Source organism: Nymphaea colorata, chromosome 10, assembly GCF_008831285.2.
Source record: "Nymphaea colorata isolate Beijing-Zhang1983 chromosome 10, ASM883128v2, whole genome shotgun sequence".
Taxonomy (NCBI): domain Eukaryota; kingdom Viridiplantae; phylum Streptophyta; class Magnoliopsida; order Nymphaeales; family Nymphaeaceae; genus Nymphaea; species Nymphaea colorata.
This window is the reverse complement of record NC_045147.1, coordinates 16609140-16679553: the sequence shown is the minus strand read 5'-3', so window position 1 is coordinate 16679553 and position 70414 is coordinate 16609140. Positions and strand designations below refer to the sequence as shown.

At 39.4% G+C, this 70414-nt stretch overlaps 6 protein-coding genes across 14 annotated transcripts in view; 4 read left to right on the top strand and 2 right to left on the bottom strand.

The window, feature by feature from the left end:
• Positions 1–21296: 21296 nt before the first annotated feature.
• On the top strand, positions 21297–24228 carry LOC116263384 (UV-B-induced protein At3g17800, chloroplastic-like). The gene is made up of 4 exons (XM_031643112.2): positions 21297–21805; positions 22109–22269; positions 22645–22934; positions 23047–24228. The coding sequence occupies exons 2-4, from the start codon at positions 22117–22119 to the stop codon at positions 23888–23890; spliced, it is 1287 nt and encodes a 428-aa protein (XP_031498972.1). The 5' UTR covers positions 21297–21805; positions 22109–22116; the 3' UTR covers positions 23891–24228.
• A 5359-nt stretch (positions 24229–29587) lies between these two features.
• On the top strand, positions 29588–32050 carry LOC116262038 (probable xyloglucan endotransglucosylase/hydrolase protein 28). Its single transcript, XM_031641047.2, has 4 exons — positions 29588–29822; positions 29934–30034; positions 30206–30414; positions 31151–32050. Exons 1-4 carry the CDS (start codon positions 29639–29641, stop codon positions 31650–31652), a joined length of 996 nt encoding a protein of 331 aa, XP_031496907.1. The 5' UTR covers positions 29588–29638; the 3' UTR covers positions 31653–32050.
• A 1025-nt stretch (positions 32051–33075) lies between these two features.
• Positions 33076–47511, bottom strand: LOC116262039 (anthranilate synthase beta subunit 2, chloroplastic-like). Its single transcript, XM_031641049.2, has 9 exons — positions 47378–47511; positions 45888–46221; positions 45630–45814; positions 43781–43851; positions 43644–43681; positions 43443–43553; positions 42384–42483; positions 41340–41475; positions 33076–33419 (listed from the first exon to the last, which is right to left on the bottom strand). Exons 2-9 carry the CDS (start codon positions 46000–46002, stop codon positions 33318–33320), a joined length of 858 nt encoding a protein of 285 aa, XP_031496909.1. The 5' UTR covers positions 46003–46221; positions 47378–47511; the 3' UTR covers positions 33076–33317.
• Positions 34933–38371, top strand: LOC126410433 (uncharacterized). Of its 2 annotated transcripts, XM_050079900.1 has the most exons (3): positions 34933–35263; positions 35872–37875; positions 37962–38371. In XM_050079900.1, exons 1-3 carry the CDS (start codon positions 35190–35192, stop codon positions 38134–38136), a joined length of 2253 nt encoding a protein of 750 aa, XP_049935857.1. In that variant the 5' UTR covers positions 34933–35189; the 3' UTR covers positions 38137–38371. The 2 variants fall into 2 exon arrangements, 1 of the variants encoding a protein (XP_049935857.1); XR_007574397.1 differs by lacking the exon at positions 35872–37875 and having other exon boundaries at positions 37962–38097.
• Positions 47512–50247: 2736 nt separating the features above from the next.
• LOC116262898 (RNA demethylase ALKBH10B-like) lies at positions 50248–57768 on the top strand. Of its 4 annotated transcripts, none has more exons than XM_031642436.2 (9): positions 50248–50403; positions 50521–50600; positions 50826–51687; positions 53057–53163; positions 53332–53449; positions 55789–55908; positions 55987–56099; positions 56182–56336; positions 56883–57768. In XM_031642436.2, the coding sequence occupies exons 3-9, from the start codon at positions 50979–50981 to the stop codon at positions 57376–57378; spliced, it is 1818 nt and encodes a 605-aa protein (XP_031498296.1). In that variant the 5' UTR covers positions 50248–50403; positions 50521–50600; positions 50826–50978; the 3' UTR covers positions 57379–57768. The 4 variants fall into 4 exon arrangements, with proteins under 4 accessions (XP_031498296.1, XP_031498294.1, XP_031498295.1 ...); XM_031642434.2 differs by having other exon boundaries at positions 50521–50611; XM_031642435.2 differs by having other exon boundaries at positions 50255–50600.
• Positions 57769–65635: 7867 nt separating this feature from the next.
• The window catches only part of LOC116262823 (transcription repressor KAN1-like), a 7096-nt gene continuing 2317 nt past the window's right edge, over positions 65636–70414 (bottom strand). The window contains exons 4-6 of one of the 5 annotated variants that reach the window (XM_031642332.2): positions 69997–70201; positions 66426–66531; positions 65636–66295 (exon numbers count right to left, since the gene is read on the bottom strand). In XM_031642332.2, the coding sequence (XP_031498192.1) occupies positions 66179–66295; positions 66426–66531; positions 69997–70201 (428 nt within the window). In that variant the 3' untranslated portion in view covers positions 65636–66178. Of the gene's footprint in view, positions 66296–66425; positions 66535–69996; positions 70202–70414 lie in introns of all 5 variants that reach the window. The other 4 variants (XM_031642331.2, XM_031642335.2, XM_031642333.2 and 1 more) reach the window with 4 other exon arrangements.

Below are 70414 nucleotides of genomic sequence, written 5' to 3'. Positions count from 1 at the left end.
CTCCATCTAGAGGCACTGAAGGAGACCTGTTTATTAAACATACTTAACCTCTTCATCTGACCAAACTCTCTGTGGAATGTCTCCATCTAGAGGCACTGAAGGAGACCTGTTTATTAAATAAACTGCAGTACGCATTGCCTCTACCCAAAAATACTTAGACAACTTAGAGCTAGATAACAAACTTCTAACTCTCTCGATTATTGTTCTATTCATCCTTTCTGCAACTCCATTATGCTGTGGAGTATAAGGAACTGTCTTTTCATGTCTAATACCATGCTTTAAACAATAATCTCGTAAAGAAGATGCTATATACTCACCACCATTGTCTGTACGCAGTCTCTTCATCTTCTTACCAGTCTCGCGCTCAACCGCTGCATGAAAAGTCATGAAGATGCTACTTACTTCACTTTTGCTTTTCATTGTAAAGGCCCACACCTTCCTAGATGTATCATCAATAAATGTAACAAAATAGGATGCTCCACCTTTAGATGTCACATTTATAGGTCCACATACATCTGAATAAACTAAATCTAAAACATGTTTAGTTTTTGAAGAGCGTTTTTTCTGAAAAGAAACTCGATGCAACTTACCAACCAAACAATGATCACATGGAGATATCTGTGCACCATCTGCCTTTGGTAACAAATTCTTCTTGGTGAGCAAGTCGATTCCTCTTTGACTCATGTGACCTAACCTCTTATGCCACAAATCTGACGAAGTACCACCAGTAACTGCATTGACATCCACACTACTGATTCGAGACTTCATCCCATACAAAGAGCCAAATCTGTCACCTCTAGCCAACACTAGTGCCCCCTTGGTAAGTTTCCAACCTGTCTGACTAAACGAAGTACAATATCCATCTTCACTTAGTCTTCCTGCAGAAATCAAATTCATTCTCAAGTCTGGAACATGTCTCACATCTCTCAAAGTCAACTTGCATCCTGTGCTCGTCTGAATGCAAACATCTCCTATCCCAACAATCTTCGAAGTGTCACTGTTGCCCATGTGAACTACTCCAAAATCACCTGCTCTATAGGATAAGAATAACTCTCTACATGGTGTAGCATGATATGATGCCCCTGTATCTAAAATCCATGTAGAATCACCATTCTGAACTGTAAGACAATCATTTTCTTCAGATAAAAATAACACTACCTCATCATCTGAAGCAACTGCAGTGTACTCTTTTGGCTTTACATTCTCTTGAATCTTCTTTTTCTGCTCTTTTTCTTCTTTCCATTTTCTGCAATCAATCTTCTTGTGCCCTGGAATACCACAGTGAAAGCATTTACCTGTCATCTTTGGTCTTGATTTGGACCTGGATTTTGATCTGTCTTGCCATTTGTTACGGTTCTTCTGTCTGCCCCTGTCTCCCATCACTAGCACTTGCGAGCTACCAGTACCAAGAGACTTTCTCCTTGTTTCTTCATTTAGAATGCTGCTGGTTACATGCTTCATCGTAAGCACACCATCTGGAGCGGAGTTGCTCAAAGAAACAACTAAAGTCTCCCAACTGTCGGGAAGAGAACTGAGCAACAAGAGTGCCTGTAACTCATCATCTAATATCATTTTCATGGCTGACAACTGATTGATTATGCTCTGCACTTCATTCAAATGCTCTGACACTGGTTTTCCCTCTCTAAGTTTCAGATTTACCAATTGCCTAATCAAGAAAGCCTTGTTCCCAGCTGTTTTCCTCTCGTAAAGATCATGCAACTTCTGCCATAACGACTTCGCGCTCGTCTCTGCGGATACCAAATGAAAAACACAGTCATCTAACCATTGTCTGATGGTGCCAATGGTTTTCCTGTCCAATAACTTCCATTTTTCATCTGTTATATTCGCTGGCTTTTGGTTCTCAATTGGTGCATACAGGTCTTTACAATACAGCAAATCTTCCATTTTCGCTTTCCATATAGTCCAATTGTTTTCATTTAAAGAGACCATTCTAGTAGGGGTCGACTCCATCCTTTAATAAGAATGCTCACAACCACGCTGGCGCTAACCTGGTGTTAACTTGGTGCTAACCTGTATCTGATACCACTTTGTTATAGTCGTGTTCCCCAACAAGAATGCTTCAACAACAATAAAATAGGGCAAACCACAACAAACTGCTGAAAAACGGAATTACAGGGCAGCGTGCATAAGATCGAGATTCCAACACCAATGTTGCAGCAATATATATCAAAATATATGCTAGAGATGCAAGAAAAAGGAGACACCAATTTACGTGGAAAAACCCCCAATAATGGGGTAAAAAACCACGGGCAAGAGAGACTTTCTATATATCAAGAAAGGGAGCCAAATACACGAGCAATAATATCCCTACTGTTTTAAGAAAAACAGTGAACTCAAGAGAGCAATAACAATCTCTTATACGAATGAAAGAAAGAGCCCCAAAGATTCAAGAAAGAAATCACTCAATGAAGACTCCCTTCATTTTCTCTTTCTTCTTTGTCTTTCCTCTTTCTTCTTAGCGTGCCAATCGACCCACGCACCTTGCTGCGATTTCTCCTTCTTCTCCTCCTTGCCTTTCTCCTCTCCTTCTCCTCTATGAGCAGCCACAAGATCCCTTCTCTTTTTCCCCAAAAAAAATAACAGAGAGAGAGAGACGTGTGAGGCGTCGTGAGAGGGAGGGGCACCATCGGGTGCCTTCTCCTTCACCCGCCCGTCACTTAAGTGACGGGCCGGGTCGGGTCCTCTTTTGAGGCTGGACCCGACCCAACAGATTCGTCCTCCCACGAATTCACTGATGGTGGATCTCGTCATCGTGGTGTCTCATGTAAGCCAAGAAAGAAACACATCTGTTCCTGGTGCAGGAGAGGAGTTTTCTTCAAGGGAACATTGTCCTGCTTGGCGTGTGGAGCTAGGTACTGTGGCAACTGTGTGCTCAAGGCCATGGTTTCGATGCCTCAAGGAAGGAAGTGTATTACTTGCATTGGGCAACCAATTGATGAATCAAAAAGGTCGAGGCTTGGCAGACCTTCGACCTTGTTGCACAAGCTTTACTGTCCTTTGGAGATCAAGCAAATCATGAAGGCAGAGATTGAGTGCCATTCCAAGCAACTGCGTTCCGGGCAGATCATTGTCAACGACAGACCACTTCGTCGGGAAGAATTGGTGGAGTTGCAGTGCTGCCCCATACCCCTAAGAAGGTTGAAGCCAGGGGGATACTGGTACGATAAGGACTCAGGTTCTGGGGAAGGTGAGTTTCTCTTTTCTTATGCTTCAAAAATGCATTTCCTTTTGTTTCTATTTTGACACTGAATTCCTGATTTGTTTGGGATGCATATGATGTTGAACAACAGGAGGGTAGAAAGCCTGATATGATCACAAGTTCTAAGTTGACTATTGGAGGAAAACTCCAGGCGAAGGCGAGCAATGGGAACACTGAAGTTTACTTCAACGGCCGGGAAATTACAAAGGAAGAACGAAAAGTGCTGCAAGTAAGATTATGGTTTCCGTTTCATGAGTTATAAGCTGATCTTTGGAGACAAATTTTTATGACCTCTTATTTTGCTGCTAATGAATGTTAATTTAGATGTTACCAAGATTGATACGCAAAATGAAGTGTAGAAATCATAGCCTCCAGTTTGTAGTTAATGAATCATGAATGCTGTCAGAATCTTTTAGTAATAAATCGGAGTTTTCCTCTATAGCCTCCAGTTTCTCCTCTACAAAGCTGGCTGACCTTTGCAACTCGTTCACCAACCTCTCCGTTTTCCGCTTGAATGCTTCAGACCTAAAGAGATCCAGATGGAACACCGCTAAGAGATCCAGATGGAACACCGAAAAAATCATTGGCGCCTGAATCGTATTGATACACTTCTATCTATTCTGGACATTCTTTTATTATTCGCTTTTTGCACAGGTAGGAGAACCTTAACCTTTTGTTGGCATGCAGGCTAATGAAGAAAATTGCATCATGTAAAGAAAGAATAGAAAAGATAGATAGGGATATAAAAACTAAGGAGGAGATGAAAAATGTTGCCTTGGGTACATCAAAGATCAATTATATGGATCCTCGGATATCTGTTGCGTGGTGTAAGCGTAATGAGGTTCCTATTGAGAAGGTGACAACAATTTCCGTCCTCTTTTTGGTCTGTCTTTCTATTTTACCTTACTGATCTGGCTGCGCTGTATATGATTGCGGATTTTCAACAAGTCACTTTTGGCCAAGTTTGCATGGGCCATGGACGTGGAGCCTGAGTACAGCTTCTGATTTATGAAAATCTTGAAGGTACCACAGAAAATTTCAAGACACAAATATAAATCCCTCGTGATGCAGATCGAAATTTAGAGTCCCCCCTTCATACGCATCAACAATGTGATTCTTTCGTTTGGAGAAAATTCTTTGGTGTTTGCTCCATGGTTGAGGCCAACCCATGACCAGTAGCTGGAGACAAGGAAGCCTTCAATCGAACATTGTATCATGCGACTCCTTTCTCTACGTCCCAAAATATGTATTGGCATTAGCTACGTTCAAAGTAAAGGTCTTCTCTTTCGTTATTTCTTTGTGTCTGTCCTTTTTTCCCCTCTCCCTTGGGTGCTTATGGCAGCCTCAACTTGCCCCAAGATGGCATAATTGCATCCCTGTGGTTCTCTCTCAAATGAAAAATTTTCAAACTGGAATGTATTTTTGCCACATAACAAATTGTGTTGCCTTATGAAATATGCAATACTTGAGGTTGGCATTTGATTAATTCTTTCAAAACTCAACTTTCTATGATCCGCATGACAACGAAGGTACGGGTCACGAGGGGATGAATTCGACGCGATAAAAGGTGAGTTTAACCAACTTGAACGCGAGATGGGTACCGGCTCATATGATTGCCCACTTCGTGATTGCTCACCAGCGCCGTCCTTTGAACGTTCCTTTGCTTCGATTTGTGAAGTCTCGGACAGTGTCCTCATCTTCGTCGATGGTGTCTGTAGTCACTTGGCGTCTGTGCGTGTCTAAGCTTGTGAGGAAGTTCAAGCTTTCATATAAAATTTGTTTGGAAATTCGTAAAAACTAGACGGTTACGTCAGAGATAAAAACTAGACGCTTTAATTTTGATGTTTAAAATGTATCTTTTTGCAATCTAACCTTATTGATGTGAACGTGATATGTAAGAATAGGTTATTAAATTGGTCACTTGTTAGACTTTAATAGTATTTTTATAAAAAAAGATGAATCCCGCCGTACTAATACTGCCACTAATCCCAAGTTGGATCACACCCTTCTTTAGATTCAGTTGGGAAAAGTTGAACCAAATTTTCTTCTGCTAATGGAAACAGATTCAATTGTCACTAGCAACTTGAACACTTTTCGTTTGCTTCTCCGGAGAATGAGGCTAAAGTTTTAACCAGTTGGAATGAAGAAGGAAATCCTCACCGCCCGAGTGAAAGCTGAATCTATTGGTGCTTGGATGAACCCGCAATTCATGTCAACTAAAACCCAGCTGTGCCGCCTTCCCTAAGTAAATTTTCAGCTGGCTTTGCCATCAAGCGTGGCTTGAAGATTCAGTTGCAGCACCGTGAGCCAGATGCCATGGCTATTCATCACATCTGGTTTTGATGAGATCAAGGGACTTGAATCCAGATCTTTCACGTTCTTACGCTAGTTATTCCCCCCTTGTTCCGTTTGTCTTTATGGCACATGCCCGACCTTCCATTTCTGATGATGCATTAATAAGGGTTAGGTGAGAAGTTCTCTCCACTAGAAACGGTTTGCTTGAGACAAAGCTACCAGGCTTGGTCCGGGGTATGTAGGTTTAGGGTTGGTTTAGAACCTCGGTGTAGTCTCATGATATACTCTTCAACTCAAGTATCACACATGCCAACAACTCGAGTATCACACTCGAGTATCACACATGCCAACAATCCCAAGTTGGATCACACTCGATGTAGGTTTAGGGTTGGTCATAAACTTTTAAACAACAAATGTTGGCATGTGTGATACTTGAGTTGAAGAGTATATCATGAGACTACACCGAGGTTCTAAACCAACCCTAAACCTACATACCCCGGACCAAGCCTGGTAGCTTTGTCTCAAGCAAACCGTTTCTAGTGGAGAGAACTTCTCACCTAACCCTTATTAATGCATCATCAGAAATGGAAGGTCGGGCATGTGCCATAAAGACAAACGGAACAAGGGGGGAATAACTAGCGTAAGAACGTGAAAGATCTGGATTCAAGTCCCTTGATCTCATCAAAACCAGATGTGATGAATAGCCATGGCATCTGGCTCACGGTGCTGCAACTGAATCTTCAAGCCACGCTTGATGGCAAAGCCAGCTGAAAATTTGCTTAGGGAAGGCGGCACAGCTGGGTTTTAGTTGACATGAATTGCGGGTTCATCCAAGCACCAATAGATTCAGCTTTCACTCGGGCGGTGAGGATTTCCTTCTTCATTCCAACTGGTTAAAACTTTAGCCTCATTCTCCGGAGAAGCAAACGAAAAGTGTTCAAGTTGCTAGTGACAATTGAATCTGTTTCCATTAGCAGAAGAAAATTTGGTTCAACTTTTCCCAACTTAATCTAAAGAAGGGTGTGATCCAACTTGGGATTAGTGGCAGTATTAGTACGGTGGGATTCATCTTTTCTTTATAAAAATACTATTAAAGTCTAACAAGTGATCAATTTAATAACCTATTCTTACATATCACGTTCACATCAATAAGGTTAGATTGCAAAAAGATACATTTTAAACATCAAAATTAAAGCGTCTAGTTTTTATCTCTGACGTAACCGTCTAGTTTTTTCGAATTTCCAAACAAATTTTATATGAAAGTTTCAACTTCTTCACAAGCTTAGACACACACAGACGCCAAGTGACTACAGACACCATCGACCAAGATGAGGACACTGTCCGAGACTTCACAAAATTGAAGCAAAGGAACGTTCAAAGGACGACGCTGGTGAGCAATCACGAAGTGGGCAATCATATGAGCGGGTACCCATCTCGCGTTCAAGTTGGTTAAACTCACCTTTTATCGCGTCGAATTCATCCCCTCGTGACCCGTACCTTCGTTGTCATGCGGATCATAGAAAGTTGAGTTTTGAAAGAATTAATCAAATGCCAACCTCAAGTATTGCATATTTCATAAGGCAACAGAATTAGTTATGTGACAAAAATACATTCCAGTTTCAAAATTTTTCATTTGAGAGAGAACCACAGGGATGCAATTATGCCATCTTGGGGCAAGTTGAGGCAGCCATAAGCACCCAAGGGAGTGGGAAAAAAAAGGACAGACACAAAGAAATAACGAAAGAGAAGACCTTTACTTTGAACGTAGCTAATGCCAATACATATTTTGGGACGTAGAGAAAGGAGTCGCACGATACAATGTTCGATTGAAGGCTTCCTTGTCTCCAGCTACTGGTCATGGGTTGGCCTCAACCATGGAGCAAACACCAAAGAATTTTCTCCAAACGAAAGAATCACATTGTTGATGCGTATGAAGGGGGGACTCTAAATTTCGATCTGCATCATGAGGGATTTATATTTGTGTCTTGAAATTTTCTGTGGTACCTTCAAGATTTTCATAAATCAGAAGCTGTACTCAGGCTCCACGTCCATGGCCCATGCAAACTTGGCCAGAAGTGACTTGTTGAAAATCCGCAATCATATACAGCGCAGCCAGATCAGTAAGGTAAAATAGAAAGACAGACCAAAAAGAGGATGGAAATTGTTGTCACCTTCTCAATAGGAACCTCATTACGCTTACACCACGCAACAGATATCCGAGGATCCATATAATTGATCTTTGATGTACCCAAGGCAACATTTTTCATCTCCTCCTTAGTTTTTATATCCCTATCTATCTTTTCTATTCTTTCTTTACATGATGCAATTTTCTTCATTAGCCTGCATGCCAACAAAAGGTTAAGGTTCTCCTACCTGTGCAAAAAGCGAATAATAAAAGAATGTCCAGAATAGATAGAAGTGTATCAATACGATTCAGGCGCCAATGATTTTTTCGGTGTTCCATCTGGATCTCTTAGCGGTGTTCCATCTGGATCTCTTTAGGTCTGAAGCATTCAAGCGGAAAACGGAGAGGTTGGTGAACGAGTTGCAAAGGTCAGCCAGCTTTGTAGAGGAGAAACTGGAGGCTATAGAGGAAAACTCCGATTTATTACTAAAAGATTCTGACAGCATTCATGATTCATTAACTACAATTGAGATGCTGGTTCGTACATCTAGAGTTGTTGAGGACCACATAGGCAAGGTGTTGGACAAATCAAAAGCCGTCGTTGAGCAGTCCAAAGAGATAGCTGCTTCACAGTCAGCGGTACTACAAGCTCAAGAAAAAATGAAAGAAGGGCTTAGTTCCAGCAGGGCATTCCTTAGTGAGTCTTATGAGAGCTTGGATCAGGGGATTGCAAAGCTGCAGAGGGGAACCCTGGAAATTCAAAGGGAAATATATCAGGTTGGCGATAGCATGTCCTTGCAGATGAAGAGCCTTCAAGACAAAGCAGATGATATTGAAAATGTTGCGTCGGTTTCATTGGATAAACAGAGGCAGCCCCTGGATGGTCAGTCTCAAGCCCTTGAAGGGCTCAATTCAATTACCCAGTTTCTGTCACAAGTACTGGAGGAAAGCGGGCATTTTCTCTTATTCTAATGTCTGCACAAACTTGGAACTTGCAATTGTCATTAAGTTGAAAAAAAAGTGCCTAAGATTCGCACATCATTTCACAAGCAAATTATCTCCTTGTAAGTTGTGAAAGCTGACAATGGTTTCGAGATAGCATTACATCTAAAAAGTATTTCTTTTGTCTTGCGGACTCATAATCGTCTTAACCTCAGACCTTGTGCAATATATATTGCTTGCCGTGTGCATGAGCCAAAGTACAATTGGCTACTCCAACGACTAAATGCAGTAAAGTGAATTGAACAACAAAGTCGAGGGAGACGTTTTGGGGGAAGTAAATAGGTCAATGGATTGGTGTCAAACACCAGCAATTGTAATTTACATATCAAGGAACAAGAGCAAAGTCCTTGGAAAGTAATTTTCTAAGAGAAGTTTTTCCTTCTTCACCTAATGGGTAACACAGAATGCTACTGCAGCACCAAAGAGAAGTTCCGTGAGTCCGAGGAAATTCACCAAGTATGCTTCCCTTTCACGAACCAGGCGTTGAAATATGAACTTCTCAGCCATCCTCGTCTCTGCTGTGCAAATTGTCAAAAGGAAGATTGTAATACCCATAAGTGCATGCCAAGGCACCGCTTGTTGCCTCCGGGGAATTGACAATCCGGGATACCAGAATGATAAAAAACCCAACAGCCACCACCCGAAGACAACAAAAGCACGGATGGGGGATTTCCCCTTACCCTGTCACAAGTTTCAGCACAAATTGTCTTTTAATTCTTCATATGGATAAGCGGTAAAAAACAAAACATCTGTGCCGGCTAGCAGTAGAAAAATCCACAGCCCATAGCCAACCAATCGGCAACCTATGGCTCTAAAGTCTTCGGTTGTCCCCATACTTTCGGATATCCTCTCTTTGATAGTAAGTTAAAAAATAAAAAATAAAAAAAGCAAAACAAATAAAAACCAACAATGAAAAGATTTTTTTCATGGGTTTTCACCACTTAAGGCCACCATGTGCCTTGGTTACACAATGTAAATAACGAACTTAAATAGTTGAAGTTCTTATAATCTTGGCAACGATAAACATGAAAAACTAAATTTGATTTTTGTGGAAAGATTTTTTTTTCTTTTATCATTAATTTTGATTGATCTTACTGAGATTCTTTCCTTTAATTTCTCTAAAACGGATGACTTTCAACCCTATTGTTAACACTATAATCTTGGCAATGATAAACATGAAAAACTAAATCTGATTTTTTTGGAAAGATTTTTTTTCCTTTATCATTAATTTTGATTGATCTTGATGAGATTCTTTCCTTGAATCTCTATAAAACGATTGCCTTTCAACTTTATCGTTAACAGATCGAGACAAGGGTAGCAAAGGAGCAAGCACAATAGCGCATAAGGAACTTTCTAAGGGATGCATGGAGGAGGCTGAACAAGGAGCTGCTCTCAGCTCAACAACAATAACAACAGGCCGCCTTCTCTCGTTCCTTTATGAACGTGACTCTCAACATTGCGAGAGTCTCCCAGTGCATGTACGACTATGAAAATAGTTGTTGGTGTCTTGGACCATGAGTCCATAGACTGTGTCTACTCTCTCATTGTCGAGCCCATCCAAACTGCCTAAGCAAACCACGTTGTTTCCCACTTTCAACCATGTTGATGCTCATTAACCGAATCCTACTTATGATGCTATGTATCATCATGTAATAAATTGGACACAATAATAAATTAAATTTAGTTTTTTGTCTCTCTGTCTCTATCACACACACACATGTGTGTGCACACAACCATAATTTGTTTGCATACTTGCTTCCATTCTCATCTTTACTATCACTAGAACTGTTTGGATTTAGATTAATGGTGTTCTTGTTTGGTAACTTGAACAAAAAACTAATTCAGTAAAAGTACAAATCATGTACAAATGGGTGTAGGTCTGTATCAATATGAAAGGCAAAAAAAATTAACAAAGCATATATATACATAACAACCACTTATTATTTTAACTCAAACTGTATTAATCATTATGTTTTACACTATGGAAATCAACATAAAAGTGAGTTTTATAAGCTTAAAATGATGTTACTGACTCTTAAGATCTTATTTTTGCATTGCAATGCCACTTTAGGTAGATTTCTATTATTTTGATGACCGATATTTATGTCTACATTTTGTACAAAAAGGGCATGAAATGTTAAAAGAGCGCAGCATGCTGTTTCTAATCCATCTTTTGCAAGAGACTTCTGGATCCCAAAAGCACTAACTTTCATAATTCATGTCCAAGGAAAACAAAAAGTGCCTCTCTTGTAGAACATGACCGGTACAAAAAGCAAGAGGAGAGGCGACTATTTCACTGCTACACATCTCGAAGATGCAATTCAATAGGAAAAAATGAATTCACATGGCAAATCCTCTAATATTTAAAACCAATTTACAGATCTAGATAATTCTGAACCTACAATTACACATCGCTCTCCCTTTCGCATATGTGCAAAAAAAAATGACCTGAACTACGTACCGGCCACTGGCAACCAGACACCTCCTTCTCCACCACCACCACCACCACCACCACCAAGGTCCACGGTGAGGCTCCCCACAAGACCTAAGCAATAATGGTAGCAGCCTCAGCATTGGAGTCCACCGCCTCTCTCACCCTCCTCAGCACCTCCAACTTGAAGACCCTCTTCTCCCTCTGCCTCAGCTCCTGCCCCACCTCCGACTATATAGCAAACTTGCCCACACACCCACCAAATGGGTGTCGCTCTAACCACCCCTCCTCCTCCTCCAAAGAAGGGGGGACCCTCCATCGCCACAATCTCCACAAGGAGTGGAGAAATCCTGCATTCCTTCACTACTCGCCCAGTTCTTTCTCTTCACCATGCCCAAATGATTAAAATACTGCTTTCCAAAAGGCCTCATTTCACCATCTTGAGAAGTCCCATATAAATATAATTCTTAGAATGTTTTTTTTTGTTAAATCGATTGAGAAAATAGTAAAAAATTGCAACTGTTTCATAATTTAAAAGCAGCACGAGAAATTAACATATCTGCGTTCTAAATGCACCTAAAACGTCCTTTCACAAATTTATAGATCCAATATAAAACATAGGGAAAATTGGTAGATTATAGTCTGCTAGGTTAGGGATAAAAACCAGACCCTCCAATTTTTTTCTAAAACAAAACCATCATAATTTGTTTATAAAAACTAATTTGATATAAAACATGTTTTATTTTTAGTTGTTTTTACAAACAATGAAGATTTTTCCATGGTCAAAATTTGGATGTTATATTAGCCATTCAATTTTATGTTTTATCAATACATGATTAAAGTCAAAAAATAATTTACCTAATGTATGTTTCTCATCAATTTATTCATGAGACCATAGCAGTAAGTAAGTTTAGATCACAAAAAAGGAAAAGTGCTCTAATTTTGCATTTAAGCATTATATATATATATATATATATATATATATTGCACTTATTATCTTGAATACATTTTATATATCTTGATTTACGAAGTCAATATCAATATGAATTGGGCTCTTTGTGGTCATGTTTTGCACCATATGTCACTGTAAAGCAAGAGCTCCTCAAAAGTTTGATCAGATATATATATATATATATAGGGGTGCAGGTTGCACTTATTGTCTTGAATACATTTTATATATCTTGATTTACGAAGTCAATATCAATATGAATTGGGCTCTTTATGGTCATGTTTTGGCACCATATGTCACTGTAAAGCAAGAGCTCGTCAAAAGTTTGATCAAGGTGCTGTACAATGCCAACATCTCAGAAGGCTTCAACCCGAGAAAGGATGCACCGCTCCCTGAATTCAACTTCAGGTTTTGTATTCCAACAGTCGTCAGAACCCCGACTCCACCTTCCTCAAAAAGAATGTTAGCATTTTTTGCAAGAGGCAGTCATGGCTCCGTCAAAAAGTTCCTCTTTCAATAGTGGGATGGCAAGGACCCCCAAATTCAAATGTTTCAATGCTTGGCCATAGGCCAAAACTACAAGGAGTACATGATGAACACCAAGTATTGTCTCTGCCCAAGTGGGTATGAAGTCGCCAGTCCCAGGCTCACTGAATCCATACCGGCGGGTTGCGTGCCGGTGCCGATTCCCCATGGCTACGTGCTCCCCTTCAGTGATGTTCTAGATTGGTATCAGTTTTCAGTTCCAACTCCAGTTCAAAAGATACCCAAACTTAAAGAGATTCTGATTAACATTTTGAACATTCATACTTGAAGTTGCAAGCAAATGTCATGAATGTTCAGAAGCACTTTGTGATTAATGACCCTCCCAAGAGGTTTGATGTCATACATATGTTGTTTCATTCTATATGGCTCAAAAGACTTAATGTGAGGTTATATGATTAGTACCCATCCTCCATATATTCTTTACTTGCTTGTCTATTGTCTATTGTTAGCGTTCAAATCAAACGTACCTCATCAATTCCACCATTGAGACTTTCTTGGGAAAGGCATTAGTGATTCACCTGAATTAAATAATAGCTTGGAATGGCAGTATTAGTATGTTAAATGAGCGGCAATGCAAGAAGCAACATGATTCACTCCTTTTTATCAAGAACATGACATAAAACCTGGCTTTCTACCATTAAAAATAAACGAAAGAAGTTTAGGATTTGTATGCTTCCATTGATCCAAAGCAGCAACTGTAGACCCTCGAATATTCGGAAAAGCTGTTAGAGGTAAGATAACTAATCTAATACATGCCCCAAACTCTCAACTCGATGATGGGTGGAGGAAAAGTGGAGCCCTAGCAGGTTTCTGGTGAACCCACTGATACTCTGCTGGGTGGCACCACTTACGGAGCCTCGGCGAACCTGCCATCATCGGCAAGGGGAGTCACCATGGTTGTCGGAGAAAGAAGGGGAGAGGAAGGATATGAGAGAGAGAGAGAGAGGGTAGGGAAGATTTGGGTGACCATCAAACGTTCAGGTTTGATGTAACTCAGCCATCTAACTAGAGTTGTTTGGGCCATCTAACTAGAGTTGTTTGGTCCATCATGAATGGTTAACAAGAAAACGTGATAGGCATTTTCACCATCTATTATCAGTTTCCACCTTTTGTTTTTCATGTATTTTTCTAAACCATTTATCTGCATCTGGTTAGACTCTAAATAACTAGAGTCACCATTCACTCACTATATATATATATATATATATATATATATATATATATATATATATATATATATATATATATATATATATATATATATATATATATATATATATATAGTGAGTGAATGGTGACTCTAGGAGAGAGAGAGAAAGGAAGATTTGGTCAACCTGATTGCATACCAAACGGTTCAGGTTTCATGTTTTCTAAATCAAGAACCATCGTTTCCACCCTCTTATGTATTATATATATTGTGTGTGTGTATGTGTGTGTGAGAGAGAGAGAGAAGAAGGAAGATTTGGACTACCTGATTGCAGATCAAATTCAGGTTTAATGTCTTCTAAATTGATATATATATATAATGCTTCTAGATGGCATTATCTAGAAGCTTTTTGTTCATGAATCTCATGTAATTGCATAAACATTAGAAACGTGATGGAAAAATTTTAGAAATAGCTAAACAGGATACTGAAGTTATGGCCCACTTGGGCGTAACTTAGAGACCGATTGCGAAGATAAGTTACACAACATTCAGAAATCTTCCAAAAGAATATTCGGTCGAAACGTTCTCAAAAAATCAGATGTGAAAAAAAAAATTAATATCTACGTAAGAAGTTGATCAAATACAGACTTAAGAAATGTCATCCAATTGTTCAGATTTAGATTTGGATATATATAAATATCCGATCAGATTTGGATTCGAACATGATTTAGTTTTAAATAAATATCACATATTCAATGCTCTTGTATTTTGAAATCAGCTAGACTCAGTTCAAAATTCGGATTCAGATATGAATACAAAAATCGGATTATGATTATGAAATTGGATTTCGATTTGGATATACTTGTCTTGTTCATATTTGAATCTGAATATCTGAATATCTGAACAAGCAGATACAGTTAGGGGTACGTCTGAATCAAACCCGATTCATTAACATCTCTACAACTAGAGTATCACATTGCCACTGTTTGCACTCTATAGAAATAGAACTTATAGGAATCGAACTGTGGGTCGGGCTCTCATTGACCTGCAAACCCGACCACCCAACCAGTTATATAGTGCAGGGGTGGGCACCGGGCCGGGCCATGCTGGCCCATCGGGGCCAGCCTGGTTATAATAAAATAATATTTTTTAAAAATTATAAAATAATTTTAAAATATAAAATATATTTGTTAGTAATAAATATATATTATTAAAATAAAAAATTAAATAATTATAATCTTTAACAGACGGATCGGGCCGGGCCGAGTCCCGATCCCCCGCCGAAGGCCCGGCCTAGGGCCCAGCCCTAATGCTATGCCCCTCCGGGCAAATTTGGAAACTGTTTAGGGACCCATTATAAATAAAAAGTCATTGTACACTATCTGCTAAGTCTAATGGTGGCCTTTCATGGGTAAATAAATTTCTGTATGTCAAATCTTTGTTCTCTTATCTTTATTTATTTATTTATTTATTTATTTATTCTGCATACTTATGCCAGATTCTCCTTTCAAAACATATAGTCACAATCTCTCCTTGATTTAAAATCTTGCAACCAACCCAACATTCATCTCCATTGATTCTGCATGACCACCACCATGCCTTCAAAGAAAAAGCAATATGGGAGATGGCCCTGGTTTTGATCTTTTCTTTATATTGGAAAGACAACCAAATCTGAACCCTCCCGCAAAACTCATATTGGATATTGGAAAGGTAAGATGAACCAATATCTGGCCTATCGCCTTTGGATGATTTTCTTCAAGTGCAACTCATTGGGTATAAAGCATGTTATTGTGCAACATGGGAAGATGAACAATTAGAAGGTAAGGAAGTGAGGAAGTAACTTGGTTTTTTTGGGGTTGTTTGGTAATTGTAATACATTATTTTTGTCTCATGAATCTACTCAAAAAATGAAATAGATTTATGAAAAACTTGTTATAGTGTTCCAAGAACCTGCCCCATCAAGAGTAGAGCTAGAATTCTTCATGAAGGGGGCCAAAATCATAGTTTCAAAATTTCGGCAGAGGCCGAAATATAATTTTGCAAAATTTTTATATAAGATGAATATATTTTTTATGTTACGCATAATTAAAAAAAATTAGGGTGTGGCAGGGGTTGGGGGGCTCCCCCCATGTCAAACCACTAGATTCATGAATCTATTCTAAAAAAGCAAATTATTATATGAATCTGCCTCTTTAGGGTAGATTCATGAAACAGTAACAAGCAGTTCTGTTTACAACCACTGAACTTTTCATCTCTGTCAATCGCAAAACAACTAACACATTGCCCTACCAACATATATACTATGAGGTGAGGTGTCGCTGCCTAGGTTCTTCAGCTCCCCATCTTGATTTACTCTTTTGGAGAAACCTCTTTCTTGCTTTCTTTATGCATAGCAAATCCTAGTCAAGTGGAACCACATAATCAAATTAACTTATCAAACATGCAATTTTCTTGATTTGAAGCATATTATCTCTATCGTTTCAGTATTGGAGATAAACCTAGGCATGCAATTTTTCTTGTTTCTGATCAATTGATAACTATAATGGTGTCTTGGAATTCACATGTAGCGTGTGTATATGTGATGTACATGGTTGGATTTGTAAGAAGCAACCAACCAATCATTTTTTGTGAATAAACATGCCAAGATAAAAACAAAAAGGAAAATTGTGGGAGTATTCGTTATAGTCCACTCTTGAGGTGTAGTCTCGTATACCAATCATCCAATTGGTGTTTACCTTTTGAGATGAACCGCTAAGAGAAATTATATTGCTATAGTTGATGAATACAACTTGCACTCTTGAGATTTGTGCTGGGGCTAAATCCAGCACCAACTCCCAAGTGCGTGTTTCACGATTTAATTGCTATTGGAACTCATTTTTCAATCATATCAATTTGTCGAAAGCCTTGAAAAATTCCTTTCCAGTGCTCAACAATCACCAAGATAACGAAAACCTTTTTTCTAATGCAACCAATCCTATTATAGTACAGTTCTTACTATCCAGATCGGGGAAACAAGACCCGGGATCTTGCTTGTTTCACTAAAGAACCAAAAATTTGGGTATTTTGCTACCTAGCATCTTAGAATATGTTTATTTCGTAGAATAGGACATCGATCTTCATATTTTACTACAAATATCAAGATTTGAGATTCGTCACTTGGCCTTTTAGAGTATGTTTGTTTCACTAATTCTTATAATAGGACATCCTGCCCCAAGGGGCATGTCGTAGTTGGGTGAATTGACAGAACAGGGAAGGGGCCGGTTGCGGGTTCAATTTCTATAAACTCTAAAAACTTCATTGGACTGCAAATGATGAGTATGTGCATGCGATGCTTAGTTGAGAGGTGTCCCGCTTCCCACCAAAGACTAAGGCTAAAGAAAAAAGGAGAAAAAGTTTCAGTTTCTTGAGGATATCTCTCCCCAAAAAAAAAGACATCAAGTGCCACCATTCATCAAAAAGAGAAAAGGAAAAAGAGAAAGATATACCTACTCTTAAGAAAAAGTGTAATTGAACGCACCAGCTTTTCTTGAATTGCACTTGTTTGTTTATTCAATAGTGCTGGTGTTCCATTCAAACACCGAACAAGAAATCAAACATACTGTCCCTGCTACAGGACACCTCTGTTCAACAGGAATTGCACATATGGGCGATGTACAGGAACTTTTTTCTTCTAGGCAAAAGGGAGAAGTATATTCTATGGGAAAGTAGGTAAAATCAGCTGGATTCGCACAGATTTAACAAGAACATTTATACATGAATTGGCAATTCTTTTGTAAGAAGGAAGGAAGAATATGATATAAACCATGCATGGATCAAAACATGAAACTTCAGTGGCGCTCATCAGAGCGTTACTGAAAGTCTTTAGAGGAGTACGTGCTGTGCCACATAAAGTGCCAGTAAAAGTAGTAGCGGCAGTGCTTTCCTTCCGTATCATTATTTGCATATGCCCCAGTTCAAACCTCTGGAAACCTTTCAGTGCTGCTCAGAAATTGTCATCATCGATTCTTTTACAACTTTAAAATACTCTTAACAGTGAGTCAAATTGATTGGCCGTAGATTCTATTTGAATGGACCAACGAGGCCTCTTTTGAAAAATATTTTTCTACAATTATATCATATGTTAAAAAAGTCCATTGCTTTAACAATCTGTTTGGTTGGAGGAAACTGAATGGAAGGGAAGGAAATGGTTGTCAATTCGCTGTTTGGTTGGTTAATTAAGGATGAGGGGTAAAAAAGGAAAGCAAAAGAGAAAAAAAATATGTTAATTGGTTGCATGAAACTCTCCACAGTTCTCACAATACAATACAGGCAGGGTCTCCTACTTGATGGCCAGCCACCGTTGAGGTCATCTTCACTTCTCTAATTGACTTGCTCTTTTCTACTCTTGGGCAGTGGGCGAGTGTGTGCAGAGCTTACTTGGTTGAGGCAAGATGGCACCGTGCTAAACAGACACCAAGGCTTGGCTAGTCCCTATTTCGACCTTTCATGGTGTCAACTTTCTATGCTACAAAAAAAAAAGAACTTTGATATGCAAGTTGAGGCACGCAAATGTGTCATCTAAGAAACAGCCCTGAATTTTGGGAGATGAAAGAGGGTTCGGCTTTCACTCGAACGACTAGGATTAACCTCTTGCTCACCTGAAAGATCAGTGTCTGAAACCAAAAGATTTTGGTTAGGGGCGTCATATTTATAGTTTTAAATTTTTAAAAGGCACCTGAAACAAATTGTCATAAAGATTTAATATAAAGACAAATAATTTTTGTAAATAAGTCTGTGCAGGCAATTAACCACGCCTACCACCACCTTCTTGTTGAATATTGTATGTCTGTGTGTGTGTACATAAGGTTGTCATGTTTTTGTCGTTGTATAAGATTTCAATCCTACATATTACAATTATGAGATGGAAGAAGCAACGAAATTTCAGGTCCGAAAATTGACGCCCATGGAAATTGAACGAGTGATTAGAGTGAGAAGGAAACATGTGACGAGGAAAAAAAATCTCAAAGAAGAAAAGAACTTGTAGTGGTTAGCCGCAGCACGGCAGGTCCCGGGGCTCTCGAGTATTCATTTTTTTTTAGTGAACACTAAATGTCCAACCAATGTGGACACTGAATCTATTGACCATCGTGATGGCAGTCAAACCTACGTTAATTAATGCATTAAAGTAATAGTAATAATGGTAGCACAACGAAATCGACTGTGTTTGGAAAACATTCTTCAGCTCTCGGGTACTGTTTGATGAATAAATTAATATTACAAGGTCGGTAACAAAGCTGATTGATTGTTACCTGGAGAAATTCTCTGACATATGCTGGGTAACTTATAGATGAAAAAAATGCCTATATACTTACCTGATTATGGTTATATATAAGGATTTCCAACATATTAAAGGGACTGCACCATGGAAGAGCATGCGAAAGTAAATAAAATAAAACAAAAAAATTGAATCAAGTTTCTTGCAAGATCAAGAACAGCATTTATTTTTTGAGTTGATTTCCACATAAGAATTCATGAACAGGCTCTGGTCTAAGTAAGAATTTGAACGGAATTTGGTCGACCAAGAAGGTGGAAGTGGGCAAACGATCACCCCAAAATGCAAAGACGACCAACCAATTAGGCTTCTTGAGGCATATTAATTAAGGGGTGTTTGGTGACATAAATGCTGCATTCTTTGGAAGGCAGTGCTCTATGAATGGGTCGGTTTTATCAGAATATATTCATGAAACACTGCACTCCATAGAACACAGTGTTCCAGTTACCAAACGCCTCATAGAGGTCTCTAGCAATGCCCCGAGACTGAACTGTTAGATTCTTCATGCTTCTTCTGCTCCTCCTCTTGCTTGCTCTGATCCTTGGATATTCATTTCCTATTCTGCTATGTTTTGGCCTGAGGTTGAATTGTTCAGATGTACTTTCATATCATATCTGTGATGTTAAATGGTTTAAGTCTTATATATCTAACTGGTTATTACATGTCGATGACGAACAATGGTTGAATGAGATAAAAAAAAAATGTTTAGCTCAACAACAACCGTCTTAAAATGATTTTAAGAAGCAACTGGGCCATGCAAACACCCCTTATCACGAACACATGAAGAAAAAGAAAGATTGGATCTCATGTTGTCTCAACTTTTGCATGAGGTTGTCCATATTGATCTTCGCTTTGGATATTTCATGTACCATTCTGTTCTGTATGGAATCCTGGTCTTTATTGTATGAGCGAAGAGCACAGACCATCCCCATCGTCTGATAGACTCCACCTTGCATCTTCAATGGCATTAATTTTTTTTTTTTTGTTATTCTTGTCAATTTCATCTTCAATGGCATTAATTTTTTTTTTTTTGTTATTCTTGTCAATTTCTATCTCAATGTCTCCAGTCTTAGCAAAGAAGCTGGTTTTGCTTTTCTAAATCAGAGATGGAATTCATATACGTATATTTAGTTTTTCCACCAAATTGGAAGTCTTTTCCAAATTAAATTTTCCCCTTCTGCTAGGGTTGATGTTGATGAACTTGAATTTTGTTAATTTATAGTCTTAGGTTTTTGGTCATTTTGGCACTAAAATTCCAAATTAAACATGTTTTTGTTTTCATTTTTGAAGTTCCGTCAATAGCCTCAAGGGACATAGCGTAGTTAGTCGGATTAGGAGCCTGTAAAAAGGCAGGTCTCTAATTCGAATCTCGTGGGCACTATGCTCTTGTGTTTTAAGGTGGTAGGGTGTGACATCTAAGTTGAAGGATGCACCGTTCTATCATTGACAGCCGAGGTTTACTGTCACCATCTTCTACTTGGTCGCCACCGTCTTAAACCTGGTTTTCACAAATCATATTTTTTGAGGTCACCCAAGCACGACTTTGATCTTCTACAAAACCAGGTTTTGTCTTCCAAAATCTAAACGGGTTAGACTTTAACTTTTTTTTTGTTGTTGTGTTCGATCATACCCTTGATTGGAGACCTGCTTATCCCTATCTTTTCGCAATCGACAGCTTTGTTTTCTTGGTCAGTTTACATTCATTTTTGAGGTTAAATTTGTAAACGAAAAGCTTGTTTCATTTGTCAAAATTACGCGAGCACTTACAGAAGTGAATGAAATGAAACCGCTCATTTAGATAAAGCGGCATGAATTAACTTTCTCCAAATATTATTAGTTGTTGAATCCATAACTATGGTATGTTGTTAATCCTGATTAAAATTATTGTTCCTCAAAAGAGAGCAAAAACAGGACTTGGGTAAGAAGCCGTAGACCCATCAATTAAAGTGTGGTGAATCTACCATTTAAAGTTTAGAAGGGCAATGCATATGAGAATGAAATAGATTGTGGGAATAGAATTGATGAGAGAAGCAAGGATACGTTCGTAGGCCCAAACCCTTCCATTTAGGATACAAGGCTACTTCAGAACTTACTCAATACAGGTGTAATTGGAGGAGGAAAGGAAAAGAGATACCCCTAAGAGGTTGAAGCTCCTCTCCTTGTTTTTCTGCGTCAGAGTTGATTTGGAAGCGTTTGCAGTCAAAAGAGTAATGCTTAGAATCAAATTGATCGAATTATCACCAAATGAGTGAAGAGTCCCGAGCGAAAACAGAAGATAGAATTTGGAGAAGAAAAATGAAACGCATGTCTGCTGTAAAGTAGAAGACCACACAGCACGTCTGGCCGGCTTTTTCCTCAGAGGAGCTTTCCTGTTCCCTCGGGGCTCACTGAGACTGACCAAGGCCGCCGACTCCAAGTCAAGGAAGCGATTCGTTATAGGCCACTGCCGATGTCTGTACCCTGTTTTTCCGATTCCGAGTCATGGCTGCTAGCCATCTGCAGCTACTGAAATCAGGGGCTATATAAAGGGAGGGGAAGATTTACCCGATTTGCCCCTAACGGTCCCGGTCTCTGTCCGAGTCTTCTCACCACCTTCTCCGTTGTCCCCCAACCACCGCCGCCATCTCTCTTTGTCTCTCTCTCTCGCTGTTTCTCTGGTATACCCTTCTTCTTCCCTCTCGTTCGCATCCGCCTTCCATTTTTGCGGCTTAAGATCGGATTGGTATCTTCACATTTCGTCTACTCCAGAAAATTTGCTCGTCTCTTCTTCAAACTACAGGTAACCGGCCTTATTTTAGGGATTTAGGAGTTTATTATAAGTTATGATGTTAGAGTGGTCTGGAATTTTCTAGCAGCTTTCGGTTCTCCCATTTTTGGGACGGAGATTAGCAATGAATGGGTGGTTTGAGGTTTAAGGTTTGGGGTGTGGGTTTGGTGGGAGAAGGCTTTGGGGTTAGGGTTTTGGTTCTCTGCTGTGAGGTCTCAAATTCCAGAAACCCGATTTTTTGTTCTTTTTGTTTCTGGAGGTTATCATTCTACTGTTAGGGACTGATGAATTGATGAGAGATTCTTGGGTGTACAGCTACTAGGATGGATGCGGTTGCCGTTCTCGGAGGACGAACAGTTCCGGGATCTGCCGCTCTTGTTGCCACAAGGCATAACTTGGTCCCAAAAGCGAGCAATTTCGGTACGGAAATGGCATCTTCCTACGCGACATTTGGCACGTCCAGTGGATTTCTCAAGGTAAGGGAGTTCCTCTCTCCCTCTACCCTCTAGTAGTAGTCCTCCATTAGAATTTTCTTTAAATGAATTCTTTTATTCTGAATTGAGAGACTGGTTTTTCTTCCTTCTTTAAAAATTAAAGTTGGTCGGCAGATTTGCTATCAGAATGTGTAAAATGGAAGAAATACTCTCTTTGTTTCCTTGTTTCATTTGTCACTGAGTTCATGATTGACGATGGTTAAGTTGCCTTTGGAAAAGAAAACCATTACTAGATTGGCTGATGAGAAGATTATTTCATTTTTCTACCCAATGTTGTCTTCTGCACCTCACGAGTTACAGTAGTGTTCCGGGCAAGAAAATGTGGACTCACGGCCTCTCGTCTGCATTTGCTTTCAGATGCGGCCTTTCCCACTGACTTTGGTACGTAGGAATGGGCAGAAGCAGACAGTTGGGGCTAGGAGAACGGCTGCGAGGGCGTGCATGGGTCCTTCTGCATCGTCATCCCCGCTCGCTCCCCTTCAATTGGAATCACCAGTAGGGCAGTTTCTAGCACAGATTCTGAGGGACCATCCTCACCTTCTTCCTGCAGCTGTTGATCAGCAGCTTCAAATGCTGCAAACTGATCGAGATGCAGCCGAGCAGAACGAAAAACCTGCTGCTTCCGGAACAGATCTCGTTTTGTACAGGTTAGCATGTCGTACTATTTTCCTGAATAGACCATTTTGTTTTGCACGTATTTGTTGTTTTCTCTATGAAGTTTCACATATGGTGATGCTAAACACTTTAGTGAATTCTTAGGAGAATTGCTGAAGTAAAAGCTAATGAGAGAAGGAAGGCTTTGGAGGAGATTCTGTATGCATTGGTGGTTCAGAAATTCATGGATGCAGGCGTTCCAATGATATCATCACTGTCACAGGCGTCCAGTGCCAGGAGTGAAGTTGATATAGGGTCCCAGCAGGATGAGAAGCTTCAAAAGGTTCATTCTCCTGAAGCATATGAGATGATTAAGAGCCATCTGACTCTTATACTGGGTAACCGTGTTTCCGATACGAGTTCCATTGCTCAAATAAGCAGGGTTAGAGTAGGACAGGTCTACATGGCATCTATTATGTACGGATACTTCCTTAAAAGGGTAGATCAGAGGTTCCAGCTCGAGAAGACAATGAAGACTCTTCCTTTCAATATGGGTAAAGAGCATGGTGCTGTTCAAGGAGACATGCCTGATGAATCAAGACCCAATGCCTTGAGTAAGAGTCAGACTGATAATTCACCATGGAATGGCGGTACATTCATTGCAGAACGCAGTGTACAAGCTGCAAATGGCAGCTTTAATTCTGGTAGTTTTGACTATGGGGTAAAACCATATCGATTGCGCTCTTATGTTATGTCATTTGACACTGAAACTCTCCAGCGGTATGCTACCATTAGGTCCAAAGAAGCCATCTCTGTTGTTGAAAATCACACTGAGGCACTATTTGGAAGGTCTGAGTTCTCTGGAAGTGTGGATCGATCTAAGGATGAAGCTATCAGAATCAGTTTTGCGGGATTGACTGCCCTGATTCTAGAGGCTGTAACTTTTGGGTCATTTGTTTGGGATGTTGAGAGCTATGTTGATTCAAGGTACCATTTTGTGGCAAATTAATCCGAACAATTCTTGCTGTAGGATATGAAAGCGAAGTTAGTGAAATAAGTCAACTGGCTAGTCAGTTCCGTAACCCATAGCTTCACTGGTTGAGAATGTGTATCTGAAATGTTTCAGATACAGAATTGTGAGGATTTAGAACTCTGAGGATGGCAGCAGTTTCTTTTGACCATATAATACAGTGAGTTGAAAATTACCCTTTTTAATGGTAGCTCCTTATTTTATTTTATTTTGGGAAAAATTGGTTTACAATTATGTTTGGAGCTGTAAGGTTGAGGTGTTCCTTGTAATTAACAAGATGTACGTCTTTTTGATTGAGAAACCATATTTTGATCTAAGCGTCCTACTCAGTGGTTTTTGCATTGTCTGCATGCCTATGTATATTGGTCCATGCACGAAGCTGTTTTATATGTCGGGTGTACATCTCCAACCTCCTGTTCAGATTGAATTCTTTGGCAAAATTATATTGGCACAACAATAAGATGCCAGGTTTTGGCTGGCCTTCTGAGAGCAGCACATTGGCGAAGGTTGCTTTCGGAAAAGCACTTCTATGTGAAAGGGGAAGCTTTATGCACATTGGTGAAGGTAGGCAGTGAAGATCCTGATGGTTATCTGGTGTTGTTGGCGTAATTGTTTTCTGATTATGATGGATCAATTTTATGTTGGATCATGACCATAAGCCATATCCCGAATAACACGTTGGCAACAGTTTTATTATGTACATGACTGTTATTTTGAATATGGCTCATGGCCACGATCCAACAGGTTATCCCAACGTCTGACAAGAAAAATCAAAAGAAGGTCCAGTTTGTTATATAAATTTACATTGGCGAGAGAATATATACGTTACTTGCGGTTTAGATCTATTATTACAACTGGATGGAATGGTCAGTTCTGTTTTTCATTTCTACGGGTCTCCCACTAAAAAAGACGTCATACATCCTGATGGCAAGATGCCAATCTGCAGTAGAATCTGCTTCAATTTGTCGGTGACTTTTTGGTCCTTGCTTAATCTACCTTTTTCATTCAAGACTAACTGACTGAAGCAAAAAGAAGTTACATTGGCGCATCTAACATGCTGTTTCCTAGAGTAAGATGAAATTGGACTTCTCACAGTGGGTGCTTCGAAAGATTATTGCTTATCTTTCAGTCAACTTTATTCGTTTGGCATACCCTTTTTACTTTTTACCTTCTTACCAACAAAATCTGTAAGAACAGTATTCATTTTAATCTAGCATCACCTAGACTGATAAATTTTCCGTCCTTGTTGAATTATTAACCTGATTTGATCAGTTCTTCTTTTTCTGCCTTCCCTTGTGCATACTTTCATTAAGTATTGATAACTGGATCACCTGAGGATGAATTCTTGCATATTGGCAAGCAATAGAATCTCTGTTTAAAAAGTCATAATAATGTGCAGTACTGGCCTTGTGGTGCCACTGAAAGTTGCTTATGCTCAATGACAAAAGCAAACAGCCGGGACTTCTCTCCAATGTTCATGTCCAACTCAAGAAAATCCTTCATTTTTCAGTTGCTTGCAGGAATATGAATTTGCAGCCAATGCCTGGATAGATTCAAAACGAGTTGAAAACTTGAAACTCATAGGTGTAAGTTGTTTCCGACTCAATTTGAATTCTATATGTATTCAGCAGTTCAATTTGCCAACAACTGCCCTTCGTAGGTAATGAATAATTTGATTTCTAGCAATCAGCAAACCACTTTTGTGGTTGAAGACCTCACCAGTTTTTTTTTTTTACCAGATTCCCTTCCGGTTAGCTCTCCCCCAAAGGAATTAGTCTCCAAACCCTAATTGATAGCAGTTCGCAAATTAACACCGTCTTATTATTACAAGAATTCTCATTTGGTCTGAGCAGTCACCATTTAGTAGAGTGGGTAAATACTGAGAATTTTATTCCTAGCTGGTGATACTGATGCCAAAGCTTGGATGATGATGGCGGCCGGTCCCAGTTGCTGATCTTTTTGGGGCTTTACTTTCCCGGGAGGAGAAAAGAGAGACAAGTGGCGGGGACTAGTGTGCGCTGATGCGGACGATTCCTTGCACAAGTCCATTAAAATTGCTTTATTTATAAGGTCATTCTTATTTATTTATATATGAGTGCTCCTTCAAATTTAAAAATGTATACTTTTAATGTCTTTAAACCAAAAATTTTTTTTGGCTGGGCCACTACTATTAAACCAATAAAAAAAGTTATAGCGTGTCAGGCTAGGAACCTGTGTAAAAGCAAATCTTTAGTTCGATTCTCGTGGGTGTTATATTTTTGTGTCTCAAGGTGGTAGGATACGACATCCAAGTTAAAAAGTACATCGTTGCTATCGCTGACACAGATGCAATTCAAGACTCTGGAGACAAAGGGAATGGGAGGCCTTTCTGCTTCGCTTCGACTGGTGGGATGAACGTCTGGCTCACTCAAAAAATCAATAAAAAAAGTTAGGAGAAGAAGCCACGTGTATCAAAACTTAGTTGTTTGGATGTCTCAATAGTTAATAGAGAAAGCTACGTATACCTACTTTGACATAAAATAATAGACACATGACCATATGCAGTAACCACTAACCACTTACCAAAATTATCGTAAAGCTCAACCCATCATTGGGGCGCCTAGGCTGTGGCCTCCTATTTAGTTAAACTTCAGTCATCGTCTGCCTTTTGCAACTCTTCCATTGGACCACTCGTTTGCCTTTTGTTTGAATCTATTACTCATCATTTTACTTTGTTCTCCGGAAGTGCTTATATGACTCACTGCTAGAGGTCACGTAATTGCGGCGGTGTTTCATATACGCCTTCGGCATGATCAATGTAATAAGAATGATGTCACAATATATGTCTTCTGCATATGGAAACAAGAATTTTCAAGTCTTGAAAACTGGCACTTTGTTGGTCGTTAATATTTCAAGATCTTAATAAAAATTGTTTGTAGATCACATGCATAAGGCTTACAAATAAAGGAACTTAGCCGTTCTCATGCAAAAACAAAAAACAAAAAAAAAAAAAAAGGAAAGTTTTGTTAAGTGGGACAGTGCCCTAAGTGCACCTTATCATTTCAGTTGATCTACTTTAACCATGGTTAACAACCTACTACTTTCTTTATTGTTTTAGTGCAAATATTAGTTATTCTTATTCAAAATTAATCATCAATCGAAGATAATAATGTTTGAGTGAAAGTAGTGTATCGAGATCCAATTCGAGGGCCTGGTGGAGGATCAGACAACAGAACCGAGTTTTTCGAGAACATCTGGATAAGCATATGGCTTCTGCTATCTGCAATGAAAGCAAAGTAACAACCACCTAATAAGCAATTCAATTTTGTCCTATACGTATATAGTGTTTGAATGTTCCATTGTTTTGCTTGACCTTTGTTTCTTTGTCCATGAATACTAATGAAAAGTTTGCAACTAAGAGTACGAGTGCACAGTTAAAAACTACAGGGAACCTGACTTCCATTAAAGCTGATTGAGAACAAGATATAATCTAATGAAAACCAATGCTTGCTAAAAAAGTTCCTTGGTCGTTGTTCTTGGTATATAATACAATATAATATTAGCTACATCGTATGGAAAAAAGTTTTTTTTTCTTTTAGAGATATAAGAAATCAATGCTTTCAAGAGAATTACATGTCTCAAAGTCGATAATGGCACAACCGGGCCACAAGGCGGTTCATATCTAAAGAGTTCGATGTTTGAATCCCATGACTGTTGTCGCGTTTTGGTATGTTGTTCCTCTAAGCTGCAAACTGTGTCAAACATGACGTTCGAGTTGGAGGGTGTACCATATGTTAACCAAAACTTTTTAAATATAAAAGCATGGTTTTGAGGGTTTCACGCCGAAAGCGGTTTCTCCTAAATAAACATTAAAAAAGTGAATTACATATGTTTGTTCAATTACTCATGCCCACCTACTGTCGCTTCTTCTTTTCTTAAATAAAAACTTGAGAACAGACAATGGACTTGAAGTCGCTGACGGTCATTATTGTCTTAAACGTGAGCTTTGGATCTGCTTCAAACCGATACGGGTCAACTAGTCCAAAACTAAGGGTTGGATCGGATCCAGATTTGACAAAGACAAAAGAAGGAAGCATGCTTCTCAATACCAGTGGTCCATATCCATCCATTTTCAACAATAGTGGAGCTTGATATTGGTGGGTTTTGGGAGGCCATCAATGTGCCACAAGGACGTGATGATCTAGGAAACTTTGTTCTTATCGATATGCACCACTCCTGTCAATATCAGACTCCAACTCCAAATCCAAATCCAAACCAAACCATTGCCAGTTCAAAATGTAGTTTTAGTAGCAAATAAAAAATTTTGTCTTCTAAGAGTCGGATGAAGGGCCGATTTCCGATTTATTCCTTCATTGTAAATTGGCTGACTCTTGCAAATGGACGTTGATATATAGCGTTGGTGATGCAATGCCATGCTCACGGGCCACACATGCAATTAATACAATCAGTGACGTTTTTGCTATTTAATGTTCCTTTTTTTTCTACATTTTAGAGTATCCAAAGATATTTATTGGTCAATTCAATATTATATACAAATATCTGCCTACTGTTCCCTATTATCTCCCTAAAAAGACTTGAAATTCTTCAATACTAGTTCCTCTTTCATTATTGGCAACATTTACCTTTCTTCTGTTTGCTATATATTTATGCATGAAATATCTAGGGAAGTCTCACGTGAAGTGAGATCCTTTGATCTGAATTAGTCACTGCATATATCGAGAACTTCTAATTCTACCACTTCTGTTGTAAAATTGCAGGAATAAGAAGAAGAAACGAGATGTTGGGAGGAGCTAAGAAGAAGAAGAAGAGGACTCTTCACGATAACACAGAGTATGATCCTTTCGGCATGAAATCCACGCGTGAGATCTGGATTGGTCCGGGCGATGAAGGTTGTGATAATAGGAGCATCATCTCGGCAGTTGCATTATTGAACTAAAAAAAACAAACAAAGAAAGATGGAAGCTATTGACTTAATCCAGAGCGTGGGAAAGAAAGCGATAATGATATTATAATTTGCACATAATTCCAAACCCATCTTCGTGAAGAAAAGAGAGGGAGGGACGCTACCATCTTTTTTTAAATCAATCCACATTATCCTCCCAATCCTTTCCCCTTGTCCTCACCAATAAACCGAACCCGCCTGTCCGAAGTGGGTGGGGGCCATCAGCTTCTGCGGGACCCACGATGCCTCTCGTGGGGCCCACGAGAGGCCACGCGGGCCCCACTTGCTGACTCATCATACAGTTGGCAGCCACAAGCCAAGCTCGAGTGAGGGGTAGTTTCGGCAACGAAATCTAGCTGGCCAGCTAGCTAGCCGTAGGGCTAACTACGACGTCGCTATCTCGGCCTTCTCCGCACCAACCAAAAAGCGCCACGAAAGCTCCACAGTAAGCAAGTTGGCGGGGCCCGCCCCATCTCCGTCGTGGCAAAGCTGGCCTCTGGGCCCCACTTCCCCCGTTTAGTTGTCCGTAGGAAGGCCACGTCACCAGTTCGGGTATGGGGGCTGGAAGGTACCGGCCCGCCCCGGAAAGGAGAGGACGGCTGGGCCGTCCTTCTCCCTTTTTCGCGCCCCCTGCATTTCTTCGCCGTTTGAAATTCGGATGGCCGAAACTGCCCATCCGCTGAAAAGCTGATGCCCAGGATACCCTCCACAGCGTTAAAAGAGTCGCGTACGCCCACCTCTCTCTCTAGAGCGAATTCTTTTTGCACAGGGAAAGAAAAGCGGTGATGGAGAATCATTGGCTTCCTCCTCTCCTTCTGCTGCTCTGCCTCTCCACGGCAGGGTCCACTGTTCTTCAGGACTTCTCCAGTCTGCCCTTTGAGGAGGGATACACGCGCCTCTTCGGAGACCAAAACCTCGTCGTCCAGAGGGATGGCAAGACCGTTCATGTCTCGTTAGACAAGACCACAGGTGCCTCTCTCTCTCTCTCTCTCTCTCTTAATTTTCCCTTCTGTCTCTGTGTTCATACTTCTTCGTATCTGTGTCTTCGTTGATTCATGCTTCATTCTACGATACTTCCAGGGTCGGGATTCGTATCGAACGACCTTTACCAGTATGGCTTCTTCAGCGCATCGATTAAGTTGCCGGGCGATTACACAGCAGGAGTCGTCGTCGCCTTTTACGTAAGGATATATACAGCATAGCTGGTTGATGCTCATATTCTGTTGTTTCCTCTCTTTTGCCTTGCGACCTTCATTTGTGGGTAGTGCTGATTTTTTCTTTTTTCTTCTTCTTTTTGGTGACGATGTTGTGGTGGATTCCTGGATGTGGCCTTTTTTCTTTTCGGTTTTAAGATGTCTAACGGAGACACGTTCGAGGACAACCACGACGAGATTGACTTTGAGTTCTTGGGGAACATTAGAGGCAGAGAGTGGAGGATGCAGACGAACGTCTATGGGAACGGGAGCACTTCCAGGGGCAGGGAAGAGCGCTATGGTCTCTGGTTCGATCCTTCTGAAGATTTCCATCGATACAGCATCCTTTGGACCACCACCCACATAGTGTAACTCTCTCTCTCTCTCTCTCTCTCTCTCTCTCTCTCTCTCTCTCTTTCTCTCTCTCTCTCTCTCTCTCTCTCTTTCTCTCTCTCTCTCTCTCTCTCTCTCTCTATATATATATATATATATATATATATATATATATATATGTCCGAGCCTCCGCTGTGCTTTATCCTCCGTCTCCGTGTCTAAGACCGCATTCTTTCTTTCTTTCTTTTGAAGGAAACCATTCTTTTTATCTTTATCCTTTTTCCCATGTAAGAGAGATACTCTCGGCTTTCCCTATGCCTTCCTCTCAAATTTGGTTTCTTGAGTTTTAAAAGGGATCACTTTTTATTGATCCCATGTAGAAAGCAACGCTAGTCCTTCTTTATTGTCTTCTCACGTAGACGGTAAGCTTCATGACATTTTTTTTTTTCTCTTAGTGGTCAATCTCTGCTTCTTCCGGAAGTTCGGAGATTAATTCCCTGCTGTCCCTCCCCATGAACAGTCCCGTAGCTTCATTCACTCATTTATCTCCTCTCGCCGTTGGAAGGAACCATGTTTCCGTTGTTCTTAGAAACTTCATCATTATTCTGTTCTTATCACGATGATTGCGTCTGCGCGTTAGGTGCATCTGAAGAAAGAAAAAGGAGCAGATTTATCCTTTTTATTTTATATACATACAAAGAAAAGAGCTTCACATGTGGCGTTGTTGAAGACTGCTGACGTTTCCACGATGGGTTTTGTTAATTTTTTCAGGTTCTACGTGGATGACGTGCCGATTCGGGAGGTGAAGAGGTCCGCGTCTATGGGCGGCGACTACCCGACAAAGCCCATGTCCGTGTACACGACCATCTGGGACGGCTCCGACTGGGCTACTTCCGGCGGCCGCTACAAGGTCAACTACAAGCTCTCTCCCTACGTCGCCCGCTTCACCGATCTTGTCCTCCACGGCTGCGCCGTCGACCCCATCCAGCTGCCGAAGCCCTCCGCCTGCGAGCCGGACCCCGACATCTCCGGCCTCATCATTTCCGCCAAGCAGAGGTCCGCCATGGACGCCTTCAGGGAGAAGCACATGACCTACTCCTACTGCTACGATCGGGTCCGCTACCCGTCTCCGCTGCCGGAGTGCGTCGTCGAGCCGGAAGTTGCTGGCCGGCTGAACGAAGCCGGCACGACCAAGTTTGGTAGGCGGCACAGACACCACGGCAGGCGGCAACGCCAGCATCCTGTTGATGCCGGCGACGGGCAGAGCCATTGATTTTAGTGAAATTCTCGTACATGATAGATACAAAATTAAGTTGGTCGTTGGCTGCTCTCTCTGATCACGTGGCGTGGCTGGAGAATTGCCTTCATTTTGTTGTTTTCTCCTTTATTTTTTTCATCTTTCCCGTCCTGCACAGATTGGTCAGTCATTGAACTCTGGTTTCTGTGATTTTGTTCCTCGTGTGTGAATATATACAGAGATTTATTGGGGGTGGTTGGTGGTGGACTCTCGTTATATAGGAGGGGTCATTTTGGTCGCCTGGTCTATTATCCTCCTTACATCGTCCATCCGTCTGTTGTTCCTTGCTGGTTCCTTCCATGATTGTTTCTGTGTACTTGTTCCTCCACCCGCTTCTTCCATTAATAATAATAAGACCAAGTCTGTGACAACAAGCAGAGTGTGTGGCTGTGTTTCTACTTCTATTTTTTCTGTCATTCATGGGAGCTTTCCAAAGTAGTGATGTGTGAGAGGTGTGGATGGAGATGCATGTGGCAGGTGCAATATTACTGGCAAGTGGCACCAATCTACGCATTCTTAATGCAAATGGCTTAAGAAACGGTGGGCCACGAGCGAGACGGAGACAGAAAGTCAGTTAAAGAGATGAATATTAATGAAACAGGAGGCCAACGGAGAGTGAGTATGATGTTACCACCCAACCGTTTTTAGTCCCGTGATTGTAGAAATTAAGTCAATACGATAAAAAGGCAAGGAAGGAAGGAAGAAAAACTCCGTGATTTTCTCATGGCCTGTGAATAATGTCATTTAGAGAGAAGACGCATTTGTTTAAATTTTGAGAAATTGGGAGTGCCAAACATTTGAAGCTCAATTTTCAACGTCCTTAAAAATTCAAAATGCCATAATGGCAGTCCCTTTCTTTCGTGCAACAGCTACCCCTTTTTTCAAGTTGCGTACCAGAATGAAAGTGCCGAAAAAAGCAGCACAGAAACATGGCCCATGGGGGACTAAAATGTCCCATGTGTACTGCAATCCAAAACTGCGGGCCCTCGTGAGCACTACAAATGACACTAACAGCACATCAACGCCGCCTACACTGGAAGAAAATGCAAATAAACAATGAAAAAGCAGAAATATGCACAGCCACGTTAGCGTCATCCCACCACGGCCATCAATGCTGTGTGCAATAAGTTACATTTAAAAATTGGCATTTTCCAGTCCCATAACGCAGACATGCGGCATGCCCAAGCAGAGGGCTCCCCACATCCTTTTAAAGCAAGTGGAAGTTCTAGTTCTTCTTGCCATCTCTAGGTTTCTGCAGAAGAGGACCACACATTTCAAGGGTCAAGATTGGATGGGTATGAGATTTCTTTTCCTCCTTTTCTTTCATGCTTGCTCATATGGGGCTGCATTTGAGCATACTCAATACACCAAACAAGTTCAGGAAAAAAAAAGGGGGAAATACAAAGAAAGGAAATGATGAATACAATATTCCTTCCAAGATGTACAATCGTTTACTTTATTCATTACATAGTTCATTTCTTTCCTTTTTCTTTCTTCTTAAATAACTCCCACAAAGAGGAGCGCGTCATATATCATAATACTTCATGGCTCTTCACACTATCACCTTTGCTTTCATGACAACCAGGATGCCACATCCTCTTGCGAATCATGACAATCATTTCAGGCTCAACCAGGAGTTTCTTATTCCGATTCCTTCTCCCTCTTCTCAATAAGTTCGAGGAAATTGCGGACGATTGTTTTGCCTTCACTAGTTATGATGCTTTCTGGATGGAACTGGACCCCCTGCAAGGCACATATGTACAGAACAATCATGGTCACCACAGTTGGAATGGTAAGGGATAGGGAGAGAACAATAATGACAAATGAGATAACGAGCAAGCTGTAATGATCAAAGGCCCTACAAAAAGAGAGACCTCATAATGTTAAATAGATTCTTTGGCCAAGTGGATTGGATTGAGTATCCATAACGGGATCAAACATTGCTTGGAAACAAAATTAGTATGAAATCGGTCTGGCATTGGTACACAGTAATTAAAACCATGTCAAACCATTATTAAGAGATATGTCAGGCAGTCAATCTTTCCCAAGTTAATATGTTCACATGTGCATCCAATCGTGTCCCTCTGTGTGCACGTTTGTTTTTGTGTTTCAGGGGTTGAGATAAGATTACAGCTTTAAACTAGTAAAATCCACCTTTTCTTCCGACTAAATCTAAAGAGAGTAGGTACAATAGCCTGTTCACCCTAGGGATTTGGAGTTGATATGGTCAAGCTGAAAAGGGTCAAGGGTTCAATACTCAAGTACAACTATTGGAGAAATCTGGAAGCAATTTCCCTAGACCCAGCTTGTCATTCCAGCAGACCCCAAATAATAATAATAATAATAATAATAACAACAACAACACTAAAGGGGGTTCACAGGAACATTCATGAAATTTTCCAGCACCTTTACAATTTTTAATAGTAACGTAAAAAAAATAAGCACATGCAATCAAAATACCTCTTATTATGCAATACAAGACATTCTCATGGCTTTCTTAATTTTATTAGGCAGACAAGAAAATGATGAATTTCTGTTCTCTATTCACAATAGGAAATGCTCTGATTCATACAAAAATATATTTCAAAATCTGATAACAATGTAATGAAACAACCCCAAACTCTCAATTTTGTTATCCATCATGTTAACACTATAAATCTGTAGTTTCACAAATCTGACCATATAGATGCAAACTACATGTCCAAAGTCCTATAAATAAAGAAAATCATCCTTTTGTGATGCATAAATCGCAGTTAATAGGAGCCCTAATCAACAGTTTGAACTTATTTGGCTTATGGGATCCGATTTACACATCTACAATTAGTGTGTCATTATTATTCCAATGTAAAAGACACTCAACAGTTCTGGATCGCATGCTAGGGATCATATTATAGATAGCATATATTACACACACACATACACACATATAGAGTATGACAAACTAATATGGTTGCCACTTGGAAGAACCACATTATTATGCAGGGATGAAAAACTTCGTCCCAGCAATTTCTTGGGATAAACTGATTTTGATTCTTCCAGGAAGATCTCAAAGGAAAAAAAATAGAATACAATAAGGAAATGTAAAAATTGAAAAACAATTCTATTAATCTTGTATGACACTCAAAAGAAGATAATCCATAAGATGGATGAAAAAGTTTTTGGAGTAGGATATACTAAAATCCTGAAACCCTTAAGCACCGAAAGCTGTCACTACATTTTCATAGGATAAGGAAAATAAGAAACTATCATAACAGAGAACTCATTCATATCCTATGTCACACGGATACGGCAGACTGGGTCGAGTACCGGTGTCGACACGCGGACACGGGGATCCCGACACGGCGATACGGCTGGATACGTTTTGGATCGGGTCTAGGTCAGACCCGATCCAAACCACTTGTATAACTGATTTTTTAACCCGCGTTTTGTTTTACGCACTAACATCTACCCTCGACGCTCGACCTTCGTTTACCCTCCACGGCTAACGCAGCAGGCTGGCAGCACAGTAAGCCAATGGCGGGCGACGGCGAGCTCCGGCGATCGACGGCGACTTCCGGTGGCGTCCGGCGGCAGCCAGCGACAGGCAGGTAGGTGTTTTGTCGATTATTTTCGATAATAGAAGTTAGGGTTTCAACTTTTATTTGGGGATTTTTTACATTGGGTATTAAAATCTGATTTGGGGATGTTTTGGTTTGAAGATTGGACGGTTTAGAATCATATTCTTCAATGCTATGTGCGATGTTTTCTTGTTTTTGTTTGATTTTGGGATTTGGGGATTTTGCCGTTTTGGGTGTATAACCGATTTGGGGATTTTGCCTTAGCTGTTGTTCATGATGCTAGACAATGATGAATACGTGATATCTAGATGACATTAACATATAATTTACCATTCGTGAATGTTCATGTTCACTGTTCACTAATCTATTCACTTCAGCCTTCGCTATTGTTCATGTTTCTTTTAGTTTTAGGCTTTAACGAACTGCTTCTGTTCCTGTTCACTATTCAGTCTGGCAGTACTATCATTTACAATTCTTGGATGTTCCTGTTCACTATTCAGCCTTCGTTCTGCTTCTGAATATCTGAAGTTTTGTGACTGCAGTGCATGTTTATACTTTGTCATTTGTTGTATTGTTTTATTTCATAAATTTTATGTTCATTATACGTTTTTTCCGTTTTTTTATTATGTTTAATCTAGTATGGCGAGCAAAGGAAAAACAGTGTCTCAGTCTCAAGACTCTCAACCTACAAGTTGTGGTTCTGGATCAGCTACACCTCAGCCACCATTATGGTCATACGTGAATCTAATGGGGAAACCTCCTGGAGGCGGTGGAAATGCTTTTTTTAGGTGTAATTTTTGTGAAGGACAGTTCAATGGATCATATACAAGAGTGAAAGCACATCTATTAAAAATCAGTCAAAAAGGAATTCAACCATGTAAGAAAATCACTAACGAGACTTTGGCTCAGTTGAAGAAAGAACAAAAAGCCTTTGAGAATAAGAAAAGCACATCATCTGGATCTGGTTTCATTGACATTGCTTCAATTTTACATGATGATATTCAGAATCCTACCAAAAAAAGAAAAGTTGTTGATGTTCATCAGAAATCAATTAAGGATTCATTTAGTTTACAAGGACGGCGAGAATTAGATCTAAAAGTGGCGACATTTTTCTATGCTAATTGCATACCATTTAATGTAGCTAGAAGTCCATATTGGAGAGACTTAGTTACATCTATTGCAAATTCTAACTTGACTGGGTATGTTCCCCCTAGTTCTGAAAGGCTTCGCACTGTACTACTAGAACAACAGATGACTCGAGTGAACAAATTGTTAGAGTCTCAAAAGTTCACTTGGGATCAACACGGAGTTTCTATTGTTTCTGATGGCTGGACAGATTTGCAACGACGCCCTCTTATTAATTTCATTGCAACTTCAGCAAATGGACCAATTTTCTTGAAAGCAATAGATGCATCTGGTGAATACAAAAGTGCTGAGTATCTGAAAGGATTGTTTATGGAAATAATTGAAGAAGTGGGGAAAGAAAACGTTGTTCAGCTAATTACAGACAATGCACCTGTATGTAGAGCAGCTGGTATTGCGATAGAAAAGGAGTACCTTCATATCTTTTGGACTTCTTGTGCAGTTCATAGTTTAAATTTGGCTCTAAAGAGTATATGCAATCCACCAAGTAAAGAGCAAGATCCTCATGCTTATGAATTATGTTCGTGGATTGAAGACTTGGAAAAGGATGTGAGGAACATCAGAAATTTCATAGTAAATCATCAACATGCACTTTCCATTTATAACAAGCATTCTGATCTAAAATTATTAAGAGTTGCAGAGACACGTTTTGCATCTCTAATTGTTATGGTCAAAAGGATAAAAAGGGTGAAAAGTGCATTGATCAGTATGGTGACTGATGATGATTGGAGTTTCTACCGTGCTGATGATGATGACAAAGCTCAAGCAATCAAAGGAATGATTCTTGAAGACAAGTGGTGGGATCAAATCTTTTATTTTCTTGCATTCACAGAGCCGATCTGGGAGATGTTGAGAGTTCTTGATTGTGATAATTCAACGTTGCACTGTGTGTATGAGATGTGGGACACTATGATTGAAAAAATCCAAGAGGTTATTTTTAAGCATGAAAAAAAAAGTATTGCACTTGAAGATTCAGCATTTTTTGATCATGTGCATAGAATATTGATTGCAAGATGGGATAAAAGTAGCAATCCTCTTCAATGCATGGCACATACATTAAATCCTAAATATTATGGAAAAAAGTGGCTTACAGGGGGTGTTGGAAGAACCCCACCACATCTGGATCTAGAATTATCAACAAACAGAGTAGCATGTATTAATAGGATTTTCATTGATGTACATCAAAATCGCCGAGCTAATGATGAGTTTGAAAGGTTTTCTACTGGAATTGGAGAAGATGTAGGTGCAACTGTAGACAAAGATAATTATCCATCTTTATCTTGGTGGATTAAACATGGAACTGCTTATCCTACTCTTCAATACCTTGCTTTCAGATTGCTAGTTCAACCTGCTACATCTTCATGCAGTGAGAGAAATTGGAGTACATATTCACAAATCCACACTATAAAACGAAATAATCTCACAAGCAAACGTGCAGAAAATCTGGTTTATGTGCATTCTAACCTTCGGCTTCTATCACGGAACAAAGAAGAATATAGGTAAATTAAGTATATGATTTATTGATTTAGATGTTTCTCTTCTTATTCGCTAACATCATAATAATTACAATTTTTTTGTCTTGTAGGGAAGGAGAAACTAAATATTGGGACGTGAATGTTGACGACTTTAACTTAGAACAAGAGAATGAACTTGAAGTTGTTAATTCAAGATTCGAAGAACCTTGTATTCCCTCAACATCTTCTATTGTGGAAGAAGAGGAGATTGGGGAGAACGATGATTTGGGCATTGATGATGACTAGAATGATGATGAACAATGTTTTGTGATGATTGATGAATAATGTTTTGTAACTTTCTTTGAGACTTTCTTCCTTATGTCTTAGTAGTTATCACTTTTGAGATTGGTGATGAACAATGTTTTGTTTGAGACTTTCTTTATTATCATTTTTAATTTTTTTGAATATAATATTCGCCGTATCCGCGTATCCTAAAATTTTGAAAATGTCGTGTCCCCGTACCCGTACCCGTATCCATAGGATACCCGTACCCGTATCCGTGTGACATAGTTCATATCATTTTCGTAGAAGTCCTGCAAGCATTGTACCAGCAAGAATGGAAGGATGAAAATCCTATCAGTTTGCAGCTAACTCGCTTGCACACAACTTTTAAGCAATTCTATTCTAAATTCTAATGTCCTGCACACTTGTAAAAGACAAGCTTGCAAGCATTTTTTGCTAAAACATATCCAGGATTCTGATGTCAATCGTTGCTCATTCTTCTTAATATATGTTCCCAAGAATCTCTTATTACTATTTGAGGAAGTTTTAGTGCAATATAAAATTAATGGTTCATTTCCCTGCATGTACATTTGACCAAGAAATACCTAGTCTGTTACGTGCTTTCTTCAAAGCAACCTTTAGAAAATGCATCCTCAAGGTTAGGTGAAACAAACATCCACAGCTTTGCTCACGGATGCCATTTAGGATGATCTGAAAAGTAACCTTGTTCAGTATATGTGTGCATGTGCTTGTACTGCCACACCCAATTACATAAGCTCTTCCTCTCATCTCCTGCTCCATCTTGATGCAAGACTTAGTAACTGTTGCATCTTGCATAACCTTCTAGCCTATAAATCAAGGCAACAGCATCATGTAGATTCTTCATCTCCACGAAAATGCATTTTAGTATTCTTGTTCACTTGTCCAGAGAGATTTGTTACATCAGTTGACATTGAATTTTCCAACTCTGTGCCTTAGACAGCTACATCCAAATAAGCCATGCATCCTAGGATTTTCCAACTTGGTAAGGTCCAAGGAATAGTCCCTGGTCTACTGAACCAATAGCTCAAGTATTTAGCTCCTTTGTTTTTTCCTTTTTTTGTCTTCAATTCCTTCAACTTAATGTTCCAGTTCACACCATCGATTTTTGCATGTCAATCCCAGCCAAGCACCTTTCAAGTCCCTTCTATTACAATCATCATAAATCAGACCAACAGCTACAATTGGTGAAGTGAAAACAAGAAAATTTGGATATACAAATTAGCCATGGATTCCTTGCTGATCAGGATATTAGAAATTGCTGTAAGAGGAGGAAATTGTGCTTCATAGAAACTGCACTTCCCAAGGAAGAATGCACCAGATCATTTTGTAGGGAAAACACACCTTCCCTGCAATGGTTTCACCTCAAATGTAGGTAGAAGCTTGTCCTTGGAGAATCAGAGATGTCAAGACATATGTACCCACGTAGCCACAAAAGTGATGACTCGATTCTTTTGAACCATTAAAGTCTATGCTACAGTAGCACATGGCTGTGATGACTAGTGGCATAGAGAAACGAGACCTATATGAAGTTCACAGCTGCATGTCTTGAAGAGGCAAACTGGCTAAACTCCCAGTTGCAATACATGGACAAAATTTCCATAAAGATGAACATGAACATGTTTTTTAATAATAAGTCTCTCACAATAATTTTTTCTTTCTTTGTTGCATCTGTTTATGTTGGAACTAGTGATAGAGATAAAAAATCCAAATTAGAGTGAGCACTAAGAGGTGTTAGCCTTATATACAAATCTACATCCTATTGGATTTTAGATGAGAATGACCACGCCAAGTTCGATTAATAAAATGCAAGCCGAACCCAGTCCATAACTGGTAGTGTAACAATTTCTATGCTTTTTGTATTAAAGAACTTGAGTCAAGCTTGGTTTTGGTATGAAATTTCCTATGCCACACACAACCCATTTGTTAATCAAGCCCAATGTGGTACCTTGTTTCTTAGACCAACCTGCTGACAAACCTGGTGAGCACCTACATGGTTGGATTCAGGGTTAATCTGGTCCCGCATTTGAGGTTGGGAAAGTGAAAATCAAGGAAAGCATGGGAGGAACCAATTTGTCCAGATACCAGTATGGCTCTGCCACTGATTGAAACTGCTTATGTCAGTTTGCCATTTGCATTTACAGGCGGTGGTCAGACTACATCTGCTAGAGAGGTTTGTCATCAATTATTAAGAATTTCAATTATAAACCAGCAATAAATGAGCTGTCAATCTGTCACATTATGAGCTTATGACCATCACTGACTATCAAAAATGATGATTTCATTTCATAGCATGTGACAGCAACATCATAAACAGCATCGGTACCAATTACCATATGGTACTACATGCAAACTAACCCGCATAGCCATGACCATCATATCCTATAATTTTATTCATGCAGACTAGGCTCACATAACAATACTTTTTATGTCAAGCCAAAGCGAGTCACTCCCATTGGAAGTGAATTTTTCTGCATTCCGCAGCACCAAGGAAGTGTACACATCTTAATATCAACCCAAATAGTGACTAATGGCTAAAGTTCATGAACCTAAGGCCATCACTGCTATAGAAATATAGCACCACATCTTAATATCAACCCAAATAGTGACTAATGGCTAAAGTTCATGAACCTAAGGCCATCACTGCTATAGAAATATAGCACCTTAAATGTTTCAAAATTTTTGTAGGTCATGGCATCATGCATCCACTAGAATCTGGTCTCCCGCATCCAACATATTGTAAAGGCAAATGAAACAATTGAGATAAAATCTGGTACAACTGCATGGATGTGAAGGAGACAAATGAAACAATTGAGATAAAATCTGGTTTAATAAAAGAACAAACCTCTGGGGTTGAACCATTACAAAGAAAACTTATTATTATCAAACAATCTTGTCCATCACAAGAAAATGAAGCAATCTCCACCATCTCCAAACTTGACGAATTTCCCTATGTTACTAATTGAATTCACTTCCCTAGTCTTATTTCTGAAATTGTTTATGATGTATCCAACTCTTTTGTAGAAAACGGGATTATATACAGTTCTGTGCTTATGAGGAGGAGAATAGCCACTGGCCCACATCTTGTTTGTACTTGGAGCACAAAAAACTCAGATGTATTACTGTAGCTTAGACATGAGAAAGAGAATACCTGGACGTGCTTAGATTAGACATGAAAAAGAGAATACCTGGATGTGCTTATATCTTTTATGACGGACTGCCATAACAAGACCATCTTCGGTCCGTGCAGTGATCTCAAGCATGTCTCTAGGAAAAGTCTCATTCTCAATCACAAGGCTGTGATATCGACCTGCTGTAAATGGACTGTCAAAGCATTTTTACAATTTCCATAAGTTAGAAAAAGTCTTCATAATGATATTCATGCAAAGAAAAAACACATCTGCCTATTTCATCAGCTCATGTCAGTGATCTGTAAATAAATGGTTTCAGAAGTTAAATGACTTGAATGTTCTGAAAGTATCTTTGTACACTCAATAAACATATTTGCCAAAGAAATCACGTTTATCTTTTGTTTGGTTGTGTCTGTATTTGTTTCCTAGTATCATAGCATTTCCAGCTTTTATATGAGTAATAGTGTGAACTTTTTGACGAGTTCAGTGCCAGTGCAAGTGAATGTGGCTGCCAGCCAGTTTTGAACAGGATGGTTTATCAAGCAACTTCTTTCAGAACGTCATCCGTTGATTCGTACCACACTGCTTTCAACTTTTACATTATTAATAGCATTGACTTTCTAGCAAATTTGCAATGACAATGCAAGTGAATGTGGATGCCAGCCAGTTCTGAACAGGATGGTTTATCAAGCAATTTCCTTCGAAACTTCCTCCCCTCTACAAAGGGGTTTCAATAACTTGATGCTGTATCTGTGACGCATTTCTTTGTAGTGGCAAGCCACAATAGATTTGGCAAAATATTTCACTGATGGTCATCAACCTTTCGTTGATAACTAGATATCTGTTTGCCATCTTTTTTGCAATGATGGGCTAGCTTAGGCAGACCCCTGCCACATTTATGCAGGAGAACAACCCATGTATCCAGCTCTTGACCTCGTTCAACTTGGAGGTCATATTTCTAACTCCATAGCTATCTAGGTGGAAGTCTATACCTAATACTTGTTGTGATGCTGTATATGTTCATGTACATGAACAAGCACAATCATCCTAATAGGCAATATATAAAACCAAGTTCCAGGTAGATGAAAGGTTTTTACTTACTTTGACAGTCCAGCAAGTAAGCCATCTTCTCCTTTTTCATCATAATAAACAAGTGAACCTTTTCCATGCACAACCCCATAAGGAGAACGAATAATCTTCCCTGTAAATTAGTAAATAAATGAACTAAATAAGGAAAAAAAAAACTCCCAAAACACATTGTTTGGCGAACCATTTAAAGTTCAAACGTTAATTCAACATTGACATTCAAAAGAAATACGTAAACAAAAAGGCAAGCCCTAACAATGAAATAAGCTAGTGTACTTAGAGCCAATGTTGTAAAAAGCGTATCGTAAGCCGTATCAGTCTGGCTTTAAGATACGCTGTATCGTAAAATATCGTAACGTATCGTAACCGTATCATTTTTTTTTAATAAATCAGTAAAAATAGGAAAAAAAATCAAAAAAATCATAAAAAATCAGTAAAAAACAAGAATAATATGTTCTTCATAAAAAACACAGATTTATAAGTCATAAGGTCCATAAGTCTATGAGATACCACATCAAAAAACAAATTTTAGATGTTATGTATTACATCACAAGATGATAATGAAATTGTGAAAATGTTCAATGTCAATACATATAAAATGAAAGCACTCTCGACTCTCATTCATAATCTTCATCATATTCATTCTCATCCTCATCTCCATCTTCTTCTTCATTTTCATCTTCACGATTTAAAAAAACCTCCTTCCTCCCAACGAGAATCAGCCACCCACGCACAAATCCATGGTTTAATCGATGATTTCATTTTGAAAATCGATGATTTAACGATGGAAATCGATAATTTTCCTCCACGGCAGCACAATCTCTAGGTTAAAAACGAAGAAGGGCCGGGTTTTTATAAAAAAAACTCGAAAAGGGGGGTTCCAACCCCCATTTTTTGAAATCAGTCTGTATCGTACGATACGGGGCATGTATCGTATCGTATTTTGTAAAAGATACGTATCGTATCGTACGTACCAGCCCCGTATCGTACAACACTGCTTAGAGCATTAAAATAATAAAAAATAAAAAAATAAATGTCGTAGAATTAAAAGATGTCCCTAGTTAAAGGCCTCGCCTCCAAAAGCCTCTCCAATGCACTGAAGTCCCATACAAACTCCAAATATGGGTGTGGAGGGTCCAAGGTCGAGAACAATTTGCAGTGATATCCCTGAATCTTGAGGTGTACCTAGATTAGAAAGGCAAGGAAATTACTTGTAACTTATTTCAACAAGAGCATATTACAAAGAAAGACTTCAGACCAATTGACAACACTTACCAGGTCCTGGAGAAATAAGTATTCCTCTTGGATTTTTCCTAAAAGGAGGACGACAACGTTGTTCAAAATTCAAGACAAGTGAAGCCAAGGAAATACAGTACTATAGATAATTCTAAGAAAAAAAAAAGGCAATTCACCTTCTGATTTCGTCAACTGTAAGTTCATCATTGCGGTAGACCTCAAAGTCAGCGCCAAGTTCTCCCATATACTGCCAATGCCATAGCAAAACAATAAAATGAATGACGTATCAGTTCTATTCTATATTAGCAAACTCTGTTATGTAAGTTCAGAATAGATGGCTGGATCAATTAATTGCAGTCAATATAGAAAATCTACAGACAACCAAAGCTCATAAAAACATATATTAGGCAAAATGATCGTATATGCATATATGCACGAGATTTCCTGATATTAAGTTCTGGCCAAATCAATTAATTGCACCAAGTATCGAAAGGCTCCATACAATCAAGGATCTCAAAAGGATGGATTAGGCGTTAACGTTATGATCTTATATGCATGCACTTATGATATTTCTGAAATGGATGAGAACAAAAGAATATTTATATCCAGGATCCATTACATTCCATAGGAAAGAAACTACCAATTCAGGTTGGAAGTATAACAAGGTGGGACTAGGCTATAGATAAAGCATTTCACGGGGAAAGTTTTTGGTAAAATCTACGTGGGAATAAAGTACATGGTTTTCCACCATGTTCTTCATACATCAGACTGAGTACTTCCTGTCAGATTTCAATGAAAGCAGTCTGATTCAATCAATTTATGATGTAATTTGGTTCTTGATCATTACATGTGCATGTAGTCAGGTAGACATATGTCAAAGTTGATCCTCTTTGATAAATCTCCTTTATTTGCTAAATGCATTTATCCTGAAGAACCACAAAATATGATGGCGATTCAAACACGCTACAATTTCTTCTTTTCCCGTGTTGGTGAATCTTGATTGTAAATTACAAAAGATTCGCTGGTTTAAACATGGGAATAAACGATGCCTCCAAAAGTCTAAAATTTTTTTTCTCCTTTACGAATGGCAGCAACGACGCGAGGACGACCAGCGGGGCAGCCATGTTTGGGCCATTTGCCCACACAAGTATTTATATACAAGGTTTTACCTATTTACGTATTGTAAATAGATGCCCTTCAAAATTTAAAGTTTAAGCTCTGAGCGCTAGACAGAAATTTCTCGCTCCCGGCAATCGACATGCGGCCTCCAGGGAGCAACCTGGGGCCCCCACGTTTGACTTTTACCGTTGAACGTGAATAATGACCACTGAAGAATTTCTTTTAGGGACGCGTAAAATTCGGCCATAATCTAAAACAACGCACACATGTTTTGAATTTTCCGTTCACTCGCCATTGCTGCCCGAGAAGGTCGAATGTTATGGCCCAAAGCCAGGGACCATGACAAGGAACCCAGTGAAGGACCAGACCCACCATCCTTGAAAGGAACAGTGACGGTAGCCACTAGCTATTAATAGTCAATGACTCAATAGGCTTGTATCATAAGATTCAAAAATATATGAAGTTTCCTAAAACTTACTTTTATGAAAGGGTGGGGATTAAAATTTCTCACGGAGAAGAATCAGATCCCTCCCCAATTCGTCACATAGAATCCAGATTCCAAACACTGAGGCCGAGTGAGCAGAATGAGAGGCAGAAAGGAAGGAAGTGAGAAACAAATGTAGTGTAGTGGACGGCACGGCACGAAGAAAAAGCTCGCGAGGTGGTTGGGTGTGGTGTTGGTGGGGGTGGAACCAAATCCATCACCGATGGGTTACCGGAAGTCGTATCCCGGACAAAAGAAATTGAAACGGGAAATTCGTCACCGGTGACTGAAAAACTCTCAAAAAAGGAGATGCCAAAACAAACGCAAATAAGAGGGGCGAACGTAAAAGAAAAATTATGCAAATGTGATCGTCAGACGACTCAGGAGGGCATAAGATAGAGAACACACCAAAGACAAAGTACCTGGCAGAGGTTGTAAGTAAAGCTGTCGTAGTTATCTATCACAATGATCGGACCAGAATTCCGCCTCCCTTCCACAGCCGCCACAACACCAATCTCGTCGACCCCGGCAGCAGAAGCGGCACGCAGCGGCCGAAACCCCCTGGCCGAGATCGCCTTCACTCCGCCCGCACGAAATTGCAGTAAATCTGTTCCGCCGAGAAACAAAAGATAAGCAAATGCCAAAATGAAAAGATAGCTAGCCAGAGGAAAAACGACCACCTTCGGAGGGGAGCGAAATTAGCGCCCGAGAATGGAGAGGTGACCGGAGTGTTGTGAGCGAAGGGAAATCGCCGGAGACAGCCGGCGGCCGAGCGAGGGAGAGAGCGCGCTCCATGCAGAATCTCTTCGAACGACTCCCCACTGGAAGAAGGAAGAAGGAATGGAAGAAGGCCCCGCGTTTTATTTCCCCTTATTCGCAATTTATTCTGGAAAGGGCCGAGGGAAGCCAGACCCAATAGGTTGAGTCGAGGAGCCCACTGGCTCGATGTTAGTTTGTTCCTCAGTTCAGCACTTGGCCCAGTCCAGCCCTTTGCTCCCTAACTTGGATAAAATCCTTCACTCAAACACGAAGGATACATGCTTTAGCAAATAATAAAGATTAAAGATTTATAATAATTACATACGAAGAATATAGTCCCACTCCCTTAGGTTACTTTTTCCCTTGGGGTTCTTTCTTTGATCTTGGAAGAATTTCATAAGCTTCAATCGACTACTTTTATCCCTATTTCAAGGTGAAAATAGTCTCGTTTTTCACTAATTTAACATTAAATTGAAATGGACGAGACACAACACAACATGTCAAGGTGAATTGTCACAAAAAATCACAAAAAACGTGTACAGTATTATACGATAAGAAGCAAAAAAGATATAATATGACAAAGTTGTATATTTTGGCAATAAAATGGAAAAAATACGGTAATTTTTTAAAAAGTAAAATAAAAAAATCCTGATAATTATATAAAAATAAAATAAATGAGAAATAAAAAAAATATTGAAAAATGACTAGATAAGCAACAAATTAAAATTAGCTAGACAGAATTTTGCATTATAAATTTAGCATTCTGTAATTTTTCATTTTTAACATATAACTAGTCAATAAATATAATCATAAAAATATCAAATACTCAAAATGCAGCCATGCATCATCATCTTATCCATTTCCAATCTACCTAGCAGACAGTGTAAAACACGGCTGCTAGATCATTCTCGCAGCAAATGCAGCAAGCAATGAGAGATTGATAATTGTAAAACAAAAACTAAAACCAACATTCGGTAAAATTAAAAAGTAAAACTGTAAGACAAAAAAAATTATGTGGAATTAACTAATAACTGACATATAATATAACTAAGAACAGCATTCCGCAACAGAAAAAGCATGGCTCGGGCATAAGAGAAATACTGAAATAGATTAACAAATAACATTATAACAACATAATGAAATAAAGAAGCAAACGTAGATAAAGTAACTTAATGAAAAACAAATAACAATAAGGGAAAACGCAAAACAGCATGCACAAATTGGGGCAAATCAGTAGGAAATAGGCCAAGACAAAAAAAAAAGAAATAAACATGATATTAAGCATGAAAACATTTGTAAGAAACAAAAAAAATGAAAGATTTGTACAACACAAACCCAGTTAGCCAAAGTCAAAATCACTGATTTAGGTTGCTATCACTGATTTAGGTTGCTGTCACTGATTAATGCTCACCGCTGGAAAAATCTTCAGCCCGCCGGCGATTCCCGTCGACCCCTCTCACCGTCACCGCGCGTCCGTCCGGCGACTCCCCTCTTCAAACGTTCTCCATTCTTCAGTCCAATGAGAAAACGAGGAGGAGAACGAAGGAGGAATCGATTTTGAAGCCCTCTTTTCCTATCTAAAAAGACATTTTTGCCATTAAAAGGGTAGATCAAGTTTAAAATAAACCAACCTTTTCATAAATATTGCATTTGGTGCCATTCTTCTAAAATTATCTAGCGCCCTTTAAAAAAACGCAGAAGACGCGTATAATACGCGTTTTATAAGCGTCTTTTATTTTTTACCGTTTTTTTGAAAAAAACGAGTCTTATTCCTGTTTTATACGCCAGAGTTGTTTTTGACGTATAATATAATATGTCCCATACTTAATGGAGAGGACAAACACTTGGTTTTCCACATGAGTCTTGCTTGATGGAGTTAGGGAGAACTTGTACATGTTGGTCTCATTGGGGAATTTATGAGCAAATCCTTCTAGGTATTATCACTTCAAACATTAAGAAAATGTTTGAGATATAGATAGAGCCATGTCAGTGTATCTCCCTTTTTCTATTAGCATTTAGAAGTGAGAGATATAGAAAAAAGTGAAATATGAATAAAGAAGTTTAACAAAGAATATAAACTAATAATTACAATGGTACTATGAAGCCATGTCTCCATACATGCAAATACTTTGTCAAGGACAAACAAACACCTCCATAAATTTAAATTTACTCAGAGTTGTGGATAGAAAATGAGACATCCGGGTAACTGCTTTTACTTTGAGCCAATTTTAATTGTCAAAGAGTTTCAAAGTCATTTGACATTGCTAAGCACAAAAGATAAACCATCTGAATTGGCATGCTTTTGCTGATGTGACAAAAAGATTCATGGCAAAATCCACACTTCATCAAACCAATGATCCTAGGCAGACTTAAAATTGATACTCAAGATCCTTGTTTTACTTTGTTGCATGGAGAAAGGTCATGTTTAACATCAAAAAAGGAGAGTCAAATCTTAAATTCACGGTTCTCAAATCCTGAAGATCTCAAATCCGAGGCTACCAAATGCCCCATTAGTGGATTCACTAATTCTAGGACTTGGGATTTGATTCTAAGTTGCCTTAACCAACATCGCCCATGGCTACTACTTCTTATTCTTGATAGGTTCCTGTATCACAACTGTGTGGGCCTGATTGTGTTGCAAAGTGACCAAGTTCATGTTGGGCACCTCACTTGATAGTAGCACCATGTGCTCATCTCTGTCTTCCACATTCACTCATTTATGAAACTTGTCTAAAGTTTTAAAGTGGTTCACTGAATCCAAAAACATGAACCCTAAGCTATTTAATAGCCATTCTCACGAATCAATACTCAAATTTTATGAACTTGTTTGAAGACTCACCGCCTTAAAACTCATGATTAATCTCCAAAACAAGATTCAACCAAGTACATATAGAAATTTATCATTATATCAAGGTGTTACTAGAGTACAAAATTTTGAACTCGTTGAAGACATTTAAGGGCCTGTTTGATGTCAAGAACAAAGTATAAATGTCCCATGAATCTACCCTAAAATTATAGTAGATTCTTATAACACTGGAACAAGTGTCTCATAAATCTACCTTAAATTCGTGAAATAATCATTTGTTGTTCCTGATATCAAACGGCTCCTTAACATTTCTAATAGCAACCCATGTGGTTTGGTGTAACTGGTTTGGCTTCTTGGAATGACAAGAATACATATCTAGACGACATGAAGGAAATTTAAAAAATGATTTACAAGGAGATATAATGACTCGAGATTTCTTTTAATCGATAAAAACAAGCTTGTATCTTGCAAAACATTAAGCATTTTTTAAATAATGTAAAAAACATTTTGCAATATCCAAAATAACAAAGAATATTAGCAAAAGTATGTTTAGGCATCGATACCTATGTTGGCATGTCGACATGAATTAAAAAAATTGTACTCATGGTGTACCACGTGACACACATGGCAAGTCATTTACTTTGAAAGACATAGCTTTGTTGGTGGATGAAAGTTACACATGATCTGACATTTATTTATAAAACAATAACTCACATTTGGACCTAAGAATGATTGCCCATCTTATGTCAATGGTCTTGGTTTGTCTCAACAGTGGACCCAGATACTACTTCTTGCCAGGGGCAGAACTAGAAAATTTATTTGAAAGAGACCAAAATACTACTTAAATCTTTTTTTTTTTTTTTTAATCTTTGACAAGATGCTTGGTTTCTTCTTCTCCTAATTAAGAATGCTAGAAATAAGAACTCTTGTTCCTGGCATTTTAGGGGACAAGGAAAACAAATATAATCCCTAGAAGGCTTGCGTTTTCACCAAGAACAGATCATCTGCTAAACATAGAGCATTTGTTTCCTTGACATTTGGGGGATCATTAGAGCCCAAGCAAGGCGTGTTTCCCATTTACATTTGATGTATAACTAAAAGGACCTCTACCATCTAACAATCAAGCCCTCCATTGTAGATGGTGTTCTTTGAGATTTTGGTGACCATTGAATTATTCGATCATGATCTATCTACATTGTATAATTAGGAGTATGTTTTGAGTTGTTTTTCTAATAATAAACCAATTTTGTCAATAGCAAAGTGGGGATCGGCCCTCAATCTAGCAATTAAATTTTTAGATTAAGATGGTATTTTCATATTGAAAAAGGAAAATTTATACACTTTTAGAAGTTACCATTTACCAGTAAGCTCGGTCAACTGGTTTCATGTCGCAAAATTTCTTGACATGAACCCCATTGTCGCTAGCAACTATTGGATTTGGGTTTAGTTTTACCGTTGCCTTTTTATCCTAAGCTGAAATGTGATGGCGGCATTGGAAGGATTTCCTCGCACTCTCGTTCTCTTCCTCTGCCGAGCGGAGTGCCTGAGCAAAGCAGACGCCGTCCGCCTGTGTAGCGAGGCTTTGGCGTGGTCTTCGTCTCTCCCTCCCTGAGCTAACTATTTCTGTCCTTGTACTTCCTCTCACTCTCTTGAGCGGCGCGTTCCGACTTCTGAGACGGCCCATTCATTTACTTGTTTATTCTACTTAACGTATTGTGCATTTAATTTGGTGGTGGTGGTGGACCCAGAAATCGAAGCCGGAAGCAGTGGGGCTCTGGATCAACGGGGGAACGGAGACACTTGAGCAGTGCAGCAAGTGTTGCTTGAGGTGTCGTTGAGGTTAATTTCCCTTGGATTTCGACGTTTTTTTTTTTATCATCAAATTGGGCTGTTTGGTGTAGTAAATCTGCTTTTGGATACTTCGTTCCAGATCACGATTGTTAGTTTCCTGGGGTTTCTTGACTAATTTAGTCTTACTCGAGCCTATTTTGGAGTTCGAACTTCGAAGTTATTGAGATTGAAGTCGTTAGAGGGTGTTTCTTTTTGTTTACAGATTTTTTCGGCCAAAGATTGGTGTTAAAATTTTCCGAGCGGTCAATATTGGCTCTGGCTGTCGAGAGATTTTAGGTTTTAGAATCTTGGGTCTTGTATTCAAGGCGAGGGGTCTCCTAAAATGCGGTTGGCTTAGCTTCAACCTCCGCTGACCATGCCGACCGGAGATGCAACTGTCAAGAGTCCTGTGCGCGTCGCCTGTCCGGAAAAGATGCAGTCGCCGGGCGGCAATGACACCTATCAGGAGCAGTGGCTTCCAGATGGGAAGGACGCGTTCATCTTATGGCTTCGTGCTGAATTTGCAGCGGCTAATGCCATCATTGACTCCCTGTGCTATCACTTGAGGTGCATCGGCGAGCCCGGGGAGTATGAGGTTGCATTCGAATGCATTCAGCAGCGGCGGTTTCCCTGGACTCCTGTGCTCTATATGCAGCCGTACTTTTCCGTGGCTGACATAATGCAAGCTCTTCAGCAGGTTGCCAGCGGGAAGCAGACCAGGAATGCCGATCCACCCACCACTCCGGGATCCTTCCCTTATCCCAAACTGGACAGGGAGAAACGGACTCTGCAGATTGCTGGAGGTAGACGTGGGAACAAGAGCACTGGCGCAGGGCATGTGAAAGATAACCATTCCGTAGCGGTGGACTCACAGAGCCTCGACCATGAATCATCTGCATTATCCGCTGGCGTAAAGGAGGGCTTGGAGACTTCTGGAGGCAAAGGGGGTCAGATTGGTGGTGCATTTAGCGGACCAAGTTTTATCTCGTCTGAGAGCAATGAAGGGACCGACACAGAGCGGGAACCAAGCAGTAGAGAGGTGGCATTGGAAGTCAGTGGGATAAACTCGGGAGATGAGAAAGAAGGTAACCCTCGGAGCGTCCGGGATTCAGGACGATTCGTTCTTGCGTGCATCATACGATCATTAGGATTGTATCATCGAAATTATAAATTTCCGGAAAACAATTATCATTAGGAATCGTTATTCCACGTGCTTCCTTAGCCCGATTTAGTTCTCACCTTTTAGCCAGGAAGATATTGTTTGTGCGCCTACCTATGTTATAGTATATAAAGTTGTTGGTGAATTTTCTCAATATTTTTGTATTAGTATCCACTGTCAGGAATGGAATTCATGATACTTTTACTCATGCTTCCTGTTCACGGTAGATCTAGGAAGTCCTCAGGCTGATTGCTACAAAGATGGATGTTGCTCTTATGGGTATTAAATGCAGTAGTGGAGGTCTCAGATGACGCCACATTTCCATTTGTTGTGGAAGGTATGCCTACTGTAGTAACGGATACACAAAAAGCCGAGCTAACTGGACCCTGGCTGGTCTCTGCTTTGGTTCGTCCATTTGCATAATGGGATCGCCAGATAGATACTTTTTATAGCTCGGACATCTTCTTTGAGCTCGGTTATGCTTAGCAAGCAAAATGAAAGGTTCCACCTCATGCCCCCTTTTCAAAGTAATGGTTTATTTTTTCTTTTAAACATATTTGCCTGCTACAGATGAATATATCTTGGTCAGCTAATTTGAGCTCCAGTTAAGATCGTTCACTTATGTGAAATCAGCCAAGCCAAGCGAGCCAGTGTCTGACTCATTTGGGCAAGTGGCCTGAACTTGAATGGCTGAGGATTGGATTTAGCTAGGTTCACGTTCAATTCTACTACATAAGTTCAAGTTCATTTAAATGCTAGAGCAAGGTGGAATGGATTTGTAGTTATCGATATCTTTTTCCTCTTTCTAGCAAATGTAGAAGATAAAGATTAGCAGTTCACATAATTATTTAATTTGGACCTCATTTGTTTTACATGAAAAGGTGAAATTGAATTTGTATTTTTAGATTATCATTTATCACCCTCTTTACAAAGCTTAGTTTTTCTGTGCTTTCACATAAGATATCTCCCAAATATGTCATAGCAATTTCACTTTTATACTGCTTTTCTTCATGAGATATGACCATGCGTCCTTCTCAAACAAGGTTCTTCATTTCATCTAGTACATCTTGTGAATATTGTAGGTGACTCCTGCAGTATTTTGTGTACATCTGTACTGAACTCATGTTACTTACAAGACTTTTTGTTGTTTCAGAACAAATTCATATTATATGAACTTTTCTTAGTTAGGTGTCATCTATCTCCACAAGTCTCATTTCTACATCTATTAGAGCATTTGGAATGCAGTGCATTGATAACAAGTTTAGTCCACATATCGACATTTTTATTGCTTTCAGGACATCAAAAGGATGGTGTTAATGCTAACAGGGAGCAGAATGAGAAGCAGAATAGTGTTCCAGCTCCTAAGACTTTTGTGGCCCTTGAAATCTTAGACGAGGAGGAGGTAGGATCTTTGTCTGAACTCTTAGTCTCTAATAGTCCTTCTGTAATTTTGATTAGGTTCTACGATCCCAATAGTCAGCTGCATCAACTTCTCGATGACATCTTTTTCTTTCCTGAGACACAGGCTTTAGCTACGCCTGATCAATAATCATGTCTTCCCTATGGTTAGGTCAATGTTGCTGAAGGACTTGAACTATATGAAGAGCTTTTCCATGGTTCCGAAGTCTTGCAGCTTCTTTCATTTGCAAATAAGCTTAGATCTTCTGGTCAAAGAGGGGAGCTTCAAGGTAAATTAGTTTTGGTTTTCTTTCTTCTTCTGTAATCTCTTCTCCTTTCTTAATTGCTTCCAAGTTGTTCAATGGTTCTTTGCTTTTTTTCTTTCAGTTGATTTCGTGCAACTGAATAGAATGCTATAATAACTTCTTTGATATTTGTCATTGCTGTTATTGTTAACAACTTTGTTTCCGATGAAGGTGTACTTTTTGAGGGTACAGTTGTGCTGGACTTCTAATACTTATTGTAGGCCTGGTGCTTTACAATAATCATTAGGCACAAAATCTATAACTTTTCCTAGGACTTTGTTTTGGCACAGTTTAATTGAAGGTTTTTTTTTTTCTTTCTCACGGAACTTCACCACAAAAGGTGGGGTCTGCACATTTTTTATTTCTCCTAGTCAAAATTTTAGTATGGAGCAATTTTTTTGTGAGATGTATCTTTTTTGCCTAAAAGGCAAGGTACGTCTTCTAAAAGGAAGGAAAATGTTTTTGCCTAAATTTTTTGTTTCCAAATAAAATTTTCTAAGGCAAACTTTTGCCGTCAATCAGACAGCCCCTTGGTGACTTGTTTGGGCCTGGCTTTGCTCCGGTCAGTTCTTTAGGTGGTACACCAGTGTGCTAGTAGGTCAAGTGTGCCAGGTTAGGAAGTCTACCGTCAGCTGGATGCTTGCATCTACTACTTATTTTATATTGGTTATTTATTTATCAACTTATTTATATCTAAACTTTGGTTACTCTTAAATGCACCTATGTCTGACAGCTGGAACCTATCTAGAAACCTACATATCTATGTTAGGGAAATTAAGATAAGCTCTTAAATCACATTTTTTGATGTGCAAATAGGAAGTCATAAGTTACAAAATTTTGGAAAACTGTTTTTAATAATATTACAAAGTCCATACTGTACACTGGAAAAGGCTTGATTTTAAGAGTTGGTTCCTAAATTTTTGTCATGGATATCAAACTTTCATGTGGTTAAGTTGTCAAAAAATAGTTGCGAGTATGAGTAATATTTGCTATCTCTATGCGTGTTAGATATCATTGATGTCATGACCAGTTAACTCTGCTGAATAAAAACACTTCAAAGTATAGAAGCATGAAAACCAACAAAGGGAAAACAATTTTTTTGAAAAGAAAAAAAAAAAGAAAAAAAGAGACCAGTATATATTAGCTTCCACTCAAATTTTGGTCCCAGCTGACAGCTATAGTCAACAAAACACGTGATACTAACTTGCATGTCTAAGGGTCTAAAAGTCAACATTTCTCTGTCTTTGTGATCTGTTATTTATATTAAATCCATTAAAATAAATGAGTGAATGAGTGAATAATGCATTCCTAACGAAGTCCATCCAATATACATTCACAGATACACCCACACATGCACCCTCACGCACACACACCCTTTCTGCACCCACACTCATATGGCATAGCTTATAGATCACATACTTCTTTTAGTGGGTTATTCTTTTATTAAATGAAAATTAATGTTATTTGCTCCAGGTTTTTCCAAATGCTTGAGCTTGGGTAACTGGCCCTTTACACACATGCACCTTACTGATTTTCTCTGAATATCTTCATCCCATTAGTTGGTTTCTCCTCATTTGTTTTCCTCTGGGTTGGGCATTTTTTTTATTTCTTCTCCTGCGGCTATACAATTACCTACGTTTACAATTAGCATCTAAAAGAATTTAGAAAACCATGAAAAATTTATATAATCATTGTATTATCTGGCTTTGCTTGGTTTAGTTTGAGGCTTTGAGGACCTACTCTTCCATTGAAAAAATGGTGCGAGTTACTACCATAACCGTCCAGCTTAAGGGATTCTCTTTTCTTCCCTTCATTCCTGTTTTTGCTTCTTGACTCTCATTTGCCATGACTTCCTCTTTAACATAATGAGGCAAATGGGTAAGATTCTCATGTCGGTGTATTCTACTGAGCTTTGTGACAGATTAACTCCAGTATCTTGAGGTCTGATCGTAATAGTCCCTTTCCTTTGTGGTGAACAAAATCATATTCCATCAAACACAGTAATAGTAATGAAGCTGACAAATGAATAAAAAGTGAAGTGTCTTTGTTTGAAACGAGAACCATTAAGGATATCTCACAGAATGCCTTTTAAGGGCTACACTACTTTTACGCTTTTACTTGATTAAATTATTTGGAAAGTGACCTATGCTTTGATGATCTGTATTATTGTAATATGACTTTTCAATCCATAAATACGGATCAAGTATATCCTTTATTTATTTATTTATTTATGGTTCTAACTTTGAACTTGCATTTAAACTCTCTCTTCTAGCAAAATATTTTCATTGTGTAAATGGTGGTTACTGGGGTATGACAACATGCAGGACAGACATTTCTACCTTCGAAGAGGCCCATGAAAGGTCGGGGAAGAGAAACACTCCAGTTAGGTATCCCGATCATTGACAAACCTCTAGAAGATGACAATGAACCTGCGACATCCAGAGGCAAGTTTTTTTATTCATCAATTGTTTATCATATAAGTGGAAGATGTTTTTGAAGTGTGAAGCTGGTTGGTGTTGCAGACTGCAAGACGGAGCCTATTCCTGATGTGTTACAAGATATTGTTGATCGTCTTTTTCAACTGCAGCTGATTAGTGTAAAACCAGATGCTTGTATTGTTGACTTCTTCGATGAGGTGAAACATTTTAGAGCTTTTGGTCTGCTTGGAGCATGAATGCCATAGAAAAGTTCTAAGATCCTGAATAATTAATTTGCAGGGAGACCATTCTCACCCTCATACATGCCCACCATGGTTTGGCAGACCGTTAAGCAGTCTGTTCCTGACAAAATGTAGCATGGTTTTTGGCAGGGTGATAAGCATAGAACATCCTGGTGACTACAGGGGTTCTCTTGAGCTTTCTCTGCAGGCAGGGTAAGCAGTTGCAGTTTGTTTCATTTGTGTTATGTGCTATATAATTCATTGTATTTAGCTTTGCTGCCTTTTTCAAATATTGATATTTCTTTAGCTATTCGGTGAGTGGGATTTGCCAGTGTCTCTTCAAGAATCTCCTATAGCAGTCACAAGTTCTGAAATTTATTAGACCATAAGAACCAAACGTCAGCTTTTCCAGGACCCAAAAAGGCCCTGAAATTGTTCAATGGTAACTCTGGTGCTATTTATCAACAACGTTGGCTGCATATTGATCGCCTTTAAGTGGCTGACTTTAGCTGGATATTTGTCAAGTAATGATCCAATAAGTTATAAGACAATCTTATTGCCACAGATAATAGGATGAAACACGTCTTGGTGATGTACTTTGAACAAGGTTACTGGTCTATTATTCATATGTGGATAGTATCATTGATTCCTATTCCTTCTGCGAAACTGATGGTGGTAATTGCGTGTACGTCTTATGATAAGATTCTTATGATTTCATAGGGTGCTTCTGTATTGGTATCTCATGGTTCCTTGTTGCAGAGCTCTACTAGTTATGAAAGGAAAGAGTGCAGATTTTGCTAAGCGTGCAATTCCTTCAATTCGAAGTCAGCGTGTTATTGTCACTTTCACCAAGGTTCAATCAAAGAACATGCTATTTGCCGATGGGCCACACCTATCATCTGCAGCAGCTAGGCCAAGGGGAGCAGCATCTCCTCGGCTCCTGAGCATGGTTCGACATCCAGGTCCCAAGAACTATGGTCGAGTTCCGTCAACAGGAGTTCTGCATGTGCCTTCTGTTAGTCCACAGCATCTGCCCACAAATGACATGCAGCCGATCTTCTTAGGTGCACCTGCGGCGCGGTCAGTGCCTTACGCACCACCTCGAATGACTGTACCTGAGGCCAGTACTACAGGACTGCCCTCAGCTGCAGTGGAGGCCGCGCAACCTAGAATCCCGGCTTCTGGTACTGGAGTGTTCCTTCCACCGGCTGGGACTGGTCAACCACCACTGCAACAGCTAGAAGGTGAAGTTTGAGGTGAAGCCGATTCACCGGTGGAAGTGAAGTGTGGAACCTGCAAATCTACAGAGTTCATTGACTAATGGCCTGCTACCAGAGAGATGTGAGAGTAAATGTAAAGAGAATTCTGATTCAGGAGAGAATGTCTAGGGCAAAACCGAGGGATTGACTGGGAAGTGGACGGATATGGAGAATTTAGCCTATCTGGGTATGGAAGAGAGTAAAGAGGAGATGGATGGTGTTGGTGAGACGAAGCTCACTGGCAAAGATAAACGGGTCATCTAAGTGAGGGAGAACTCAAGCATTTGCCAACGCCATTTTTTAGCGTTTACCTAGGGGTGCTTGCAGAACGCTGTAATCTATGAGTTTGGGGAGCGAAAGGGAAATTGCATATATATATATATATATATATATATATATATATATATATATGTATGTATATATATATATGTATGTATATATATATATATATATAAAAGGAATGAAACTTCCAGCCTTGGTTTTGCAGTTTAAGGAATGAATGAAGCTTCCAACCCTCTCTCTCACTCTCTCACTCTCCCCCCTCCAGAACCAAAGTTGAAAGAGACGAGGATCTTCCTCGTGAACTCCCATACTGTATCCCTTGGATTTAGTGGTGTAGATTGAAACTGGAAATTTGAAATCTGCAGCCGGAGTGAACCTTGGTTCAAACAGTGGGGTCTTGATCCTTTTGTTATCTGATCAACTAATCAAACGCACCCTGCAAATCCCTCTTGAAATTCCTTTTCATCGGTGATGGCGGTGAAACTCAACAAATTTTCTGGACGTGCCAACTTAAGAGATACACATTGATCAGGCCGTCCTTTTGGATGCGTTCTGAAAATTCCTCACCTGCCCATGGAGTTCTCTTTATTGCATCAGTTTTGTGTTGAAGGATGCCGATCCAAACCAATAGTATTTAACTCCCTTATTCAGCTTGAAACCTTAAGCTTACTGCCTAGCTATTTATACAGAGCCCTCTTTTGAGCCTGCAATTTTTGTTTTGGGCGTTCTTGTGAAAATTACGAATCCAATCATGAACAGACTCCACATAATGATTGAGATTTTCATGATGATTGTTATGGAAGATAATGCTGTTCAGCAAGCGTAAGCATGAACGCGGTTGCAGTCTTATTTTGAAGAGGTCCTTTACCATGGGCATTTCCCGTGATAGACACCGAGTTTAATTTATCTCCAAAAGTGTCTTCATCAACAGCCATTTAATGGGGGCGGCGTATTAAACCTTTATTGCTTACCTGAGAAAAATCTTCGTGCGTTGCAGCAGAGAAAACCAGAGGGGCCTGGACATCCCTGGATCTCCATGAGAAAAAAAAGAAAAGAAAAAAAGGTTACAAATTTTTTATTTTTAGAAAGATCCAGCGAACCCACCTTCCCAGAATTTCTTACAATATAAAAAGGATCCCAGAGGATTTTGCATAACCTGATGTTGAAGCAAAAAATTTACGAAGAAATCGTGAGAACTGGAACCGTACTTCATTGCTTTGGCCATTCTGAAAGAAAGAAAAACAAAACCAAACTTCGAGATGCACCATGAAAGCGAAACAGGAAAAAGGTAGCCGCCGACCGCCTCCTCCTCGCACCCACTCTCTTTCTCTCCACAAATACCAGCGACTATTCCAGCGTACGAGTGAGTCTGGTGATTGTTTCTTGACGCTTGTTTTTTCGAGCAAAGGAGGGGCTACCCATTATCGTGTAGTGAGAAAGGCCTGGCGCTTCTCGTCCGTTCTGCCAGTCCATGGCGAAAGAAGAACATTGGTCCACGCTGCAGCCAAAAAGAGCCTCCCCAAGAACTCTCTTTCCCTTCTTCTTCACTTTCTCTCTCGAGTCCCATCACATCATGCGTTGTCGTGCGTAGAAAAGCATGGTACTTTTTTTGACAGTTGGAAGAAGAAGCGTGACTGAAGATCTTTAAAGACGATGGAGCAAAGTTTCCGTGACTTTCGGCAGCTTAGCAGCAGCAGCTGCAGCAGCAGCAGCAGACGACACGACAGTTGTTGTGAAGGGGGCTGAGTTCACTGCTGGGAAGGATGGAATCATTTCTTCCCCTTATTTTTCTTCCGCCGGCCATCATTTTACTCCTCCTCCAGTCAAAGTCTCCACCGCCACCAACGCCTTTGAGTCCAAAAATCCCATGCTCCATTTATTTAGCGTCTTTTCCCTGCGAACCTGAGCAAGAAGACGTACCGTCCAAAATTTGTCGCTGGTTTTACTTTTCCTGGTCTGTCGGTGGATCTCCATAAAAGCAATGAGGAGACGCATGGCCCTCCCTTTCATAGAAGATCATCCAGCTTGGCTCCTTTCAAATCTAAAACTGAGTTAACTATTCATTTCTATTATGCCTTTTATCAGGCTCACGCAATGCTAAAAGCCAGGAAGAACAAAACTTGCAACGGTTTGTTGGTTCAGCGCCAGGGATTAAGAATGCTGTTCTCAGATGAGATGGTAGACCGGCAACTTGAAAAAATTATTTTAATCTGGAAAATTTACTTAATATAAACAAGTGCGTAATTGGTAGCTCAAAATGATTAAATACCCATTATGAAAAAACTCAAGAATGTCCTTAAGAAAGCATTTGGCAATATAAACACTAACGTAAAGTTTGATGAATCAGTTTTAAAGATTAGAAAAGCAGAATGATGAAACACTACAACAGATTCACGAAACACTGTGTTAGATTTCTTGTTACCGAAGTAGGAACACAAAAAAAAAAGCTCTTGACACAGATTTCTTTTTTGGCTTATCCGAGTGGCCATGTAAATTGATATATAACGTATATTCTCTATTAAATCGTTGATGAGATGACATCGAGAAGATGATTAAGACAAATAACCACAAGGAAAATAGTGTCTGCGTCTGTCCGAGATATGTTTGGCAGCTCTATTGGCTCCAATTCAGCGTGAGCCAATATGGGCTAGCCCATCTCTGCAATTTATAGCTGCAGCGAGCATTTAATACTTGTACAATTTTCTTTCTTCTGCCTTGGATTCTTCCAAGCCTTTCACCCACTGTGCTTCCTTTCCCGTACCAGGCTCGGGCGCTGAATGCTAGCCTTCTTTAGGTCAACACTGCAAGGGACAACAAAATAAGTAACTTCTTCTGCCATTTCTTCGTTTGCTCTTTTTGTGTTGAAGTTACCGAAAATTCATGCACCGCTCTTCTTATGTACACACACACACTTGTCCTCCAGCCGATCAACAATATTCGTATTACCTCAACTTAAGCGGACAGCTTGAATCGGTTATTAAAGAAAAAGTAAAACCAGCGAAATTATCATTTTGTCAAAATGGGGTCTTTCACATACCTAGAATACCATATGATTTTATAGGCCGAAATTCTAAATCCTCACAAAACCCTATGAACATAAAAAAGGATGTTTCAATATTTAGGAAAAGATGAATATTACATTTTCCACCATTTTTGAGTGAGTAAGAGGAGTATTTTATCGTAATGCCCATTTAACAGCCAAAATCTCCAACTCTTCCTCAATCTCCTCACAAGACCAGATTTGTTTTGAGGTGGTGCCTTGGTGTGATGTCATGTTATGCTTCAATTTACATATCGATGTCTTCTTTTTACAGCAGATGGGATTGTTGCCACTATTCAAAACAAAAATTGGATGCCAACAAGGGTGGCCCTCACCCTGTCAATTTCCTACCATTTTATTGTTGTCCAAGATCATACATCTTCAAAGGGTACTTAAAATTGTATTCTTGGTAAAGGCTGACAATGGCTTTATAGTTCCCCAAGGCGCAAAGTGTAGATTTGTCCTGCCCCGACAAATGAAAAAAAAAAAAGTGAAGCACGGATTTGAAAAATTTGAAAAGGGTAATTGGCAGAGTTTGGAAAATGGCCAATACTTGGCTGCTTTGTGAAAGACAGAAAACATACAGAAAACATACTTGTTTCGGTCCATGTGCATGTGTTGGTATTGGAAAAGAAAACGAAGCATTAATTGGGGTAATTGTGAACTCCCACATCCAGAAAAAAATTTTTCACTCCTGTGAAAATTGCTGGTGAATTTTCTCATGTATCGTTCTGAGCCGGATAGCAGTGGGCCAATGCCTTCCTCGTTTACAACACTCTGCCTCCTTTCAAGTACATGTACATGCAACTTTCTCATTTTGGTGCTGTGCGGCACAATGAAAGAGAAAGCCCTTGCTCATGAAACCTGCATTGCAGTAGAAATCTAGATTGGATTCCCTAAGGTTTTGTGTTTATTTACTTAACTCAAAAGGGCCGCAAAAAGAAACACTCATGGGTACCAGATGGTAGGTCTTGATACACTTCGTATTTTCCTCTTACTCAGCTTGAATATGACATAGTAACATGATCTAACGTTTTAGCCTAATCAAATTATTCAGTTTTGGAGCGACCGGCTGCCTCATTCGGCCGACATCGGCTTTGAGCTTGTCTTGCACCTTAACAGTTTTGCTTTCGACCCCCGAAAAAAAACTATTATTCAAGACTAACCATTTCTTTATAAGTTCATGTAGGTTTCCACGGATCTTTTTTTATGAAACTGAATTTCTCATAATGTAGTGATAATAGTTTTGAAAAGACATATTAGAGTTTGAATATTGCAAACACAAATGAATTGTGGTCAGAACCAATTAAGTCAACTTGGTAAAGGCTAGATCTCATTTGGATCTGGTCTCCCCGGTCTAGCCTGCAGGACCTTGACCGAGTGATTCTCCTTAATTTGGTGTTTATAGGACATTTGGTTTTGACTAGGGGGCTAGTTCTAGTTGTAAAAACCAAACACTGAGTCAAGGATACAAACACTGAGTCAAGGATAAAAACCAGAACCTTTGATTTTGATTTTTGAAATGTTTCTTTTTGCAATCTAACCTTATTAATGTGAACTTGAGAATAAATTGATGCAAAACATATACTAATTTAATAATTTGTTAGACTTTAATAGTGTTTTTACAATAAGAAAAAATGAACTTGAATCAAAGCATGTTTTATATAAAAAATAGTCTTATAAACGTATTAAGATAGTGTCAGGTTTTTACCAATCATTCATGTATATATGAATGATTGGTAAAAACCTGACACTATCTTAATATATCAAAGCATGGGCCAAATATAGCCATTTTATAAACACGATTAAAGACAGCCCTGCAGAACCACATGTATTGTCAGTTGCCCACACCATCCATTTTTTTTATGTTTTATTTTCACATGAATGCTTTCAAAGATTTGCTTATTTGTATATATGAGTATCCCTTAAAGTGTGAAATTTTTTGAAATAGTACCCTATGGCCAAACTTTATGGCTCCGCTGTTGCCTGAAAATAAGGGGCCACACTATTGCATGTAATTTTTTGTGCCATTATTAGAAATTACCTTTAGGTTCTCAATTTTTCAAAAAGCATTAAACTTCGCGGATGTCACCTATAAGATGGAAAACCTAAAATTCCTTGCTTGAATCATCGGTCCCTGCTGATGTATAAGGTGCATTTCATCGACATGCATAGGTTTCAGAAAGTTAGCTACTCTCCTTGTTTAACTATGGTGTCGTGGCGATGACTAGTTAAATAAAAGCAGTTGGTGCAAGTGCATTTATGTTCATAACATATCTGCAAAAGAGAAGTTCATGATGATCATAGAGCAACCTGCGGATAACAAGCTTGAATCTGAAAAATTTATGATGAAGGAACGTCGTCGTCAACCATATTAAAGGAATGCTAATTCGACCGCATCTTAATAGACCAATCTGCATAGAATTTTACCTGTTCATCTCATTTCAATATTCCGCAGCTTCATGCAAAATGCACGTTACAGCTGAGAGAGAGAGAGAGAGAGAAAGAGAGTCTACGAAGTACAAGAGATCATCGAGACACCTGAGTAGCAGCAGATCACAAGTCTTGTCGTATTACAGGTCTATAGATCTTGTGCATTCCATCGATGGGTTGGTTTCCATTAAAGTACTCGATGCAGTCCTTTCGAAACTTTTCTTTTGCTCAGTCAGAGTCAGGGTTAGGCACAGGCCTTGCATTTTCTTTCTTTTCCGTATTCAAAGATGGAACGAAGTACATTTATTCAAGAAGTGAAATTACTATACCAGCACTTCCTCTGAACAAAGACATTAAAGTTACGTGGTTTTTCTCTTCCCTTCCTGTCCAGACAAGCCGAGCTTGGCTTAAGTATTTTCCTTTTTTTTTCCTTTGGGTCGAAATAAGAAAGAATAGTCATCCTAAGTTCCCATTACTTCCTAAACAGGGGAAACTTAACCTCATAACAAGTAAAGGGCATTTTCGTCATTTTGTTTTGCATAATTGAGATCCATTGCAAAACCCTTCTGGCATTGAGAGTTCCACCCTACCCATATACACCAAAAGAAAATGAAGGACATGTTGATAATTATCTGAATAATAAAGTTTTTTTATCTTTTGATTTATTTTTTTGTCTTTACAAAAAGTTTTATTCCTTATTAACCAAGAATATTTTGGTCATTAGTCACACTCTGCATGAAAAAATGGTAGTATGGCGTATCTAGCTTTGTCTCTCATTAATATCTGCCGCCCAACAAAAAAGTGTGAAAAATATCGCAAGAAAAGTTTTCTTCTACAAGAACGTACAAAAACTGTGGATGTGCTTTTGACGTCCCTGGTCTATATATGATACTTCAACGTACGTATATGTACCCAGTTTCACTGGTGTAGGCAATTGCCCACATAGTCTTTTAAAAGTTCTTCATTTTTATTAAATAAGAAGGTGCCCTTCCAACTAATTTTTTTGGCCCAGCCACTGTATGTACCTGAGTCGCATTCGGACATTGGTGGTGGCAAAAGTTTTTTCAGGTGTCGCCTTCTAGACGGCGTTAATTTATTCAGCGTCAAAAAAGTTCAGAATGAAAAATCACCTCCATGCTCGTACGCTCTGAACATAAAATTGAACTCATCTCGTTTATTAAGCAAATTAAATCAAGTTTATTGGGGAGGAGGGTTCGAGGTGAGCCCCAGTTCGCTGAACTCATTGTATATTTCTATAATACTTGCGACTCTGAGGCTTAAATGGTCCGTTTCTTGGAAGATTCATAGTCATGAAAAGAACGAACCAATAAATAAATGAGAAAGTAATATTTGGTAAAGAAAAGGAAAAGGACCTGCGGTACCGCTGACATACGGTTCACCCTCGGACGTAACAGATGAATCTTCTATAGGTGAGAAAACCGGAAGAAAAATGCAAAGTTTTTCATATCAAATAAGCATTCTCCTACTTAGCATGAGAAGTTTTTCAATTTCACATGTGGCCTTAGCACGGGTCAATGCCGGTAATTTTTTTGTTTGCTTCCTCTTCTTTTACATTTACTTTAATGGTTTTCCCGACGGCAGGTCGTATATAACACTGGCACTTTCTGTGGAAGCAACGGGATCCGGAACCAAGATAAGAAAAGTGGATATATCAAACAATGCAAAGCAGATGCACAATGCACAGAAAACTTTGCATGCATGGCTGCACATAAAAAGACTAAAGATTGGATACGATTCATCAGGTGAAGGAAATCTTTCAGCGGCGAGGGACAATCGGACTTAGTGCAGCAAACAGTGGGATATATTAAGCATCTATCTTATTTCTTGGTTGGTACAAGTGGAAAGAGCAGATCATTAGTGCAGACTGACTGTTGGGATCATCTTCATCAGAGAAAGGTTCCAAGATCGGGGCTGTCGGGAGAGGGAGAGATTCATTTGCTTAATCTTCAGAACACAGTGAAACATGATATTTGTAGAACAAGAATAATATGCATAAGCAGAGTCGCTAGAGCCAATGTAAAGTAAATTTTCTAGCGGCTTTTATCAGCAACATTACCTGGCTTTTGCACCTACACTGAATCCTCTTCATTGTACGTACTAAACGGTCCGTAATGCGCAGCACCCATGAAACCGCAAGTGAAGCACAGATAAGAGAGAGAGAGAGAGAGAGAGAGAGAGAGAGAGAGAGCGTGACTCTGTAGATGAACATATATAGGGAAGATGGAGCAGAAAAATCCACTGTTAGAAGCAGAAGAATGCAACTGTTGTGAAAGAGCTCCAACAATCCATAACACACTGAGAAAGAGTAAATTACAAAATCCCGTTACACAATATCTGATCAACATTTTGCTGCAGTAGATCATGTACAATCATGCACACCAAAGAGAGGTAAACAATATTCAAAACACTTCTCTCTCTGTGTGTGTATGTGTCTGTGTGTGCGTGTGTATGGATGTGTGTCTGTGTTCTAGATAAACTCCTGAAAATTGCGTCTAGCGCGTCGATCGTATATAACAGGTCAGTCATGCACATATAACTAGGCATGGGAAGTGTACATGAAAAGAATTTAAGAATGTGTCACAAGCAACAAACGCAAGAAACGTTGTAAAGATTTGCTCAACATTGTAATAGGACATCAATTCAGACTTCTCAAACAAATTCAAATAAATGTAGCAGCTAGCGCTGCCGCTGCTGCTCCTTGCTGCATGTCAAAGATCCGAAGGACCATTGTGTTCCTTTGCAACGGTTACATAGTTGAGGAGCCATCTCCATGTCTTCCACATTGAACTACCCAGCACTAGATGCCTGGAAACTCCGAATATATAATTACGTTGGTGCTCTTATCCCACCAATCTCATCCCGTTTTCTTATGCCCTTCGTAGTTTATGAGTGCTATATATATATATAGATATATACCCACACACACAAACTCGCGCACACGCTGCTGTTTGGTTTGGAGGTTGAGAGAGCCATGCTAACCCTAAGTTAAAAGGGTCTGATTACCTACACCTACACGTGCATCAGCCACAAGTGTTGCCTTGCCAATCGGGTCTTCCTAGAGTAAACTCCAAACTGGGGTTTTTGAGGCTTAACAAAGGTGCAGGTGAGTCCTTTAGTTGCAGGTGATCGCTGATCCCCTGAGAAAAAAAATTCACCACAAAGTTGCGAGTGACCATAAATTCAATCCAAATAGAAGCACAGTTTCAGATGCGCGGTTGTGAATGAGATGAAAGCTATGAAAAAAGAAGAAAAAGCAAAGGAACGTACAAGGTGAACTTCTTTTACCTCGCTTATGCGTACGTCTGTATCCTGATGGGTTGGTACCGTACTTGTGGGTTCTGCATCCCCGGACTGGTTCTGTGACCAAGCTCCTCTGCTGAAAGGTTTTGGCCATTTCCAATTAATGGGTGTGATCATCAGTTTGTGTTCCAAAAGTAAGAAAAAAATTGTGCAAGGAGATATGCTGATAGACAAGTTAATTTAATCTAGCCTTGCAACCCCATGCCATCACAATATAGCTGATGCCAAAACATATGTGCTCGTGTGTGTGTGTGCTCTCGTGGGTGTATATTTTCATTTACTTTTTATTCCAATTGAACATTGTAAAGGTGTCTGTGACTCTTAGATATTACAAAACGCACTTATTTTCTTTCTTTATAGGCAAACTGGGGTTAGCTGCTCAACCCTAGAAACCAACGACTAGAGAAGATTAATCAAACGAAAGACCATGAGTTTTTTTCATTTCGTCAAGTTTTGGGGACCACATGGAATGCTGATTGTTTTCTTTTTCTCGATTATGAGACCTTTTGAAAGATTTTGAGAATGCTTTTTAAACTTCTTGAGAACGATGAAAAAACAAAGATTTAAAACTTTAGAAAATTCTATTCGTAGAAAGTATCATCCTAGTCTGTCTAAAAGTTTGACTAAGTCTTTCCTAGATTTTTTATTGTGAAAAATGTGTCTATCTCCTAATTTGCTAAAAGGTGCTGATAAAAACTATCTTGTAGGAGGTAACGCAGTTTAGCAAATTTTCATTGTATTATTGGCGAAATTTAACCATGTCCACATCTTCTCCGCGCCTTATAAGTTAGGAATCAATAAAATTCATTTTCATTATATGTGCAGATCATAATTTCCAAGGGCTTGGAAAACAATGATAGAAACTTTGTCAGCTTAAAAAATTCAATGTCTACACTGAAAAAGCATGAATTCTTATGTTCCCCATTTTTTTTTTGCTATAAAAGTCACATCCATGGACTTGGTTTAACTTTCATCATTTCCGCTAGATATTGGTAGACTTATATGTTGCAATTGTGGAGTATGCGCACCGGAAGCACACCAGCATTAATATGCACATGAATGTGTCAATGTATATTTTCGGCAAGAAGGGGAGGGGTTATGTATTCCTAACACCCAATTTTTTGTTAAGTTTCTAATTAGGAGCTCCCAACAAACATAGTTTTCTATTTTTTTTCGGCGAGTGAAGCTGACATATTTTATGGAGACGCGGCACTTGCAATGCCAACATTTGTTTCTGGAGAGAAAAAATAATTCACTCATGAAACAGCAGTGACATTGGAGATAAAAAGTACGAAGATTTCGTTGTACAGATAATTCAATTCAATGCCTGTTCTTGACTAAAGACTGTGGAGAAGCCAATCTAACTGTTTAAACCAAACAAAAACGTCTATTACTATGAGATACATGTGTTCTAAGTGGGTCACGTGGAATGGAAATGTGTTCCTGTAAATGCATTTTCCTTAGGTCTCCCCTCAGTCCTCTGCAAAAAAACATAAATACCACAGAAAATTTGTTTGATTGATTCGAATGGTTCAATTGGGCATTTTCTTTCTGGAGCATTCACCTAGTTGCGGGATTCGAAATGGTCACCAGATTAACGTTTATATTTTGCTCTTTCCCGAGATTTAAATCCAAAGTAATCATCATGGATTATGACATATTAAGGACAAGAAAGGCGACAAAGGGAGACACTATGAAGATCTGAGGAAGAGACAAAAGATCGGGAACTTCGATCACGGCACCGTGAGATGCCTTGATATTGACATGGCAATGTAAATATTGTTACATAATAGTTGTACTAAGACCTTTTTGTTTCCTTCGAAACATACTGCACCACAACAGTACAGCGCAATAATCTAATGTTTTTTTAACAAAACGAAGCGTGGCACGGAAATACAGGCAATTTTACAGCACGAGAAACCTAACAACAAACAAGTATCCACCTCCTCACGACCCTTCTCATGTTTTAATTTCATCTTTATTCCCTCTTTCGATCAACAGTGCAGATTAACTCCAAGAAAATGATGCCACCATGTGCCAAATTCTTGCTTTTTCTTTGATCGTAAGAAAATGTATGAAGAAACGTCCACACAAATTTCTCATTTCCACCATATAATACTTCGTCCACCTAATAATCATCTGTTAATCCATTGCGGATCCAACATGACGGCCTCCGGCCAGCCACCATCTGTCAATGAACTTTGGAGTTCTTCCTGATATTAAACCAATCGATTAGTAATTCCTCCAAAGCCCAGACTTGATCATTTAAAACGGCACCGGCACGCATTTTCAGTATCATTTTCTTCTGATCAGAGACAGACTCTCTCAGCAGGATATTGCCCTTTTCCCGTACCAATATTTTATTCATACGTCTTACTGCAGCCGAATAGTAATATAAAAAAGGACATCAAATGCATATAAACGCTAAGATTCCAGCAACACAGTACACATCCATAGAAAAGTGCATGGCAAACTTGCCTTGCAAACTTCGTCTCATCCTCTTTATCTTTATCTCCACTGTTGCAGAGACTACACCGTCACTTTACAGCATAGTCCTGTCCACATCTCCAACTGACCGAATTCGGCATATAATGAGCAGAGTCCTAGTTAACTTTTCATTTGTCTGATATACATTTTCAACGCTCCTCTAGCTGATTAGTCTGCTCAAATGCACCTTAAAAAAAGGTTTCATGGAAGATGATCATCTGAAGAAGTGATTGTAGGCGCATCTCAGGGAGGTACTCCATGTAAAATGGTTCTAATCATAGTGCTGATATGAGGTTAATGGATAGTAACTTGTTCTGCTTCTGCCAATTACGTACAGCTACGGAAAGCATGCACGTATAAGGGTATCTAGAGGGGCCTTTCTAAAGGCGACCACTTAAAGGAAAGCTCCAAAACCCGTGGCTGAGAGAAAACTACAGGACGCGAGCTGCGACAATGGAGAGAAACTGGCAAGGCGTACGTGGGGATGCCCATGCAATCCAACACATGCATGTTTTGGAAGGCAATAGAGACGGAAAGAAACCTTCTTCATCATCATTATCTGCCATTCCGGATACCTTTGGCAGAAATTAGGAACTCGATTCCATGGAGTAAATGGATGAATGGAGGCAAATAATCAGGAAGAGGATGTAAATGCTTGGATGCAGGAGATAAAAGCGAAGCGAGAACTAACATCAGATACTTTTTTCTGTTTTTAAGTTTCCAGTGAACGTCAAATATTCTTTGTTCAGCTTGAGCAAGCAAATCAAGAAACAATAAAAGCGAAAAAGCAAAGAACAAAGAAAGAAAGAAAAAAAGAAGAAGAAAAGTTTGGCGCTCATTAATTTATTGTATTTAAGGTTAGGAAAGAGCAATCTCTCTCTACCGCCAAACACTCGGTGTATAAACCAAAATCTAATTGCATAAAAGCAGATTGAGGAGGAAATAGAAAGTAGTGATAATGATGACGGAGAGGAAAAACATGGTTGCAATTTATGAAGAAACCAATGGGGAAAGAAGGGTTCTTTCTTTTGGGGGTTGTTGTGGTGCATACCTTGAAGAGTTGGTCCAGAGTGTGGACGAGTAATCCATTTCCTGTTGAGGGTGCAATCTGTTATTCTGAGCAGATAAGTCGGAACCGAGTTTGTCGATAAATCGCTGGAGGTTCAGGCTGTTATCCGACTGGTTTCCGGGCATGAGCTCGTCTTCTCCGGCTGACCCACTATCTATTCCATCTGACTGGCCTGAAAGCATCCGCACTGAACAAGCGTCAGCACATGTTGACCATCAAATGCCAAGCGCGTTTTTAGGGGGTTGTGGAGAAAGAGAGGAAGAGAGAGAGAGAGGGAGAGAGAGATTTTCTACTCTAGCTAGGACAAGACTAAGGAGAAACGAGAAAAGAGAAAGAACGTAAAAAGAAGATAAGGAAATGGAGATAGTCTAAAGCTGCAAAAACAAAAGCTGAGGGGGGT

Excerpts from the sequence above, each read along its gene's own strand:
- LOC116263384 (XM_031643112.2), top strand. The coding sequence starts at position 22,117 with ATGGATGCGGTTGCCGTTCTCGGAGGACGAACAGTTCCGGGATCTGCC. Across the intron at positions 22,270-22,644 it reads CGTCCAGTGGATTTCTCAAG|ATGCGGCCTTTCCCACTGAC; the intron begins GTAAGGGAGTTC and ends ATTTGCTTTCAG. Across the intron at positions 22,935-23,046 it reads ACAGATCTCGTTTTGTACAG|GAGAATTGCTGAAGTAAAAG; the intron begins GTTAGCATGTCG and ends GTGAATTCTTAG.
- LOC116262038 (XM_031641047.2), top strand. The coding sequence starts at position 29,639 with ATGGAGAATCATTGGCTTCCTCCTCTCCTTCTGCTGCTCTGCCTCTCC. Across the intron at positions 29,823-29,933 it reads CTCGTTAGACAAGACCACAG|GGTCGGGATTCGTATCGAAC; the intron begins GTGCCTCTCTCT and ends CGATACTTCCAG. Across the intron at positions 30,415-31,150 it reads TGGACCACCACCCACATAGT|GTTCTACGTGGATGACGTGC; the intron begins GTAACTCTCTCT and ends TAATTTTTTCAG.
- LOC126410433 (XM_050079900.1), top strand. The coding sequence starts at position 35,190 with ATGGCGGGCGACGGCGAGCTCCGGCGATCGACGGCGACTTCCGGTGGC. Across the intron at positions 35,264-35,871 it reads CGGCAGCCAGCGACAGGCAG|TATGGCGAGCAAAGGAAAAA; the intron begins GTAGGTGTTTTG and ends TGTTTAATCTAG. Across the intron at positions 37,876-37,961 it reads CGGAACAAAGAAGAATATAG|GGAAGGAGAAACTAAATATT; the intron begins GTAAATTAAGTA and ends TTTGTCTTGTAG.
- LOC116262039 (XM_031641049.2), bottom strand. The coding sequence starts at position 46,002 with ATGGAGCGCGCTCTCTCCCTCGCTCGGCCGCCGGCTGTCTCCGGCGAT. Across the intron at positions 43,852-45,629 it reads TTACTTACAACCTCTGCCAG|TATATGGGAGAACTTGGCGC; the intron begins GTACTTTGTCTT and ends TGGCATTGGCAG. Across the intron at positions 43,682-43,780 it reads ACAGTTGACGAAATCAGAAG|GAAAAATCCAAGAGGAATAC; the intron begins GTGAATTGCCTT and ends TCCTCCTTTTAG.
- LOC116262898 (XM_031642436.2), top strand. The coding sequence starts at position 50,979 with ATGCCGACCGGAGATGCAACTGTCAAGAGTCCTGTGCGCGTCGCCTGT. Across the intron at positions 51,688-53,056 it reads CTCGGGAGATGAGAAAGAAG|GACATCAAAAGGATGGTGTT; the intron begins GTAACCCTCGGA and ends TATTGCTTTCAG. Across the intron at positions 55,909-55,986 it reads TGAACCTGCGACATCCAGAG|ACTGCAAGACGGAGCCTATT; the intron begins GCAAGTTTTTTT and ends TTGGTGTTGCAG.